Raw genomic sequence first — 72,089 nt, forward strand, 5'->3', positions numbered from 1 at the left:
AGAAGATATTAATGAACATCTGTGTCACGGAACAAATTATTACAAAAAATAAAATAAGCTCCTAATTTTCACTAACAATTCATTAAGCCAATAGATAATACTTTTGTTGTTTCACTGGTAGTGGTATGGGGTATCAGTCAGGAATAGTAAAGCAAATTAATGGTGTCTATGCCTCTTTTTCATGCATGGGAAAGTTAGGAAAGAACATCCTTATTTATTGTTGGGATAACATTTTTCCAAAACATCGTAATATTCATTCTCAAAATATCAGCCACATTAATTATATGGAGACATAGAAGAGTTTCACATTCTTTGGATTACTACATAACACAACTTTAAAAATAACAGTTTACTGGTGTTCTGTGGTATAAATATTTTGATTGGTAAGTCATGTAGATTTCAGAATTGAACTGGTTACAGTTCTTGCTTCTCTTCTGAAAAATCCTGTCACACTAACTGCATGCTGGCTAACAGCAAGGAATTCTACAGGACAGAGGGCTTCCTGGGAGGCTGCTGGAGGACAGTCTCAGGTGGCAGGAGTGGAACACAATGTGATTTATTCTCAAATGACAAATTTTGGGTTTGGGTACTGCCTGGTTTACAGGCAGATTCGGGTGACCTACCACTGTGGCAGTGTGAGTGACAAGGAGACCTGCAGCAAAACAGGAATTGAATCAGAACTAAGATCTAACACAGATGTTATTGCTTTCTAGAACAGGCATGTTGTACAAAAACTACCAAGTATTTGCCTAAAAGCATGGTCTTGGCCTGATCCAACATTTGTTCTTCATGTGATAAGATCTAAGATTTTATTTCAGTAAGAGTTATAGTAGTTCAGATTCATGCCCTAAATGGGAAGAGAGAGCATTCTTCCAGGTACTTTTTATTAACTTAAATCTACTTAAGATAATTTTACTCCTCAAAAGATAAATTCTGCAAGTCTTAAGTACAGCAGAAATGAAAATCCTCAGTGATATTATTCTCTGCAATCCACACACTACACTTCCCATTCTGCTCAGTGATCAAAAAAAATCAAGAGATTTTTTTTCTTTTTTAGGCAAGAATGCATTTGTGTTTACTACACCTATATGTATACCAACATGCATTTTAATGAAAAGCAGCTTATCATCTCCTCTTCTCATTGCAGGATTTGTAGACATGCATAGAGAGCCTAAAATAACCCAAAAGCATTTTTGCCCCCTGAAAAATGTGTGTTGCAAAAAAGTCTTCTAACTATACTCCACAGAAAGTCAGCAAACTACAAATCCTTACCCGGCTGCACATAATGCTGATGTACTCACTTGTCTTTATTTGTCAAACATATTGGCAAGAATCTCTGTGTCAATATTTAGTAATAAAATCAGCTCCTGTGGAGAAGAGCTGGTCCAGTTTCCCTCCACTTTAGGCATCTGAATCATCCAAGCTACTAATAAAGAAGACTTGAGTTACTCCTTGTGGTTTGATTTCATTAAATAAATAAATGAATGTGGACATTTAAAACCTTGTAAAAGCTTCACTTTTCTCTTCTGCAATACCAATAATGCAAATTTATTTATATTCTGTTTTTAAATAAAGGTAGGTCTTTGAGGTAGTTATTTTCTTTGCTATTCTATTATTAACTTGAATATTACTCTACAATATACAGGGTTTTATAAATATTTTCCTCTACCTCATTTGTGCCAGTTACCAGCTCTCCCTCGTCCTTATGGGCTCATCATCCTTGAGATTTTTTCTAGTTTGGTTTTTGCTTTCTCTAACCTCTTATCTGCCTTCTTTACATTGTCATCATTTCATGGATTATTCCATTTTCCTCATTTTCCACTATTTTCTCATGAAATTTGGGAATGTGTGTATTTTTATATTGAAATACACATGCAATATGTGTATTTTGAATTGCAAAACTGAAAGAATCTTATTTCCATTTCATTCACCAAGATGAAAGATTTTTAATAATACTTTGCATTATTGCCTTGCTTTTTCTTATCTCTCTTGTCTTTATTGTTTTCTCCTGGAATTTTAGACGGTTAAAAGTACCCTAAGTAACTGAAAAAGTCACTATGTGTAGGTTAATACTTAGCTGAATAATTCTGGATGTGCTGATGACCATTTAGACCCTTTCTCAAGTCTTTGAGGTTGCATTTATTTTCTAAGGTGCTGGAGAAATGGGGTATATTAATCCTGGTATGTGAGTCATGTAGGCTGGCTGAAGTCCACTTTATGCTTCATTGAAATTATCTTTCTTTTACATTTCTTTTCCCAGAATTTGCTAAGGCTGCCCAAAAATACTAAAAGGTTTGTTCTTGTATGGGGGGCATATGAAGGTTATTGTTGATATTCTCTTCAGGTTACTTGTGATACAAATGTACCTGCTATCAGTATCTAACAGCTCATCTTTTACAAGAAAGGGCAAATGACAATAGAATGAAAAATTTTCCCCTTTCTTACTGACAGGCCTCAGAATGAATGCAAGGGTCGTGCATGTTCCATCTTTGGCTATTTTTCATCACTGGGCTGCAAATTGGTTTATTGTAATAGGATACTGCTAGATTTATCTTTGCTCTTATGTATTACTGCTTGCATTTTTAAATCCTCTTTCTTTCTGTCAGGATCCCTTAGTCCTTTAATGTTCAGAGAAATAAATGAATGTTGATTGATTCACTGTGCTGTGTTTTACCAGGTTTTCTGCTCTCTGGGTAAATCCTTGCTAGTCAGCAAGGAGTGTTGTAGGTTGGTGAATACTGGCATCTGTAAATGTGTTGCTACTTAAATTCTCAAATAAGATGGCATTTAGCACTTAAAAAGAAAAGAGATGTTAAATATACATTGTGGTGGTTTTCAGGGGTCCCAGGATGAGGGAAGAGACAAGAATCTGGCTCCATGTTGTAGAAGGCTGGTTTATTATTTTATGATATATATTATATTCAAATGATATATTAGAACTATACTAAAAGAATAGAAGGAAGGATTTCATGAAAGGCTAGCAAGCAAGAAGAGTGGAATGATAATAAAATCTTGTGACTGACCAGCGAGTCTGAGACAGCTGGACTGTGATTGGCCATTAATTAGAAACAATCTCATGAGACCAATCACAGATCCACCTGTTGCATTCCACAGCAGCAGATAACCATTGTTTACATTTTGTTCCTGAGGCCTCTCAGCCTCTCAGAAGAAAAAATCCTAGCAAAAGGATTGTTCATAAAACATGTCTGTGACAATACATCAAGGCAAATACTTGTTGCAAGTACTGATATTACTATTTGGTCCCCAGTTATTGAGAGTAAAGGAATGCCTCACACTTCCTTACTGTGTTTCACCCTTCCTTGCTGTTTTTTTTGCAGTGTCTGCCTGAGTCAACTTGAGGGAATCTGTGGGATCATTCAAATTATTTACATTTCAAAACCCTTGCTTTGAGACATAAGTCACCTGAATTATTAACCCAGAATAAAAAGAGTCTTTTCAAAAAGGATGTGCTTATGTATTCTTAATTAACATAATGGGGAAACAAAGAATGAATTAAAAGGAGCAACAAAAAATAGAAAAGTGTCATCGTTCTGTTTATATCCACCTGAGTTATGTGCACCTTTATCAAGTCCATATTCAGTGTAAGGAAAGAAAGGCACATCATTCTGTGCTCTTTCCCTCAGATATCTTGGTTTGCACAAATCTGATTCCGTTTGGGCTGTCTTTGGAGTCGCTGCAGAGCTATGTGAAACTAAGCAAAATCCCACACTTGATTATTATGGCTGAGACAATGGAGCATTGAAACACTCTTTGGTATGAAGATTCATCATCCAGATATAAACGTGGCCATGAAAATTTTTGGTGCTCAGTGGTGAAGTGCTGAGTACAGAGCTAACACCAAAGAGATTTGCTACCAGAGGGCTGCTACAGCACTTAGTGTGTTCTAGCCTCCAAATGTTACAGGAAGAAAAACAGATCCTGGAGTTAGCTCCTGGGGACACGCATAATGTGGTTATTTTACTGGAGGTTAAGAGGTGGCTTATAAACTGTACTTGTTTACAACATCCCTGAGAATTTCCTGAAATGCAAGAGGTCATGGCTAGACCTAGATCAGCTCTACTCAACAGACTAGCCTGTTCTGGATATTTCTTTGTTTATTGTGTGCATCACTGACAAGCAACATGTGTAAAGAGATCAGGCTCTGTACCATGTGCTTGGCATGCAGGTGATTGTTTTGTAGCCACATCTTCCTGTTGATGCATGTGTTGCATTCAGATTTTCTAATGTGTTTAGCAAATAAGTCCCAAAGACTACTCCCCTGAATGTGTTCAGACATAGTGATTCCCTCCAGGAAGGATTGCTTCTCATGGTGTCTCAGCTATTTACCATGCACACTGCTTTAAATGCCTAGCTGCGTTTTGATAGGAGAGGAAGACCTGGGTAAGCACCTTTGAGATCTCCTCTCTCCTGCCAAAATCGGCCCATGGATTTCTTTGGGACATGAAAAATAGAAACATGATACTCCACTCCTCCTTTCTTAGCAATCAGATTTTTTTAAAAAGCATTGGATCTCTGTCAGAGAGCTCTGGAAGGGATGACAACTCTTTCAGGCCACTTTTCTTAGAACACGAGATCTCAAGTGTAAGAAATCAAACAATAAGGCCAGAAACCAGATACCCTATTCCTGGAAGTCTTTACAGCCAGGTTGAATGGGGCCCTTACCAACCTGATCTAGTGAGTGACATCTCTGCCCATGGCACTAGGTGGTCTTTAAGGCCCCTTTCAACCCAAAATAGTCTGTGGTTCTATGAACTGAACCAAGACAGATCATATTTATTAGTTTTTTCAAAAGTGCAATCTGAGACTTTTCTTCTTTTTTCCCCTCAGAGTCCTTCTGGACTGCAAACCTGGCTGCCACCTCTGCAGGGAATCTTGAGTGTTCCATGCTTCTGGGCTGGCTGAACATCCAGCAACCTCTGATCCCAAATGCTCGCCAGATCCCACAGGGAATCTCCTCAGCACGTGATTCATTGAGCCAGACTGGGAGGGATGTCCGAGCTGGTTTGGGAGCTGGTTCAGCAGGGCATCCTCTCCTAGAACCTGCAAGAATAATTGAGATAAGTGAGACAGACTTTCAAAACAACTTGGGAGTTCCTGTTTATGCTCACCCTTGGTCTGAGCCACCAGAGTATCCCAGTCAAAGAGACAGAATTTTCCCGGATTCAGAGGCCTCTATATGCTCGCAAAATACATAGTGGATGCTTTTTAGTTTCATCTGTAATTAATTGCATATTATTTATGTGCATACACATTTTTATATGCACTATTTATAGGCAATAACATGCATATTGCATATATTTCTTTGTGTATCTCATGTATACACTGTTATGAGATACTCAAACTGTAGTTTTCTGGAAAAACAGAATAGAAATGTCTGTATCATTTTTAATTGAGTATCTGAAGGAAGAGTCTTTAGTTTCTAAATAAGAAGTTGGAAACTTACTCTGGCTTATTAATAGTTCCAACTTCACTTACCTGACATTCCTTGCCTATGTCTTATCTTTATCTTTATCAATGCTATTTTTAATAGGCTACATATGGTGGTTTTTTTCCCCTTCCCCTTCAGCCAAAGGATAGCAAGATAAGGCCTTAACTAACTTTTCAAGAATTAAAGAAATCACAGCTGCTTGCAATATGCACTTTACTGTCCAGGTTAGAGTTTTGGAGCAGCTGTAAGGGCCTCTTTACTGTACAAAAGACTATTTTATACCATAAAGATTTCTGATTTGAATTGTGTCAAAATGTGTCTGCAGAACCTGAGGAAAGGGTGGCACAGCAGTCTTTACAAGGTTTTAGTTGCATGGAAACCTGCCTAATCACTTAATTTAAGAAAACAGCAAAAGGTAAGGAACACCTATAGACAGTCACAGCTAGGAGAGATTTAGGGTGGACATTTGAGAATTGTAAACCAGTATGAAAGGAGCTGCATTTCTTCTGAGTGGGAGATGAAAAAAAAGTAGTATAGAAAAAATGGTTCGTAGAAGAAGGTAAATTCACTGCCACAGACACATGCTGCAAGCCTTCAAAGCAGGGGTTCTGAATTTGATGTACAGAGCACCGGGGAGCTGGGTAAGGTCTAAACACAAAGATGGGAGGATGAGTCTGATGCTGGATGGGAAAAAAAAAAAAAAGAAAGAATTCTTAGCATGAATCTCTGCAAAATGTATCACTTCACAAGACTAAAATAGCTAAATAAACTAACCTTCATCATAATAAAAAGGCCTGGAGTCATTTCAGAGGTGATTTTATGATAATATAAACAGGTTTCTGATAGTGTGTGAGCTAGTGTGGATGGTGAAGTCCATACTGCAAGTCACATATGTTAATATTTGAATATTCCTTTTAATGTGGTCATATGGTGAGGTGCTTTGGATTTACATTAAAAATCCCAGGAGAGCTTTGCATATTCTCACCTGTGTGTAGAGTTTGTGGATGACCATACACTGCATCTATTTTGTGGTGTAGGGTGACCAGGTGTGGCCTCAGGAGCAGCTGTAGGTACTCTCTGGCTTGGAACACCCAGACTTGGAAAGCAGAGCCCCTTCAGGTCCGTGTGAGGCTGACACCAGGGTGCAAATGTTGTGGAGTGGAGACTGGAGGCTCCAATTAGATGCAGTACAATTGCAGAAAGATGCTTGACCTGGCATGCCCTTTTTTCCCCCATTTTGGAGGCTGCTGTGTGGGGAATTGCAGACTTGTACTAACACAGTGAAATGGCTTTTCCATAAAAGCAAAAAGCAAAGAAGGATCTCTCAGGGAGTGTGCAGTGTGCAGGGCCATGACTAGGTGACACAGGGAAAAAAATCAGTGAATGAAAAGACTTGGTTGGCTAGCAGAGCCTCTCATTGATTAAATAGTAGGGTGAGAACAGGGATGTTTGTCCAAGGACTGTTGTACAAATGTTTTCCAGAGCTCTCGCTCCTCTGAAAGCTCCAATTGAAATATTTCTTTGGATTATTTAATTTGTGCTGACTTTGCCATAAGGATTTCTTGTTGTTTTCCAACCAGCGTCTCTCTGTCCTTCCTTTGCCTCCCTTGGCAAAGCACTGGAGACATGGGGTATGGTGACCACGACATACCAGACCAGAGGCACTGGAGCAAGACAGAAGAGAGGGAACTTATAATTGCACATGCTTCATATTTTAAAATACTCAATGAATTTTATTGCTGTAAAATTCTGCTGCAGAACAATGACTGATTAATTCAGTAACTATAGTCCAGAATTGACCAAATCCACTGCCACAGCTGCAAAAATGCAGTGCAACAGATCTCTGTCATTCTAACACATTCAATGCACAACCCCCCTATCTGAGAGATTTTTTTTGTCAGACCCAAAATCCTTCCACCTTGGACAGGTACAAGGACTTTAGGGAACAGTTAGAAGTAAAAGGCTCCTGACCAGGGATGTTTCACTTATGGTGAAAGATTTCTTTGTGAAGGAGAGTTCTCCTGGAGCTAGGTCTGAGAAGCCATTTAAATAGCTTCAGTTAGGAGGTAGAGAAAGCAGGAGCTTTCAGGAGGGATTTTCCATCTCCATTTTGGTAGACACAGAGAGAGAGAGAAAATCAGTTGGAATGCATTTGCAGGAAAGTAACAGCCGAGATAAGCTGGGAATGCCTAGTGCTTGTGCAAATGGAAATAAAATAGCTGGTAAAGAACTGTCCTGTGGCTTAGAAATTAGGATTTTTTTTCTTTGCTTCTTTGGGAAAAACAATAGTTTCTTGCTAAGAAATTGCAAGAACAAGAACACAGGAGCAAGATCCCCAGATTCTTAAAAATGCCAGTTCATATGTCTTAGCTACAAGCTTTTTGTTTAAATCAATTAGCAGGTTTGTGCTATGAGCAGAGATTTTTCCCCAAGATTAGGCAAGTAGGTGTCATGGTATGTTTCTTTCTTATTAAACTAATTCTGTGACTTGTGGTCTGGCTTGTTCTCAAGTATCACAGAGGAAAATGTTGCTTGTCAAAACACACATAAATACATTCAATATCTCAAGAACCACTCTTTCCCTATTACTTTTTATCCTCTCATTTCAGTTTAACTGTTTCTAAGACTATCCCTAATGTGGAGGAGGCAGCTGTCTGCAGGTGGTGGAATGCTTGGGGCGCTCACTCCCCTGAGGAGCACGGCCCGGGCTCAGCTCTGGAGCTCTCCAGCTCCCCGTGCCAGCCAGACTGAATTTCATTTCACCTCACTCTGCAGACACCTGCCTGCAGCCCTGCACTCCTGAGCAAGGAGGGCTGTCTGCTTTTAGATGGTATTCCTCAAGGACTCCTCTTCCCCAGCTGAAAGGAGTGGAGCTGGCAAAACAAGGAGAGACATTGACTTTGGCTTTCCAGGGACCCATCCTGCTCCCTAAGCAAGCTGCTGCAGTAATTGCTTTTTTTTTTTTTTTGTCTCAGAGCTGAGCAGGGGAACAGCTCCTACTTGAAAATCCATTCCTGGACCTTGATGGCAGCCCATTAAGCAATATGGGAGACCAGGGAATAGCGACACCATGACTGTGTTTTGGGACCAGCTAAGGAATAATGTCACTACAGCCACTGTGCTGCTGCTGTTTCCCCTAATGGCCTATTGATTTAATAATGTTAATGGTCTTCTACCTAAAATAGGATTTACTGGAATTTAAGTCAGTTTCTGCTCAAGACGTATAGGCTGTGTTTTGGCCACTATACAGGAATTAATAGTGGTAGCCTTCAAATGCATTCTTAAAAGGGTTGTTCAAATGTTGCTTTTATAGATGAATTTCACCCTCTCAGAATAATATAAGAAAGGGTACAAACATGTTTTTCAAAAGTTAATGTCTTAAAAATGGAGGATCATAATTCATGCCAAGCATTTTATAATTTTGGCTATCATTATGAAACATCCAGGCAGTGTAAAAGAAGCAAGAGATATTCCTATGCCTTGATTGTACACCAAGGTGGCACCAATTTATTTCCTTACTTTGTTTAACTTTCTGCTTGCAACTGTTAGTCTGACAATGTAAGGTTTCTCCATCAACTTGCAAAGCACATAATAATGTATTTCAATCACAATATAGGCACTCAAAATATGCTTATGAATTAGTTTTGCATCAAAGTGTCAAGCCTCCAGCAATTATGTACAGAAAGCTACTGGTAGAAAGTAGCACTGGTTTCCATATCTATAGAAATTACTTCGCTGAAGTATTCTACAGAAGCAAAACAAAAAATTTAATGTGCAAAGTTAAAAACAATTTTAAATTGTGTGTGAACTGAAACATCATATGTTAAATTACTTTACTCTCCTTCACTCCATATCTATATTTATTACCTTCACAATTTTCTGCTGGCTGAACTGATTTTTGGTGATGGAAATAATTGCATTGTTTAATTATGTTGAGAACCATTTCTGGGTTTTAGAGGAACGCAAATTATTCAACATGACCCTTTGTGCTGTTTGCTTTCTGTTTTTCCTAGAGTCTTCACTTGAGAGTGCTGTGAAAGACATGTCTAGTAGCAATTAAATAACTGCTGTACTTCACAAACTGTAAAGGCAAGTAGCAAACCATTCAAAGGTTTCTTAATCTTAAATTTATATTTCAGTTCTACTGTAATATGCTATGTATTTTTGTGGTCAATCACTTTATTATTTATTATTGAAAAGGAATGGAAAAAGCTCAGCTGCGCTGTGTACAGTCCATCACTTAGCTGTGAGTGGTTAAATTATATGGGCAAGACTTCTTAGTATAACCCTCACAATCTAGAGACCTTTTGCAAACAGCATTTCTGTGTTAAAAATTATTATTTTAGCTCCTTCAGTCAAATATTACTGGAATTACTGGTCCAGGTCACTAAAAAAAATACTGAAGAAACATGGCCATTGACCACAGGAAGAATGGAATTTTGAACTGCAGGTCTAATGTAGTGAAAAAATACAGAAAATTATTTTTCTAAGAGATTTTTAGACAGGATTGTCCACAGCAGATGTTATCAAAAAGCTCAGTCCAGAGAATTTTCAGAGAGGTCCTAGAAGCCTGTTAAAGATGGCTCTCATATTTGAATTTGGCAATTTCTCACTGGATTTATTGCTGCCTCCCCAAGGGTCAGAGTTCTGCTCCTCCTCTCCCTAATGCACCCTTCCCCAGCCTTACAGAGCCCTTGGCAGTGCCCTGCTCAGGGGATAGTGTGCCCTGGATGCCCAGCTGGCCCTTCTCCAGCTTCCCCTTGTCTCCATGTTTGTCTGGCTGGCTGGATGCTGTTCTGCATTGCCCTGTCAGAAGAACGAACACTTTGTGCTTGCAGGGGCGTGTTCTTGACAATCACCAGTGTTTTGGGATTGGCTGCTTCTGAAGAAGATGCCCACAGTGTGCAATGACACCCCTTGTGTGCACTGGACTCCAGGTGATGTCGTGTGTTCACCTGGGATGGGATCCTGCCTGAAGCTCAGGAGCCCATCCCAGAGAGACTCTGGTTTAGGTGGGACTGTTTGGTGAGCACTGTCATAGGAAACTCAGGATCTTCTGTGGTCATGAGAGAGAAACCAAGATGAGATGCAGAAAGTCCGGGAGTGCCTGGCCACAGGCTGGCTTTTACTGTGGCAAGGCTGAAAAAGGGGAACAGATGTGTGATGTGCATCTATGTGTTTTGTCCGCGCACGTATGATATCTCAATACTGTTGCTTCTTCTCTGAGGTCTTCCCTTGGCTCTTTTCTCTCTCATTACCCAAATCTCCTGTTTTTGCTTTCCAAAATCTGGAAACACTAGTGAATCTCGGTACTGAGCATGTGCAAACAAGAACCAACCACCCCCCCCCCCCCCCCCCAAATTTTTTAATCTTTAATAAATCAGCTGTAATGAGGAATGGAAAGAAAGTATTTCTGGCAAGAATATTCAGGGATATGCTTATGCTTTCTCAAATGAAGAACATGATGGCATCCTGAAGAGCACCAGTGTTATGCAGAGCAGATCATCCCTGTGCATATATTCAGAGTGGAGCTGTAATAATCTCATCTGCCATAAGTAAGAGATGTTTAAAAACTTTTCAGGAGTCTGTAACACAATCCCATAGAGATGGAGGCAGGGTTTACCTGCAAAATTAAGATTTTGGCTTTAACATGGTTTGTGGTTTAATACAGAAGTGTGATTCAATATTAATATTTTCTGTGTTTCTACTAAAAAGATAGATTTGTATCTCCATGGTCTGACATCTGACAATATCTAGACAAATTTTTATGATCTGATTAACTTTCTCTCATATAATGGCTGAAATTTAATGTTTATACTGTATTACCTTTAAGTGAATTGTAGCCTGCTATAACTCAGCTGTATTTGCTTATCTGGTGGCTTCTTTGTAAGATAAATATAACAAATTTTTATTGCTTCTAATAAAACCTTTAAATTACACTTTTTTTGTTTCTAGGTGACTAGCTGTTTTTGTCTGGGCGGAGGACAGAAAGATGCCTCAGGGAATGTTGAGGAAGTCTTGAAGCCTGAATAATTCTGAAGTTCTGAAGCAGGTAAAGGAATGTCTGGGCTCAGGCATGGTGCAGCACGACCAGGAGTAAAAAAGGCCATGGGACCAGCTCTTCCCAATGTATGGGTTGCCATGATGGTAACTGGTGTGGTGCTGCCTGTAGGACTTGAGGAAAAGGATGAGGAGGAGCAGGTAAATAGTCCATGTCACTTCCTTGGAGCATCCATCAGCATTTCAGATTTCAATTTTCGGCTTGTCTCCCTTCTGCCAAAGGTCAGTTGGGAGTTTGCTGGACAAAGAAGATGAGAGAAGCAATTCAGCATTAAAGCTCTTGCTGTGTGATTGAGGCTGGACACAGAAAGACAGCTGATGTGAAAGACATGGGCTCTGTTTGGATTCAATTCACTGGATGAAACTCTTTTCAGAATAAAACATGACCGATTCTTTGGATGTGTCTGCACTTGCCTTTGTGCAGATGCTGCTGTAAAATAAAACTGCAAAGTGGTTCTCCTCCCTTGCATGATGGCACCATGTTTGGTTTTGTAACCCTGGTTATCTTAGGATTTTTTCCCCATTTAGAGTCTGATTCTCAGCCATTCTCATTTTCCTTCCGTCCCTTGGTATTGTGCATGGACAGAGGCATTTCTCAAGGCCCACAGAGTGTGTGGTTTTTGTTGCATGCCCATGTCTTGGCAGGCTCCAAGCACCCTACTGCTCTTGCTCATGCCCTGAGGGCACTCACCACAACCTTGCCCGGTCTGTAGCCCTCTGCAGGGAGGTCCCCAATTTCACTGAAGCACTGCAGTCTGTAGAGTCTTAACAACTCAAGCAAAACTTGCAAGAAAGAGGCTTACCTTAGGATGTGAGTAAGCACATTGGTCCTAGATGTAGTTGGGAATGCAGGAGGCACTATTTGAGAAAGACAACCTCTGGGAAGGTTAATGCTCGGTGTTCCAATGGTTGAGGCAGGTAATTGGAAAGCAAGTGAAGTGATGCTCAACTGGAATGAGCACCAGAAGAAAGGAGTGTGTATGCAGCCTCCAGAATGAGAGTTTCTACTCTGTATTACAATACTGAACTCAGAAATATTTTAGTAAAGTTTCATGCCCCAGTTCAAATACCACCACCTTTATGGGAAAGCTCCCTTCTCCCTTGAATCAGGTTCAATATTTCTCAGATGATTTAAGGAAGTGACCAGTGCTCCAATGGTTGTGTGAACTTTTAATATTGTGAGATTTTTCTGCAATGGTATCTGTTTTTGAACTGCATTTGTCATATATTTTACAAGAAAGGAGCATTCCATAGGTATCTGTCCCATTCAGACACACTTTTGGTGCTGCAAGCATTGATAATTCATGTTATCTAGGTGATTTAGATGCAGTTTGTCAAGTTACTGGATTTGTCCCATTTAAGAAGGCTGTTTTGAGAATGCAGTTTTACAGCTGACCCAACAATCTAAGACTGCTCTTGTTCCTGTAAGTGGGAGATCCTTGGCCAGAAGGGTTGGGCAGGGTGACGCTGCCCCTTTTGATGGCAGATCAAATATGGTTTCATCATTTCTCTAAACTTAAACGTGCAGATGAGAAGAGCAGCCTTACTTTCTTTGGCCTGGTTTATTCCAGCATTCACAGTCAAAGCCTGACGAGATGTTTTTCAACACTCTGCTCTATAGACATAGAAATAAGGTGCACAACTGATCTTTGTTAGTTTTTTCTTCTGGGACTTCAGGTAGGGTTTCATTTTATTAGAAACATCATACAAGTTATAATATCTTGAAAGTTTACTGCCCTGGTCTGTGTCTCAAGGGTTCTTGTCTGATCAAAATTCTGCACTACACAGTGTTCTTTTACCTGTGTGTTATTTATCACACATGATGGAGTTCCTGTTTAGTTAGACACACTAGTTATGCCACTTAATAGACTATAACCATTCTTTTTCTTTCCCCCTCTAAGAGCAGCTTTTACTTCTAAATTGTGCATCAAAAATCCTATGCTAGGTATTAGGGCTATGTAATGAGAAGAGAGTGTAGTCATACAAAGTTTGTTGTATTTTATACTCAAAATAGTATTTTTTAAAAACTATATCAATATTCTACTCTTCAGAATTTGAAATTCTGATACTGTGACTGAATGGCAAAATAGGGCAGCCAAAACTTCCTTCTTGCAAGTGTCTATTTCTGGACTAATAGAGGCAAAAGTACTTAATACTTTTCTATATTTCTTTCAGATGAAGGTTTACATGATTGTCTTTTAAAAATTTTCTTGAAAATGTGTTTTATATATTGAGTTTGTATACTCTTCATTTTTCCCCTAACTTTGTTGTTTTCTCACTGTTTTCCTGAAAAAAATTACTAGAGCCAAAGCTAAAGCAGAAAAGGAGAGACAAGTTAAATATTAGTTGTTACAAAATACTTGATTGAAGAGGAAAGTGTTTATATTTTATAAGGCATGATTAAATTTCTTGTGATTCATTTTTAGCCTGGAGCTTTTTAATCAGACTGATGATTAGTCTGTCTGAATGCCTTCAGTCTTCTTATAGGATAAAATAGCATCCTGACAGAAGTGATACAGGTCATCTGGAGCCATCCTGCTGTGCCACTGCAGAACACCTTCTGTGTTAAACAGAGACTAGTTTTATTGCATTGCCCCAAACACAAGCTAAAGCTTTATTAAAAGAGAAAAAACCCAATTGTAAATAAGGTCCATATGTCCTTGGTTTTTTTTCTTTCTTTCTTGTATTTTTTTCTTTTTTTTTTTTTTTTCCTTTCCTTCTGTCTTTTTTCATGGAGTTTCTGCTACTCTAATTTCAAGAACTTCAATAGAACAAGCATTTGAGAGAAGTTTTTGGCTCCAAGCTGATTAGCAAGGAGTAGTATTTCAGGTATATGCAAAGGGACAATAAATACAAGCCTAAAACTCCCCCCTAGGTGAAGAGCATTTTCCTACTAACTTAGTGTTTTCCTGCTAATGAGGAACTGAGGGCTTTCTGCACATCTAATTTTTCAGCCTGTAAGTCTATTACTCATGACAATCCCAAGAAACTGACAATGAAAACAGGGAATGCCTGTGTTCTGTTTCCAATCACGCCTTACTTTAGAAATTGTAAGGCTGTTTATAAACCTTGTTAAGGATATTCACAGAGGTGCACACAGTTAAACAGACAAGGTTACTTCCAATGGCCCAAAGCTTTTTTTCCTCCATAGACTCTCTCAGTCGTCTGAAGATTTAAAAGCTGGGCCATAATAAACTACTTAAGCTTTGGGAACCCATGACTGTTAGTTCTGTGTGGTGGTCCCTGGACAAGCAATTCTTACCTGCATTGCCAATGGGTACAAATTATTTGCAGATGCTGGAGTGGACAGGGAAATCGGTATGAAAGTTATAAACCAGAAGGAATATCTTGTACATTCGGCCTGAAAGGCAGCTTAGATGTGTGCAAGTTGAATCTGTTCCACTCTGGGTACCATTCTGGACTTACAAAAATATGAGTTTGTGCATCTTCTGATCACCATCCTAGCTTATCAACTTTCTGTTATGTGGATGGGTTCCATGACTGTGCTATCCAAATATGCTGAGACATTTTGCTGGAATTACTGACTGTTGGGATGAAGGGTCATCTCTCTTTCTCATTCCTATGCATCTTCTTCCTCTTGCATAGAAATTAAATGTCCATGGTATGCCTATTTGTCTAACATGCAATATGAAATTACACCATATTTTTTTAATGAGTAATTTGTGTTTTACAGCACTTGCACATAATGAGCTGTAGTTTTACTCTGTATTAGTCTTGACTTTCCAAAGTAGAAGCTTCTCCAGCTGACCCCATAACTGACCTAGGACAGTAGGATGTGTACTTTTGACAAAATATAACAGAATTTCAGAGTTGCAAAGACATTAGCACCTGGTGCAACAAAGATTATTTGGGCTTGAGATCACTTAAATTCCCTTACTGAGGACATATCAAGGAAATTAGTTGAATGGTAGGTAACTATCAGTAAATATTAGTAGAAAAGTATAGCAATGGTGTGAAGAACTAACAGAAGGCCCTTCTTAGGAATATAAGTTTCTGAGGGAGAAAATACTTTTCAATAGAGAGCCAGCATTAAACTGACACTGATTCCAAAGGGAAAGACTATACAATAGATTAAATCACAGGTCTAAGCTCTAATTCACAGTTACAAATTTGTAGTAATAGAATTGGTGTATGCAATCACATAACCCAGAATTGCAGTGTTATAAAACTTTCTCAGTTTGCTTTAATTAGGAAATATAGGGAAAGACTCTGTTCTGCCTGAAGCTGTAGATCTCCTCTCCTAAGGAATATGTGTCAAAATTCAAGGTCTCTCAAGCAGGGATTAGATCTCATGTCTTGCTACAGAGGACTTTGGCCATGCTCTTTACAGCAGACTTCCACCTGTTCCTCATGACCATGCTTTGCTGAACTTGTTATGCCTGGGCTGCAGGTCCTTGTATTAAAGCTGATGATGTACAGAGCCCCTAGCCTTGGGGTCACAGGAATGTAGCAATTTTGTTGTTTGTTATTTAGACTTTCTGACCCAGCTATTTCAGAAAGAACCTATCTTATTGCATTTAAATGTATCTTGCCAAATTCTAACCAAGAGGGAGAAATTTCTTAGAATGCTTTTGCTTGCATATGATTATGGCCACTTTTTTACTTACCATCAAATTTTCTTTCTATAACCCAAATTCTGACCCTTTGACACAGAAGAATGAGCTAGGAGTATCCTTTTTCCTTCGTAAAATCAGTTTATCACAGCAATTTCTTGGAATGGCTCCTAGAAGGAAGGCAGCACACCAGCAAAACCTGGTCTGTGCTTTCTGTGACTTTATTGTATTTTTCATCTTCTGTTACTATTCCAGTTTTGAGAGGTTCCTGCACCAGCCACAGTTAACTGCTTCCAGAGAGCTTGGGGCATTTTCCTCTGGGTCCTCCTACTTCAGCCTCCTGGAGCACAGTCCCCTAAGCCAGTCTTGAACAGCTGCTTCCAGCAAGGTGGGAAAGGGAAAGTACCTTGTACTCACACCACTCCTCTGTAATAGCACTTCCTCATCCTTGTAGAACTCTTCCTCCTGGTGTAGCATCCCTTGGGCTGTGTCCCAGCCTTCTCCTCTCTCTATGAAGCAGCCAAGAGATTTTCAGGAGTATTCACCTTCAGCAGTCAGACTACACCTGCAGTCGTTATCCTCATGACCTACTTTGTCCCAGCATCATTTTTTTCCCAAAGTAGTCAGAGAAATGTATGGACAGGCAAAGAGGTTCACATTCCTTCATTGTCAGATGAGGCCAAAGAATGTCTTGGACATGTCACTTGAACACCAAGGAAAATTCTTGTACATTTGGAGTTTTCTTGAGAACTTGACTTTTGTCTTTCAGGTTGGTTGGTTCCCTCCTGAATAGTTGCTCTTTTATCATTAATATACTTAGTCTTGATTATCCCTTCTGATGTCATATTGAAGTCTGAGAAACATAGGTTCTGGAGCAACCCACATGGACTAGGATTTATTTGGATCTCAGATCTGGAGGCAAATGACTGAGCCTGGAGTTGAACTTAAGTCAAGACCACCTGGGTGAAGATGCATGGCTCAAGAATTCCCTTTAAAATTCCCTTATTTTCCTGTACCTTGGTTTAAATTTATATCAGAAGAGAAGTGTAGAGGAATCCTTGATCAGAAAGGCAAGTGTGGGAGACCAAAATGCTTAATGGCTTAAACATTGTCAAAATCATCAAAGGACTTTTGCCCACTGTAGTAAAGGCAAAGAAACAGGAGTTCATCTTTGACCATCGAAGCTCAGCCTTCACCAAATATGCCTTCTAACTGGAATTTGTGACAGAACTTAAGAAAAGAGGATACTACAGTTCAGTCACCCCAGATCCAGGGAGGAGAATGCCCTGTCTCTCAAACAAGGTTTTAGTATTATAAATGTTCCTAGAAAACTATTAGGTTAACAGTTAGGAACAGTCAAAACCCCACTTGTATATTAGAGGTGATTAGAAAGGAACATAGCAAAGCACTTATGCCACTGTGTAAACTGATGGTTAGCTCTTATCTGAAATACTGTGTTGCATTCTCTTTCTTCCATTTCAGAATGGGTGGTACCAATGGAAAAGTTATACAGGTAGACCACAAGAGTGATGAAAGTATGAAATATATTCTGTACAAGGAATGCCCAAACTGCCATTTCCTATGCCAAATAGGAAAAGAACTATTGAGAGGGGTGAGATACTACAAAATCTCTGAAGTCATGACTAGCATTGAAGAAACAGTCCTTTGGTGTCTGTTTAGTACAAAAATGAAAGGTACTGAAAGAAACTGAGTGGTAGTTGCCTCAATATAAAAGAGAGTTCTTGGTCTGGTTCTTCCCACATAGACAGATGGCAGACACATGGCCATCTTAGAACTTTGGGGAGTTCAAATCACAACAGAACAAAACTCCCAGAAGAATCCATGATGGTCATTAAACACAGTCATCCCCTCTGGGTCAGTAAAATCCTTATTCTTCAAACTGTTGGAGGGATATTTGTAAAGTACAATGATCAACGCTTTTCTCTTTGGGTGTTGAAAACTGCCGGTGATAAGGTAGGGATTCAGATCCCTTGTTCTGACCAATAGGGCCATCCTGATAAAAGTTTTTTGAAAATGTGGGCTTGTGAAAGGAGGACTGAGAGGACCTGGTCCATCAGGGTTTAGGATAAGCCACCAAAATGAAAACTGGCCTCCTGACTTGGACAAATGGCTTCCTTGAGGAATCACCAGAAGTCCTTTGAACATCCAGTGTAGGAAAGATTAATTTGGAATGAAAATGGCAAGACAGATCCCATTTTTCTGTACAATAATTATATATTAAAAAATGAAAGTAAAATAAAGCAAGCTGCCACAAAATATCTCCTTTAACTGGACTCCTCATTCTCTTTATGAGAGTATACAAAAGAAATTAAAAGGACTCTGGTAAGGCAGCAAAATAGAAGCATCTGCTTCATAAGTGCTTGTGCAAAGGACAAAGTGTTTTATGATTACTAGGCCATTCATCATTACAAGTGATGTGAGAAGGGCTCAGAGCATACATAAGAATGTTCCCTCCTATGCTGCACAGTACAGCAGCTGCACACACTCCCCAGATGAGCTTGCAGTAAGGAAATAACAATGTTGTGTTGTCTTTATAGTTCTTAATAACTGGGACTTTTGCAGTCAATGAAAGCAACTGGGACAAAAATTACTAAAACAAATGGGCAGACCAAAGCGGAAGGATAAGCTCTTTTAGTCTATTTTCATAATATACCTTGTAATCTGTATAAGTGGATACATGGATCTCACTTACTGTTGATCTGCATGAACTCCTGTTGCGCTTTCACACAGGAGAGTGGAAGTGGTACGTGTGCAACTTGACATGACATGTGAACCTACTACTTCTCAATGAACTGCATGTGTTAGTACTTACACAAATTAATTAGAAGTCTTTAGGCAGAAAGAGATCTGGAGATATCTGATCCAATGCAACTGGTCAGGGAGGGTCACCTAGAGCAAGTTGCCAGAGGCTGTGTCCAGTCACAGATTGAACATCTTCAAGGATGGCAACTCCACAACCTCGTTGAGTAACCTGTTTGATCACTCTTACAGTAAAAAGTGTTTTCTTTTATTCAGAACATATACAGATTGCAGATCCTGGTGTCATGTCACGGGTTACTCTGTGTTTTGTGTGTGTTTTGCTGCAGTGCCTCTGTTTTGTATCCAGTTGCATAGATGTTTCAAATATAAACACCTATGACTGAGCTATATTTAGCTTTGGCATGTGTTCTCCTGTTGTAAGTCATCAGGTAACTGTTCCCCTAGCAGATAGGACAGGGAACAGATAGTAGGAGAAAAGACTCTGAGGTTTTGTGCACAGGAGGTAACTTACCACCTCATTTACAAACTTCTCTTCCATCATTCATTTGCCTGGAGATTGGTGGGTGTGTGTACGTGTGTATACATATATGTATGTATGTATGTATGTATGTATGTATGTATGTGTGTGTGTGTGTATATATATATATATGTATGTATGTATGTAATGTATGTATAATGTATGTATATATGATCCCAATTCCACGTTTCTTTCCCCCCTTAGAGTTTCAAGTTAGTAAATCATGCTTAGTTTTTGTTTCCCTCCCTTTTGAAAATAATGTACAGAGAAGTGATGGCTGTGTCAGAACTGAGTAGTGATAAAAGTGCTTATCCTGCTTGCTTGGTTTTCTGTGTTGGCTAGAGAAATTCAGCTGTGGTGTGCTCATTTTGTTTCTGACACTGCCAGCTCAGTGCAGGCAGGTAGCCTGGGGACTCCATTCCTTTGACAAGCCAGGTCAAATTCAAGCAGGAAGTAAGGTAATAATTATTTCTTCAAATGACTAGGTCTCATAATTTTCTTAGCCAACCTTCTGAACTCCCACATCAGCACCATTGGTCTTGGAACAATGACACACTTTTTTCTTGAGTCATTCTATACTGGAAAATTTAGAGCATTTAGCTATATTTTCTTTTACACACCAAAATGATCCTTCATGCCAGAAGTGTGGTATAAAATTTACCAATTGTGTCATTGTTCAAAGACCAATCTGTGCCGAGAGTGTTGAGAATATGGATTAACCTTTGATTTGAAGGTCATGTGGAAGCACAGTGGACTTAGTGTCTCACATATTTCTCAAAAGCTGCAAGCACCCTGTTCTCAAATATTCTGATGCAAATATGAAAATGAATTGCAGTCTCCTGCAGGGTTTGAAAGGGTAGTGCAGGTTCCAGGAAGGGTATGAGAGCTTTTTGCTTGTTTGGGGTGTCACAAAATGGAAAGGGTGCATCAAAGAGGTTTCCTACATAAGTAAAAGAGAACTAGATATACCTCAAGGCAGCAGTATAGCACTTGTGGTATATCTAGTTCTCTACAGGGTATTCTACTTTATCTTTTGACATCTGGAGAAGCAAGCAGAACCATCAGGTCTGACAGGCACCAAGGCTGAACACTGTGTGAACTGAATATTTTAACAGAGTCGTGGAAGAATGAGGACAGGAACGGTCCATCATTTCCAAAGTTTCTTTTAAACCTTGTGAAATTTAATTCACTCATCTCTGATCACAAACTTTAGAGCAGGATGCCCCCCAAAGCAGCTGAGGAGGTGTGCAAGGGGGAAGGGGAGAGCACAGTCCTGCTCACTGGATTAGGCTGATTCTGGAGCTACAGGTGATGTACTCAGAATGTGAAGCCCTAATTTCACCAAAGGAAGCAAGCATGAGAGGCATCAGGAAGAGCCAAACCCACAGCTTCACCCAAATCAGCTGAAAAGAAGACTTGCATGCCAGTCCTGATGGCAAATGGGAAACCTTTGCTGCATTCTGGGCTGGACAGAGACAGAACCCCAGGTCACAAATAGCAGTGCCATTGCATCCAGGTCCCAAGTACTTCTGCAAGACAATTCAGGAACATCTGAAAGAATGTGTTATTGCTCCTTTTACATTGTCCCTCCACCCCATGGAAGGACAGTTTCTTGGATGGTGGATGCTGTCGGGGGAGAGGGATCACCCAGCTTTTCCCCCTCAGCACAATGCAATCTTTCTGCCTTTGGATGGACTGTTGGCTGAAAGTTTCCATCTCCAGGTGCACAGGAGCCCTGATGTTTTGTGAGGTGCTGTTTACTGAGACCTCCAGTAAATTCTCTGCATTTTGTGATTTAAGCATGTTCCATACCTAAGATTTGAAGGCGGGAAATGTCTTCTGGCAATGGTGCTAATCACAACTTAAGCCCCATTTTCCTCTGGGACAAGCACGAGGGCCAGACCTCATGCATTCTATCTCCCAATATGTTAGTGTTTCTGTTTATCATTTGTTTCTTGGATCCCAGCTAAGAGCATAGGGAAATCTTTTATACTGCCTGAGGGGAGAAGAGGGAAATGGGTGATTTAATCAGGAGCTGTAGGCTAAGGAATGACAAGGAGGAAGACAATGTTTTCAGTATGTATTGTGTAGCATGAAACTGAAGGTTACTTCATTTCTGGTGGTGGAGGAGAAGTGAAGACTGTTTCAGTGGAAGAAAATGTAATCATTTGCATGCAAAGCTATCTGCACTTGTGTGAAATTCTCTTCAGTAACAAACCATTATGTGTTTGGTATTATGAATACAAAATTTGAATTAAAATCTCCTAAGTCATAACTGTTAATAGTCTAGAATAGTGCAGGAACTCCAGGTGCATTTCCAGCTCCAGGAACCTGTATTGGAGATCCTCATGCAGAACTGGAAGATGACCAGGAATACAGGTAGGGGAATTAAAATATTAGTTAGTGCTTGTCTGCAAAGTTATTTGGATAATGGATGGTTCTGCCTTTCATTACTGTGGCAGTTATCAACCCTTACAACACAGCATTTAGATGTCAGTGAATCTGTTGGAATTGATGGAAAGCAGAAACCTGTGTAAGAATTTAGGACATGGCAAGCATTGGCTTTGCTATATTTATTGATGCAGAAAGAGGTTTCTAGAAACAAAAAACATATTTCATCTTAGTTCTTCTCTACCTAAAGTACTGGCAAATACTTTATTCCACAGTACAGGAGGATAAAATTAACTTTAATTTAAATATCACTGGCTTGAAGTATTTCAGTTTATTTTAATGCTGAGAGGCTATCATAATCCTACTTAGAAAGCAAGGGAAGAACATGAGATGTTGTGTTGGAATAAATATCTTCCCTCTCATCTGGCAGAGTTCCTCCCTGTGAGCTGAGTCCTGCACATATTTCCATGATCAATGTGTCAAGCAGAAGAGAAGAGAAAGTGAGTGTGTGTTGAAAGCTCGTGGACTTGACCTTCACCTGTTGTTCACAAAGTATTCTTCCTTTCCCTTCTACCTGCATTTTCATAGGATCTGAAAGGGTGTTCTCAAGTAAAGCAATGCTTTCCACTGCCACTGCTGCTGTAGTACCCCACTGCATGTACACACACTGCTGTCACTTTCTCTCCAAGCTCTATCAATGATACCAATGAGTCACAGAGCAGAGCTCACAGTCACTAAGATGTTTTACGCCCTTTGCAACTTCTAAAGGGACAAGGGTGATGATAAATTCAAGGTAACACTTTTTCATAGGTGATGCATAAGTCAGCTAGAGCCAGCAGAATGAATGTGGAGCCCATATACAGGAGATCAATGCAGGGGACTACAGAGAGGAGATCAAACCAGCCAGGTGATGGAGTAGAGGTTAATTCTGTCCCAGAAAAACTCAGTTGCCTGCAAGAGGACCAGGTCTATAACCATATTAGTAACCAGAGGGAGCCTTACAGTGATTTCTGACCATATGGCCAAAATACAAGCTTAATCTGTGTCTGTACACTGAAAATTGCTGCCTGCAAACTGAGGTCGCTGCATCCAAATTATGTGTCTACTTGAAGCGACCCTGGCAAGAGTCCTAAACACTTCTTAGCCCAGGCCACTCACACATTGAAATTGATCCTGCATCCTTCAAGGTCTCAGTGGAATTGAGTTTTGGGCAGCTGGACACAGACACTGGGATGCAGACATGTCGTGGTTGCTGCTAATGCCGTAACAATCTGTGGAAGCACCTCGTAGCAGGAGCATCATTAATGCCTTCCAGGGCCTGTGCACCTACTCTGACCTCGCTTTCCCTCATCCTCTCAGCAACAGACACCATCAAGTAGTACACGAAGCCATCTGTTGCCATCACAGCCCTAGCAAACACTACAACAGAAGCCACAACAGCCTTATGCCTTACCCTAAGAAGAGTCAGGAAACAGATCTATTTTCTCTCCCTTTGTTTTCTCTCCCTGTGTTCCTGACACCTGTAACCTCAACCCCTTCTTACATTGCTGTCTCTTACTTCTGCTGTATTTTTGACAAGCATTTTCTTGCTGGCCACGTCCATCCCTCTTTTTCTAATAGATTGTTCACTTTTCAATCCCCACCTGCTTCCAGGAATTTGTCCCCACTACTATTTGCTGTCTTCACACATTTTCTGCAAGTCCTCTCCGAACTGCATAACAAAAGCAAATTCACAAAATATTTCCCTCTGTGCAAGATGAGATTTGCTATTGTCAGCTTGCTGAGTTACTTTGTGCCTAGATGGACCCCAGGATCCTTGGGTTCTGCACTTCTGACACTGCTTCATTGTACCCCTTGATTACTACTGCAGCCTCCTCTGCAGCTTGTCCTGCCTCAAAGGCTCTGCCACAGCAACCAATAACTTTGTGTGGCCTCTGCATAAAAGTTTCAACTTGAATTGTTCAGGGAAACCCACTTCTGAATCTTGTCTTCCCTAGACTATGAACCTGCCACATCATCCAGAGGGTACCACATCTTGCTTCTGGATGATGAATGGCATGTAGACATTCCCTCTCTGGAATGCCAGGGCTTCAGAAGTTCCCCAAAGTCCAGATAAAGCTGGCTCTGACCCTCAGTATCTTTGAAGGATGGCTGGCCCTTAGATTATCACCTGCCTCTACTGGAAAAGTAAGTAACCTCCTGATTTTGGGGTAACCCTGAGCAAAGTGGGGGGTGCCTGATGGATTCAGTCTTGTTGGGAGATCAAGGCATCCATCCGAGTTTGTTCCCTGTGCTCAGTGGGGACAGCATCTTGGAGGCATATCTGGTCATTCTTTGAAATGCTCTTCAGCAGGTGTTAACTCATCTGCTGTATTTACTGTAGGAGACTTCAAAAAGCTGCAGTGCAGCTCCTGCCAGCAGGATCCCTATTACAGGACTCAGGGTATATTTACTGTGATTCCCTTTACTCAATAAATCTCTCTCTTCTGATGTAGTGGCAGGAAATCATTACAAATTAGTTCAGCGGTTAGGCAATAAGGAGAGAAGTTGTTGTGATCCAGGGGAGTTCTTTAAGATAGAAAATAATTCCATTCAGTGAAGTTAGTAGTTCATATTTTAATCTTTTTGCTTGAAAAACACTGTCATGTTCAACATAATATTATGTGTATTAAAATCACTCATCAAAAAAGAAATTTAATTTTCAATTATGTTTTCTCCTGCAAGCAATGGTAAGTTTTTCATAGGAAAATGAAAAGTTTGAGAGGCTTAGATTAAAGGATTTTCCATGAAATCCTGAAAAAACAAGAGTGAATATTTCCTTAATGTACTTTGAACAAATGAAAGCAAATAAGCAAAAACCCAAGACAACCAAACTTTCTGACATAAAACCTTGGTGGTTGCCAGTACCAGAGGCCATACTGGTACGCAAATGTAAAAAGATTTGTAAAAACAACTTATACAAGTCATTAGTAGTGATAACACCCACAAATCTTACCTTTCCTCTGTGTGAATAAAAGCAAGGCAGAGTCCCCAGGCAGTGCAGAGGAGAGGCACTTTATTGCAAAAACCAGGCCTTTTTAAGCAGTTAGCTGGTTATCAGCTACATAGTCTTAAATCATAACAAACATAATTCAACCAAACACCATACACCACCATGTGAACGTGCTATGGTTATATAACTTGTTTTTCTACCTCTAATTCAGTCACTTTCCCGTAGTCCTTTTCTACTTAGCTGAAGTAACAGGACTGAGCCATGGTTTTGCAAGGCCTTCCTTAGGTAAGGTTTTACCTATATGGAATACTCCTCTATCCTTTGATCATTACAGCCAAAACCTCAGGTATTTCTTCGTTATGGCCAACGTTGTCTTAATGCAGTTAGATCTTTCCTCATTTCTTCTATTCTCTTTGCATCTCTCTTTCCTGTTTCTTGTCTCTTCTCCTGTTACCTCTGCATTTCCTCTGCTGCAGCATGGTTTATTCCCTCTCTAAAATGAATTTTAACAGAAACAGCTTGTTATCCCTTAGTGAAAGAGTTATATGCAAGTTTATTGCCCCTTGAAGTCATAAATGGGTTCCAGACTTGAAGTCTTTAAAGAGCAGCTCTTCTCTCAGATCCACTGTTATACACTGTCTCCAGATTTAGTTTATAAAACAAGTCCCATGACTGAATAGGATACATTCTCCTACCTACAAAATCTATGTGGTTTTTATTTTTAAATTAAAAAAAAAAAAGCTAGAATTCTGCAAAATGAACAGTACTAGCAGGACAGATTTCACTTACTTCTATCAGTGACATTTGAGCTAATGTATTAGGCACAAAAATCCAATTGGGACTCTATACTAGTAAATTTGCCTCAGTCTCCAGAATGTTAGCCATGTGTCGTTCTGGCAAATAGTTCACATCTCTAAGAGATTTCATGTCTAAAAAGGTGGTTTTCATCTCTACAGTGCTTCTCAGCTACTGCAGAGTGTTGATTTAGAAAATAAAGAGCATTTATGTAGGGGCTGGGTACCAGAGCTCCTGACTTGGGAAAGCATGTCTGTTCTACAGGAGCATTTATACACCTGCCCCACTGCTGTCTTGTTTCGGTGCACAAATGATAAACAAGAGATAACCATTCAAAACCCTTGGTCTACTCTACATACTCTTCTGCAAAATGCAGGAGGCCTCTTCTATGGCATCTACATACATCTATGCACATACAAGTTTCTCCAGGTATTGGTATAGTGAGGTTTTTTGGGTTTGTTCTTTGTTAAAAACCCAGAAAGACAAGAAATCTATGAAAAAGAAGTAAAGGGAAAATGCTGTATGCATTTCTCTTAATGGTTGTAAACACTTATTAATTTTGTTTGAGGAAATTACTTTCCTTGAGTTGTCATAAAAAACAATTGGCATGATCACAGTATCACAAGGAAATCTGCAATGTTCCTTAGCAGGCATTGGATTAGACAGCACATACATGGGACAGCTCAGTCTGCCCAGCTCTGTATCTTGTGCAGTCACCTGTTATGCCAAGGTTCTTTCTGTATCCATAGACCCCAATGCATTTCGGAGAAAGTTCAATTCACATTCTTGAAAGTGAAACAAAGCCATTAAAACTTTAGCTTGTATTAAATCCCATTCTGTTTCTTCCTATTGCCCTGTATACCTGCTTGTTTCATAGGACTGTGTAATGTGCACAATAGCTCCTTGGCAATTGTCTTATTATTTGGTTCCAGAAAGTCTAAAGAGGTCTCTATAGTCCAACATAATTTTTGTCCCAGTTTGCTCCAACTACAGAAGAAATATCTCATTCTGTAAATAAACTAAATCCTTTCAGAAAAAAAGCTTTTGCTGTTAAGTGAACCTGGTAATGGGAGAGAAAATTTTCCTCTTCATGCAGAGCAATCAGGCAACATTTTTGCATCATGCACTTTAAGATCAAAGTTCTTGCATACTGATGAACTAAAAGCTGTGAACATAAAAGTGCATAATGATGCTGTGGAAGCCTGTATTGCTTAATTAATCTACAAGTCAATACTATATTGGCTCTCTGTCTACAGTACATCTACAGCACCACCATAGAAGCCAAAATTTAAGAAGCCAGTCCTTGCTGCACTTTCTGAATTTATCTAGAGTTCTTCCCCCTGGCTTAAATAGGAACTTTTTTAAGGTTGTCAGGCAGGTAAGGGTGTTTTAATGTAGTGCAGAGTAATTCTATTCAAGCACATGCATCATTGTCATCCAGAGAAGCAAGAAAGAACAGACCAAATCATAATGACCCCTCTGAATACCTGTTCAGGCACATCTGTCAATTTGTTAGTTATAATCAGTATTCTTCAAAGCATCTATGGAACTGTGTGAAGCAGTCCCTCCAAAGGACACATTAAAAAATGTATTCTTCAGCAAAATAATAGTTTCTAAGAATTTCTGCTGAGGCTAGAACATGTCAGTTTTCAAGGCATAAATTTGTTAATGGGCATTGCAACTCATATTTAAATTATCAAGTGACATTTTTACATTCACACTGCAGCTGCTAAAGGGAGCTCTTTAACCTGAAAGCTGTACTGTGTTTTGACAAACTCATCTGTGAAGTTGCAGTCTAAATGATGCCTCTGAGCTGAAAAAATAGTGCCAACTTAGGTGTCTGGCTCATCTTGATGCTCTGTAGTTGTCCTGTCTTCTTTTCCTGCCTTCCTTGTAAAAACCTGCTGAGTAAAGAGGAGAAGTTGTTAGCTCTGTAGACTCTATAATATTTCTTCTCACAATATTTTGGGATTGGAAATCCTCTATTGATCCTTCTTCTAGTGAATGGGCCAGAGAAGACTTCTGTTCCATCTTCTGACTCCTGTTAAAAAGGTATTTTCTAATTCCATAGGTAAGGTACTTTCCAAATTCCATAACTTGTAAATATTTGTAATGCACAGGGTGATAACAAAGTAGCTGAAAGGGAGGCTGTATTAATAGGGGATTACACAAAGTCATGCTCCAGCAGCAGCTGTATCCCCTACAAGGGCTGAAGGCTGAGACTGAAAATGGCAGTTCTTCTCATCTACTGATCTTACTAACTTCAAGGAATTAATAAATAACATTAGTACAAATCAACATTAATATTACCCAGAAATATGTTGAAATATTAATCTACTTTATTTAGTAGAGAGTTTAATTACTTTTCCAGCAGTAGGTGGCAACTGTAGGGATACATTTGTCCCTCCAAAAACCAGACTCAGCCTCCTGGGGAAGATCAGGTCATCTCTTTTTAACTGGATCTCCTCTCATACTGGTGGCGGTGCTGGTGACAGTGACAATGACAGAAGCAGAACAAGCAACATTGCCTTGTTCAAAACAGGGAAAAGCATTTCCTAGAACTCACTTGAGATAATAAGATAATTATGACCCACACTATTGAAGGTGAAAGAATCTAGATGAAATCATGATTCCTACAAGTAGGGGCATAGGTGTTACAAATTGTAAGACTTTCTTGCTATATTGTAGACAGGGTTTCAGAAGGACTGAAATAGTCAGTAGCAGCCAATTTAAACACAAAGTCTGTAATGTTGATGAACTTACTTTCATACAGTGTACCAAATTTATTCAAGGTCTGAGCTACCTAAGAATTTAAGCACAAATGTGACCTTGGATCGCATATTTTACTGCCATTCCTGTGGTTGTAATGTCATTAAATTAATTAGTGCCATTTTAGAAGGCTTATTATGGATGTTGCTGCAGTATTTGTACATGTACTACATCCTTCCTTATATGTGCTCTCCTGGTAATTCCCATGGCTTCCCTAGATGAAATATGCAACACAGGTTTCCATACCAGGTAGAAAAGATTCAAAGAAAACCACAACCAATATGAAATAGTGCCATTTACTTTTCAGTAAATGATACAGGCATTCAGAAAGACCACTGGAAGCAAGCACTAGTGGAAGCCTTCCATAACAATCAGTTCTATGATTATTCTCTTTTAGTTTTGGAGAAATGCAAGGAAAAGCTTTTTCTTCTTTCCTTTTGAAAAGGTTCATATATAAGTGCTCTTAGAAAGTTTCAGAAAAACTCTATGTACTGGATTCCAGCTGTGGAATTATGTTCCAAATTTTATTTACTTCTCTGCTCTGTGATCTGGATCTAACTACTCTGCTGCAATCACCTCTGTTCTTCCCTGTGAAGCTGACAAAAATTAAAATATAAAATCTGTTTTCTGTAGTCCAAAAAAGCCATTTCACATGGTTTATGAATCCTGCTATTGGCAAATCAAGCATAAGCACTGCAATGGCAAAACTTACCCAGAAATCATTAAAAAATGTTTATTCACTAGACATAAAATTGTATACTTTGGCTTACCGCTTGGCTATATCTCATGGAAATGCTTTTCCTCTCGTGTCATGCTAGCCAGTTTGTTAGTACCTCCTATCCCCTAAAATTTATTGCTTTGTTATCCTTCTTTATCTTAGAAGCAAACAAATTTTCCTCTGGTCATAAAAGGAACAAGTAAAATGTCATATGATATAGAGCTGCTAAATATGATGATAAGGGAAGTGCAAAGAGAGTCTGCTTAAAACTGCCAGGTAGAGAACTTGTTTGAAGTGAAAATTATAAACCGTGGTAAAGTACAAAGCAAGAATACCCTAAGGGGCCCTAAAGCTGCAGTAATTATTATCACTATGTTCTCCCTGTCTTAGTACTTGCCACGATACAATTTATGCAACAGCGATGTAAATACCTACAAAAAAGTCAGGCCATGTTTGATCTAGGATTGCTAACTATCAGTCTGTACCCACATGTGTTTAAAAACCAAACAAGCCCCCAATGAAATCAGCAGCCAAGATACTCAGTGCACCATCTAAATATAATTGATTTTTCCTTCTTTTTCTCCTTTCTTCTGTTGGTCTTCTTCAACCCCCAAATCTATCTCATCAGTGTGTGAAACTGAGGTTGAGGTACCAGGGCATATTTTGGCCTTGCCTCAGACACAGAGCTGCTGCTCATCACACTGTTTGGATTCTGCTTTGACACGCTCACATGTTACCCAACAGGCAGCTCCAAAACCAGTCCACCCCCCTGACCTGTGTTTTAGCTTTCTTCTCTCTCCACTGCCAACATCTGATTCTTCTCTGCCTTCCTCAATACCAGTGTTTATTTTGTTTTCTCTCTGGAGACACCTGAACAGTAAGAGCCTGTGCTGTCAGCGCTGTCAGCACTGTCAGCTCGTTGCTGGCTCAGACAGGGACAGCAAACATGAAAAGAGAAGACACACTGCAAATAGGTAGGGAATATGCTCTTTGTTTCTTCTTCATGTTGAACACGCGGCAGGCCACAGCTCAGGTAAAAAACAGTAATATATCTGCAGCCTTCAATGTCCTTGAATTTGCATTCTAATGAAAAAGTGTTTTGGTTAAAATATTTTTAGCCAGTTTTCTTCCAAAGAGGTTTGGGCTTTAAATGGAGAGAACAGTCTCACACAGGACAGTCCTGTAGAGACTGGAAAAGTGAATGTTCATAAGAATCCATAGGATTAGCTGGCACTTGTACCTTCCCCAGTCTGATAAAAATTGAATCCCATTTCTCAGGAATGCAGTGGGAAAATAACGGTGATGAAAGCACCCTGAACTACCAAGCTGGTGAGAATGCAGCTGCCACAATATTTTCAGTACAAATTATTGGAGAGGTGTTTTCTTTACACAATGGTTGCATTAGTATTCTGCATCAACCACCAATATGGCATATCAGCTGGCTCTTCAAAATTATCACCTTGAGAAAAATTACATACACAAAGTTTCAAAACTAATTAATTTTATACTGCTTTAGAACATGTTTCCAAATGATAGCTACTAAAATAAATTTTGTCATTAACAGAAGCATTATTCCTTTTATTCCATAAAAGTTGAGTGGCTTTATCTTTCAATTAGAATTATGAAGCAGTAATGCTCTGCCAGTGTATTCTTGAACACAATATGCTTTCAGTTCTATCCATAGTTCTGGGATAAATAAAGCAGTTTTGTACAATGACTAGCTATTACACAAATTCACCATTTTCTAGAATCAGTTGCAGTTGAATCCCTCAGAAAAATTGTTATGTGTAAATTGCCTGTATACCTTCCCACTATTTTAAATGCCTGAACAGAATCTTTATTATTACTACAATTTTTAAGAGAGTTGCATTCCACTGTGCCAAATACTTTCTGAGATGATAACACAGAAATAACCCTGAAACTTCAGTTAGTTTATATAGATTACTTTTGCCACCAAATTTTTTGAAGTATTTTCCTTTGTCTTGGCATAGTGTGTGATGAGTAGGAGAGAATGCAAGAGTCATTAATAAATTGTCCTTAGATAAATCAAAATTTGTAAAAGGCATAAGTAAGTTAGGTGTTAACACAGTGATAGAAACAACAGGTGTATTGGGCTGATGTGACAAAGTTTTGGTAAGGGGCAACAAGAGGTACAGCCTCTGGGAGAAGCTGTTGTCCAGCTGAAGAGGAGTGATAAAATAGCTTTGGTGGACACCTGAAATCCAGCCAGCATCAGCCCACCACAGTAGGTTACATACAGAAGGAAATTCTAGATAGGAGTAATTTAGAAACTGGTTCAAGGAAATAAGAACCTTTCACATCTCTGAAATAAGAGAACTGAGAGGTAAATCTACTGATTATGTGCTTAAAGCAAAAACACTGAAGCAATATCTGTAGAAATGCAAAACGCATATTAAGTCTCCTTCAGGTCTGGAACCCTGAGATTACACAATTTCACCAGGTAGGCATAATGTGAGGAAGATCAGCTTAAAATTTTTCTTATTCTGCTAATGGCAAAATTGAATGATTCTGTGGATTTAAGGATTAATTACTTTAATTCTTCAGATTTAATGAGAGATCTGCTGGCTGAGGCTCTAGTTGAACTGTCTTATGCAGATTTTTATTGTGCCTTGGACATGTAGAAAATCTGATCAATGTAATTCAATGGGGAAAGGCAGGAGCTTTCACCATGCTGTTTTGATTTAACAACCATAACAAGGTTGTTATGGATGAATAATGCGATGATTGGCTCTCACAATCAAGGGATGACTATTGTGTGAATATTAAGAAAAGCTTTAGTGATGTACAGTTATGTTATTGTAGTTTAGATGCCCTCTGCTCTCCCCACAGTTCCTTTCCCCCCTGTACTGCTGCCATCAGACAGCCTGGGCTGTCTAGGACAGGGACAAAGAAGCTGCACACGTGTCCCTTACCTGGGGCAGGTGGGAATGGAAAAGCTTGGTGCTTAGGGGGTGCGGCATGGCAACAGCTGACCTCCAATCCAGTTACAAGAGAGCAGTTTCCACCCATAAATGGCAAAGAAGAGCTGACTGACAGGCTCTGGGAGGGAGCAGGGCTGGCTGATGCAACCCCAGGGGTATAAAAGACTGAGCATCCATCTTGAAGACAAAGCCAGGTGGTATCCATGAGGGTGGTTCCCAGTGCTGTGAATTTTTCCTTATGTAGTCCTTTTGTTGTATTTTTGTCAAGGTTTAATAAACCTTTTTAAATTTTCAAAAAGTGAGCAGTTGTTTCTCACAAGGTTATAAACACACAAAGGCCTTAAAATGCCCATTTCCTTCACTGCCTTGAAATCCAGACAAGCTGCTGTGTTAACATTTCTTCAGGGAAATGGTTGAACTCTGTATCCTGAAGGCCCTATTACTGTCAACCAGGTCAACAAAGTATGCAAGGAAAGAGGCAAAAGGAAAAGGGCAACATGCTGCTTCTTCTGGTGACATCTAACTGCACAGGTCCCTGTGCAATGCTGCCTGAATATTAGTCAGCCTCCATGTGCTGGTTTGGCTGGGATAGAGTTAATTTTCTCTGCAGTAGGTTGTATGCAGCTATGTTTTGGGTTTGTGTGGAAACACTGTTGATAACAGGATCTTTTTGTTTCTGCTGAGCAGTGCTTAGGCACAGTTGAGGCGTTTTCTGCTTCCCAGGACACCCCACCAGTGAGCAGACTCAGGGTGCACAAGGAGCTGGATGGGGATGCAGCTGGGACAGGGATATCCCACAATGTGTGATTTCATGCTCAGCATATCAGGCTGGGGAATGAAGGAGGAAGGGAGGGATGTTCAGAGGGATGGCATTTGTCTTCCCAAGTCACTGCTGTGCGTGACAGAGCTCTGCTCTCCTGGAGATGGCTGAACACCTGCCTTCCCATGGGAAGTGGTGAATGAATTCCTTGTTTTGCTCTGTTTGTGTGCAAAGCTTTTGCTTTACCTATTAAACTGTCATTATCTCAAGCCATGTGTTTTTCCTTCTGATTCTCTCTCCCATCCCACTGTGGAGGACGCAGAGAGCAGCTGTTGGTGCTCAGTTGTTGACTGTGGTTAAATCATGACACGCCATCATGAAAAGAAATGCAGTATGACAGGGATGGCCAGACGTGACTTCCTGTGTATACAAATACCAGAATCTAATTATGCTTTCAGTTAACAAGCAAAGGAACACTTGGGGCATAACCTTAAAGCTCTTTTTTTCCTGGCCACTTATCTTCATTTCCAAACACTGAACTGGGCTCTTGCAGACTGAATATTGAGGGCTAATCTTGAGTTTCTCTCTCTTACTGATGCTTTCTTAATTTTGTGGTTTCCAGAGTAGGAGTTGGCCCTTAGTCTCACTTGTCTCTTGATCTTGTACTACAGCCTTTTCAGAATCCTAAATTCAGACTTGTCATCTATTTTGAAGGCAGTTTGGGTCAATCCTTCACTTGATTTTGCTCTGGTAGTCCAAAAGCTAGGCCAATAGAAGGCCAACAAGGCATTTTTTGGGAGTCTGCTTTGTGGGCTTTGTGTGCTCCTGTCTGCCTTCAGGTGGCATTTCCTTCACAGGGATGGCAATGAATGGCATGTCTGCTTGCCTCCCTGGTGACTCCAGCTTCTAGTAGTCCCTCACTCAGCACACGGGCTTTTTCCCATGCTTGGTTCCCATAACTGTGAATTTAAATGTCAGGATCTGGAGCATCTAAGCCTCCTGGCTCTCTGGGAAGGCCTATCAAACTCATCCTTATTTACTAAATTGTGTCAGTTAAAGGGAGCATTACAGATACTTTGAACTTGGAGACAAATTGCAGGAGACAGCTGTTCATATCTATGTAGATATTTTATGTGCTTTTTAACAAGGCAGCTGAATCGTCTACAAATAAACAAACCCCCTTTTTTTAGCAGTGCTTTAACCCTTATCCTGCATGAGGAATTTATTTTAAAAGCTTAACTTTTTTTTGGCTTATATTGATTTTTTGTAGCTCCCACTGCTAGAGCAACTCTTCACAAAACCTGGCAGACAACCATTGTTTGACTAAAATTCCAACCCAATTCCAACCAGTTTTCCTGAAGAAGATTATGCTGAAAGCTCCCTCTCATTTTTTTGTTTAAAAGTTATCTTGCAGAATACAAATTACCATCAATTTCCCAGGATTTGAATATTGAGTCTTTGACTTACTCAAAGCATTTCTTTTGCCTGGAGGAAGAGGTTAAGTCTGGAGGTAAAGCTGCATTTGGCAACACACTGGATCTTGTTCCAGTTAGGTTTTTGAGTACTTTACAGAAGTCATTCAGTCTTCAATGAGTTCAGCATTCAGAAAGATATCTGTCAACTTTCAAGCACTTTTACAGAAACCTGTATGGCAGCAGAGAACATGCTAGAAATCCTTACCATTCTTAGTTCTGTAGAACTCTGTGTGCTTAGTGAGAACACATAAAGGTTTCTTGTAACAGCAGCGTCAATTTTCTTTACCAAGATTTCAGCTCCAACTCCAGGTGAATCACGGGGCAAAAATGTTAATTTCCTCCATCAGCCTTCCCAGTGGCAATTTTTCTCTTTGGAAGGGTATTCTGCAAGTACTGATTAATTTGAAGAACACCAATACTTTTAGGATTTAGCAACCCAGATCAGACTAGATGCTGATTAATCTAGTATAGAAACTTTCAGAGTCATGAATTTGTCTGGAGGGTATTTTTTAACTACTAGATATAAATAAAATTCTCTACTGACTTACCTAGGTTTGTTGAAACAAAGGAATTTATAACAGCCTCTTTAGGTCTGTTATCTAAAAACATCAATTTTGATCAATTTGGGAAATGAAACAAGCAAATACATCAAGACTAGCCTAGATTATTTCTAAATTAGTGGCAATTTAGACTTTGGAGATATCTGTCTGATGGAGTAAAATGGAATAAAAATTATTATCAGTATCATGCTTAACACTGCATGTAATCACTAGGTACAGCCTTGTGCAATGATATTTAGGCAACTTTCCAGCCCTTTGCTCTGGAAACATTGTTATAAAGGCCATTCAGAGGAACAAAGAATAGGTTGGAAAAAGAATACTTCTGAGTTGATGTGAGCTTGACAATTCTCAGTATCCTGAACAAATACAACCACTTTTATCTTATTGTCTGGCTACTAAAAATATGTCTCGGTCAAACCTGGGTATCATCTCTTCTGTTAATGGATGATCTACCCAGCAGTGAATAGAGCTTTATGATCCTCGCATGGTTTGCACAGCAGAAAATCTGCTAGCAGAGTTTCCTGAGTAACACTGTTCATTTACGTAACATTCACCTCCTGTAAAGCGTGTCAGAGAGACAGGCAAGGAATGTGAAAGAAGCCTTGGCAGTGGTGCAGCCTTGTGAGATTTGTGAGATGCAGCTTCAATTTCCCCTATTTGACCTGAAAACTGTAGTCGCACACCAGTTTCCCAGGTCTAACACAATAAATAGGCAGTAAGCTGTGAATAATGCACTGAACTGTTTGTAAAAATCAGGTTTTGGAACAAAAGCGTACTTAAAGAAACAAATTTGCTAGAAGCTTAGGATATCCACATTTATTGTGTGTATTTCCAGGTTTTGGGAGGGTCTGCAGTTTTAATTGGAAAACTCCTCTAGGAGCAGGTGTGCTCCTAAACTCCTGCTACATAGCCTCTCAGGGGCTAAAAAGACCAGAAAGTGACAAAAAAAAAGCCTGGGATAAAGCCTTGCACAATGCTAACATGTTCAGAAGCCTATAATCTTGTATTTTAAGCTTTAAAACTATTCTGGAGTCAAAAATTTTGAAAATATCTTTTTAATTAAAGAAGTAAGGTTTTATCTTGCATTCTTTCCCATGTTTTCTTCTCCCTGTAAAATCTCATATTTTTTGTAACTGAATTTAACTGTAATCACCTATGAAGAGACATAGGGAGTTTTATTAAAAAAAAAACAGTAGGGCTGGCATCCAACAGAGTATTTCTTTGTTGTGATCTTATGCGTTTTTGTGTGGCTGAAGGAAGAAGTTTCTAAATGAAGGGTCAAATTCTGGTACCAGTGAAATCAGGATATAATCCACACTCATGACAACGGCACCAAAATTTTCACCAAGTCCATTCATTCTACCAAGAGCAAGAACAGTCTCATCTAAACCGTGCTTAAAACATGAATTTTAATGGCCAGCTGCCAGAAACTCTACAGCAGATGTGGAGATTTTGCTTGTACTCACAGAAACGTGTGGTTTGGACCTATCCTAAGGCTTGGATGACATTTATGGCCCGAGATGAAGTCCTGAAACATTCAGAGACATTAGGTTGCTATTTTTTCTAATAATTTACATCTCTGGGGTTGATCCCAGTGAAATGCCAAAGGCGCAGGCAGACTCTCTCAGGACCAAACCAGCACCCCTCACCGACAAGTCACTTTGCCTTGGCTGGAAGGCAGATCGGGGCGCAGGCTGATGCTGACAGACATCCATTTGCTCTGCACGATTACGGCAGTTTTACTCGCAATTACAAGCGCTGCTTTACCTGACCCTGAGGAGCTCTCCGCGAGCACCGTTCCGGCCCGAGCAGCCCTTCCCGCGGCCGGTGCCCGCTCCCGCTCGGCGCGGCGCTCTGGGGCGGAGCGGCCCCGCTCCCGCGGCGGGGCGGGCGGGCGGGCGGCGGCTGCCGGGGAAGGAGGGGGCTGGCGTCAGGGCTGGGCAGCCACTGCCACGGAGCTCCCCCTCGCCTCGCCTCGCCTCCCGCGGCCGGGGGGATAAAGGCGCCCGGCCCGGCGCTCCGGGCCGCGGGAGGGGAAGGCGGCCGAGCGGAGGTGCGGGGGCCGGGCCGGGCCGGGCCCCAGCGCGCAGCCCCTCCATGCGCCTCGCCGGCGGCGCCGGCTCCCCGCGGGCCGTGCCCTCGCCCGGCAATGGCAGCCGGTGGCGGGCGGCGGAGCCCGGCGGCGGCAGCAGCCCCAGTCCCGAGGCGTGGTCGGGGTCGCCGAACGGCAGCCTGGGCGGCTGGGACCCCTTCGGGCGGGACGAGGAGCTGGCCAAGCTGGAGATCGCGGTGCTGGCCGTCACCTTCGCCGTGGCGGTGGTGGGCAACGGCAGCGTGCTGCTGGCGCTGCGGCGCACGCCGCGCAAGGCGTCCCGCATGCACCTCTTCATCCGCCACCTCAGCCTGGCCGACCTGGTGGTGGCCTTCTTCCAGGTGCTGCCCCAGCTCTGCTGGGAGGTGACCCACCGCTTCCACGGCCCCGACGGGCTCTGCCGCGTCGTCAAGCACCTGCAGGTCTTCGGCATGTTCGCCTCGGCGTACATGCTGGTGGCCATGACCGCCGACCGCTACATCGCCGTCTGCCACCCGCTGAAGACGCTGCAGCAGCCCACCAAGCGCTCGTACGGGATGATCGCGGCGGCCTGGGCGCTCAGCCTGCTGCTCAGCACCCCGCAGTACTTCATCTTCTCCCTCAGCGAAGTGGAACGCGGCTCGCAGGTCTACGACTGCTGGGCGCACTTCATTATGCCCTGGGGGCCCCGCGCCTACATCACCTGGATCACCGGCGGCATCTTCATCGCCCCTGTCCTCATCCTCATCATCTGCTACGGCTTCATCTGCTACCGCATCTGGCGCAACGTGCGGGGCAAGACGCGCCCGGGGGAGGCGGCAGCAGCGGCCGGCGGGCGCCGGGCGGGTGATGAAGGTGGCCCGCGACGGGGGCTGCTGCTCGCCCCTTGTGTCAGCAACGTCAAAACCATCTCCCGCGCCAAGATCCGCACCGTCAAGATGACCTTCGTCATCGTCTCGGTGTACGTCGTTTGCTGGGCGCCCTTCTTCACCATCCAGATGTGGTCCGTGTGGGACCAGCGCTTCCCCTGGGTCGGTAGGTGACGCCGCCGCTCGTCCCCAGCGGCAGCCCCGCTCGCGTTGGAGCGCGGCCGGCTGTCCCGGGGCGCAGCGTGGGGAACCGGGCCCGGAGAGCGGGAGCGGGGCGCGCCCTCCCGGCCCCGCACGGGTCTCTGTCCCGCCGGGGAGGAGCGGCTGTGGCGGAGAAGAGCAGCCCCGGGCAGCCGCGCCCCCGGGCCGCCCCGCCGGCACCGCTCGTAGTCCTGGACCGGGCGGCCCCGGGAGCGGCGGCGGCCGCGGCGCTCGGCCCGGCCCGGCCCGGCCCAGGAGCAGCCGGAGGGGCGGCTGCGGCAGCCGCAAAAGGAGCCGATGGAAACCGGAGCATTTGCTGCCGCAATTTCAACCAGCAGCATTTTCGTCCGTTTGAAGCTGCAGATAAGAAAACTTTAGAAATGTTGAGTATTGTTGAGAAGTGTGCACACGCACATGTCGGAGCAGTTACATAAAGAGAGAACTTACTTCTTCTCTCCTGTAGCTGCTGTCAAATAATAGGGTTGAGCGCAGCCTGAACCCTTCCTCTCAGCAAGGCAGTCACCTCTGAGTGCTCCATTAGTAAAGTCACTGATTTTCATGAATCAGTGGCAATTTAGGCTTTGGAGAGACGTGTCCCCCTGTTAAATATGGCTGAAAAAATTTGGTGAATTTAAAAGCTATTACATAGGTAATGACAGGCAGCATAGTGACATATATTCTGTTTCCTCATAGTGAGATAACAGCGAATGAAAATATTGGAATCCATAATTTCCTGATTTTTTTAAAACATCCCCAGATGATCACTTACTGTAGTGAGAGTGTTGATTACCTCTAATATGGGACTGAAGTCAAGCCTATAATGCAGATCTCGATAGAGAAACAAAGGCTTGCAGTAAACAGATTTTTTTTAAATTTACTTCAAAGGGAATTAAATCTAATTGAACAGATGGGTATTTATTTGATAGGTGTGTTTGAAGAGATTCTTTAAATATATGGAAAAAAGTAATGATACTTTTTTTAAGATCCAATATTTACAAAGAAAAGTCACTAGTCATTGATTGGAGTAAATACATATTTAGAGTATTTGATCTAACTATTAACTAGTTATTGAAGGTAGAACACCATAGTTTTTTCATGCCATAGTGCCAAATTCTATTTTTCCCTTAAGTAAAATTCATTCAACCTCTAAAATCCAGACTTGATGGACAATCCAGTAGTTAGTTGAGCATTCAATACTTTTCAGCATGCAAATATATGCAGCAAAATTCAGTGTTATTGAAAGCAGTGGAAATTTTACCATTGTCTCCCAGGGTCTGGAAAAAACCTTTCAGTATTTAAAGCAGGAGCTTATCAACACATGGATACACATCAGTGGAAATGTGACTAAATCATTATTTTGGATGGATTACCCCATAACTTATTCTGTCACAGCTTTTTGAAGCCAGTTCAGAGAAATCCTGATTGACTTTAATGGCAGCCTTACATAAATAAGATCTTTACTGATTATGTTCTCATTTTCTCTTTAAAATGCTGTAGCTCAACATTTAGAACTCGAATATTCAGGGAAATAAATCCAATGGTTAATGAAGCAATTGACTGAACGGTGCAAATGTTTTTTTGCTGATTAAGCATCTTTCTCCCCACCTCCCCAGATTCTGAAAACACTGCAACTACTGTTACAGCTCTGCTGGCCAGCCTGAACAGTTGCTGTAACCCGTGGATCTACATGTTCTTCAGTGGGCACCTCCTCCAAGACTGCCTACAGAGCTTCCCTTGCTGCCAAAAAATAAAGCAGACGCTGAGTAAAGAAGATTCAAACAGCAATAGCAGGCGACAGACTTCTTTCACCAACAACAGAAGCCCGACCCACAGCCTAAACACGTGGAGGGAGATGCCCCACTCCAGATCGAGCAGCTTCATCCCCATCCCCACGTGAGACAGCCCTCAGGGCAGGCAGGGCTTGCAGTCCTGTCACACTGCTTGGGAAGCTTGTGGCATGGACTTTCTGCCAGTCCAGGCCACCATCATGGTACCAAGGAATGACTAAGATGGTCAAGAGACAAAAAGTGCCCCCTTGCTTGATAAGCTATGCTGCAGTATGTAAATTATTTTCTGGAAGTTTTTTAGGATTTGGGCAACTGGTCAGGAAGGTGTGGCAACGATAAAGCAGTTATTTTTTTAAATAGAATTTATTTTAATTTTTGTCTGTTCCTAAAATGCTAAGTGCATTGTTGCTTGCTGTTTAAAACAGTCAAAACAATGGAGTTGTCATGTGTTGGGCTAACTCCACTCTAGTGTTAATGCATAAAACTTCTCGTGATGGTCTGATGAAGTCACAGGGAAAGAAGACAATATGAGCAAGATTACAGTTTAGCCTTAAGCATTACCAGAAAGGAGTAGGGGAAAAGTTTTGGCTGTCCAGATAAGGAATGGGGTTAGACAGACTCTGAGCTGCTGAATTCAGTTGCTTGTGATGCTTCATCTTGTAAAGGTCTAGCAGTTCTCAGACACTGAAATTCAACAGCCCTCATGAAGGCAAATCTTTTAGTGCTGTCCATGTCTCTATGTGGATTGTGGGGTTTCATTTTTGGGGTGACGTTTCCTCTGCCCTTGATGTTGATGGAAATTATACAGCATATTTGTGTGTGCGTGTGTATTGTTGCACCTACTTTCATTTTTTTAAACTAACTTTAAAAATATATGTTGATAAATAAGTATGATACACTATGACTAACTCAGCACTGTTACAAACAGTCACACCAAGAAAACTCATAATGAATACCAGAACCACTTGCTTTATTGGTAGGAATGCCATCTTTTCTTTTTTAATTCACTAGGACATCTAGGATCATGCTACATTGCTAGGTTGTCAAGCAAATAGCCTCACGAGCTCAGAAGAGTGTAGCCATTTGGTAAGAGCTGTAGAGCCAGTGCATTTCAAGACACAGATCTGAGAATCAAACTTACAAGTCTTCTGGGACCATATAAAACTTGTCAATGTTGTCGTCTTGTCTTTTTCTGTTACTATTTTTTGTTGCCAGCTCATGAAAATTGTCTTAAAAATTGTCAGTAAGCTGCAATAAAAAGCTATCAGAGCACATCTGGTAATTACAAAGCATTCAAGGTGTGCTTGTTTTCAATACAATGCATGCTAAATTGACTGCAGTTCATTTATATGGTAAACAATCCTATTACACATCTTTCCCTGGAGCCTGTATCTTATATTGAGGTTGGGTTTTGAAGCTCCTTAAGTAAGTTTTGCTGAGTTTCTAAGTCTTGAGAATCTCTTAGAAAGGTACAGCTACCTGTCTGCTCTGTTTTCCTGAGCTTGCCAGATCCTGAAATCCAGGAGCTCCCCTGTCTCCCTGCAGGACTGCTGACACAATTCCAGCTGGCTGCTGGAGCACTGGGGCTGCAGAACGTGCACGCAGGGAGGAAGCTCAGCAGCAGGTTTCTTTCTTTCTTTCTCGACAAAACCTAACAAACAAGATTGCTTTTCTAATTGCTTGAGGAGATGGCATGTGGCTTTCACCGAGGATGGAGCCCATGCCTGCCTCAATAATGGTAGCAAAAATTAATGGAGTTAGGTGCAGAATAATATCATCTTAAGCCACTCCAGAAGCTCCCCACTGATTATTTTGGGCAAAGAATAGGGAACATTACGCCTAAAATAATTTTTTATTTTTTTTTTGTCACTAAAGAAAATCTCAGCTCCATTCTCTTTCCTTGTTTTTGCTGTGGTTCAGAGCACTAGAAGCCAGAGGACAGTGTGGTGGAATGGCTTACATTTAACAGACTATCTTTTTGACCACCTTTAATATACAAATGTGACTACAGCTCTCACCAGCTCTGGACGAAGGTTTGTGAACCTGAAGCTATATTTTAATCAAAAAAACCAGCATGCAGTGATGTTGTGTGTGTGTTTGTGCACATTATATGTATTGTGTATATTTTGCAAGTAGGTAATTCACAGTTACTGAAACTGCAAGTATTTCAAATTAAGTACACTATCCTTTGCCTAGTGTTCTGTTTGTGCTACTGCTTTCTTTGTACATGAAATATGTATTAAAAACCAATTAGCTGTACTAACAGAATTTAGTTCTGTTTGCATAATTGAATGGTTTTTCTAGTACACTTTACATTCAAACAGAAAATATAATGAAAAAATGTGTGTAGAATATTGTTGAAAATAAAAATGAACTGGGTAATGACCAGTATGTGTATTAAACCAAACAGACCCAAAGTATAAATTTAGGTTTTTTTCAAATACATTACAAAATCTAGGCTTACACTTGGAGCTTGTGAGCATAAATTTCCCCTGTGTGTGTCCTATAGCTTATGTAATTAAACTGACAACAAAATTTGTCAATATTTGATTTCCAGAGTTTTTTTGTAAATACTGACTTTTTCACCTAATTGTAATGTTGGAAGATGCAGCCAATATTTTTTAATTGTTCATCTGTGGATATATTTTTTAACAGCTACTTTGGATTATCATGAGGGTATCCTAATGGAAACAGAAGGAAAAAAAACATTGTGAAACCATTGCAAATTTAAAACATGGAAACTTGCTCTAATAAACCTGCATATTTATTTGATCAGAAGCATTTTGGGTTTTTTGCTTGTCTAGATTTTAGAAGGCAAGAAGTGTATTTGGTATTACTAAATGTATTTTACAAAATTCAGAATGTCTTAATTTAATAAGTTGTGTCCATGAAAAGCTTTAAGGAGTGAACAAAACTAAAATGTTTTTCTATTATATGTAGTGAATGAAGGACACAAGCAAAGGAGGAACATGCAATCAGCTTTCCACTACATGCTGCTACTATTGTTAAAATATGTGAGTGAGCACTTAATAATGTTCTAGAGGAGTTAGTTTGATTTTTTTGATTCAAATACCTATCTTCTAACATAAAACATGATTGAATGTTTTGAACGTGATTGAAGAACCTGTACTCTGTGCTGGTGTTACTAGAATTAATGCATTTTAAATTCAATTAGATAGTAAAGGTGGAGATGATACAGAAGACAGAAAGGATTTTTTAAATTCATATAAGAAACTAAGTTGCTAAAAAGCTTCTTTTCATTTATTTCTGTTTAAGTTTGCAGGCAAACATATTGTTGGCTCAGGAAAAAAACTAAAAACCAAACCAAAAGCCAAAAAAGGTTGGGTTTGCCCCCTGTATTATCAAGACCAAAACCTACAAGAAGACACAAATTCATGTGCACTCAGTACTTCAAAAACAAAGGTTTTGTCTGCACAAAATCTTATCGCCTATTCCAAATTGTCCAGATTGGAGGACCTTGCTAAAGTGCATGCATGCTCCTTTCCAGCTCAGGAACATGGGAAGCAGGGCAGAGGAAGGAAAGGCCCTGCAGAGCTGGATGTTGTCCTAGGGCAGATCCTGGTGATCAGCTGAGGAAAGTGAACACAGGCCTTACAATAGAGCTACTGCTAAAATGAGTTACTTGTTGCATAAAGGAAAAAAAAAAAAACTCTTACAGAATTCTCTGAGGCAGCGTTCCCCACCGACAAAAAGGACTAATTAAATACAGTGTCCCCTTCTAGAAAAGCGTCTGTGCAAGTTTCAGTCCCTTGTGTACATGGAAGCTGGGGAGGCAGAAAGACACTAGCTGTAGTTACTCTTACAAGCTAGTTTTCTATGTTTTTCTTTAGGAATGGGATTTACTGGAAAATGTATCACTTGCTACTTGGGTAAAGGAATTATAGGATAAGTAAATGGACACGTTTCAAGGTCCAGGAGTAGATCACAGCTGCTCTATGGGGAGCAGTCCTGACTGGTTCTGGTGACAGTCCCTCACACGAGAGCAGGTCCAGCTGGTCAGTCATGCAGAATGGTTTGTGCAGCTATGCAAAAAGCAAGCAAACAGCAACCACAACTAGTTCCTGCTGAGCTTGGTTAGAGCCAGCCAGCACGGGTCTGCCTCTCCCAGGACTGGTCCTGCAGAAATCCCTGATCCAGTTCAGTGTTAATTAACACTGTATCACTGTTTTGGTACAGCTGCTCAGTGATTTGCCATGCCTCTGTATAAACTTGATTAGAGTAACAGTTTACATGCAAATTAGTCTTAGTTCTCCATGAGGATGTTTTCAGTTGAATTCTTGATACAGTCCATTGGGTTACTTAATTTCTGAAAAGCAAGGCTGTGAGGCATCATCAGGAGTGCAAAGCTCCCTCTTCAGCTCTATGGTGAGAAGACTGGCAAGCCTCTCTAGTTCTAGGTGGATCAAGATGTTGTTGGATATGGGTGAACTTTATTCCAATAATGAAATCTTTTGCACAATCCCAATATTTTTTCCTATTTCCAACTTTTTTATTTTTTTTTTTTCCAGGGGGTGGGTGGAAGAGGAGGCTTTGGGATAGAGCCCTTTCTCAGTGCTCTGCAAGCAACAGGTGCCCAAGTTATCCATCCTTAGTTCAGGGTAATTATCTTTCTCCATAAATTCTTACAGGACACATGGCTAAGAAGTACTGTGTACAAGCTCAATATTCCTTTTCAAGCAAAGCATTGGCAATGCAGTCTGCTGGTGTCCCATCAGCTTTTACACTTTTGTAGCAAAATATGGCAAAATTGTCACTGGCTCTCCAGGGCACAAAGCCCATTCTGGAAGATGTGGAACAATCAGGTCATCAGAGACTGGCAGTGACTGGCTCAGCCTCTTCCACTGTTACTGCTGCGATTGCCCCTGCCAGAGTCTCTCCTGACCCTGGTAATGACGGCAGCAAGAATGGGGACAGGGATCAGGGATCACAGCAGCAGCAGCAGACAGGGCTGTCATTAAAGCACATTAATTTCAAAGTGCTTTTGGAGGGAGGAATGTGGATCTTATAAAATTAAAAAAAACTCACAGTGAATATTGGGAGAGAGATGAACTGGTGACTCAGAGAGCAAATAAAACATCTGATCTCAAAAGGTTACTTGAAAGTATCAAAATGCTTTCCATTTTTCAATTTTAAAACATATTTTATGTATTTAGAACAAGAACCCCTTGTCTCCTGGAACTATAACTGCATGAACCTCCTTACAAATCTAAGTATTTCTGCTGAGATGGCTACAAGGCTATGTTCAAAAAAAGGAAAATGATATCTCCAGGTTAAGCATTCAACATGTGACTTGTAGGGCCTTGGCTGCCCCAAAACAAACCTGTCCTGTGGGAAATATGAACAGAAACAGAATTTTCAGGGGCGGGAAAGGAAAAAGCCTAAATATCATTCCCCTTTTTGGGAAGAGGTGATAGAGTAAATACCACAATAGTTGACTAAATCTTCAATCTAAAAGGCATCAGTCTTCCCAGTATTTTGGAAAGATCTTGGTTGAAGATTATGTGGAAGTGAGAAGCAGTAGATAAAGAAGGCAGAGAACTAGGGAGTATGTAATTTTGTAGCATTATTATCAAAAGAAGAAACTTGCTTAGGTGCTGCTTAAATGTTTTTCTAAATAAGAGCAATAACTGTACAAAATAGTGTAGCAAAACCAAAGGTTAGGATAGCCAATGCTCTGTCCTGGCTGTGTGTAAGGCAGGCAGAGCTATGCAGAGTAAGAAATCTACAGACTGGGGTAGGCACAGACAAATGCACCCTCTGAAATACTGTATGTGCCAGTCACCTCAGAGGAAACCACAGGAAACAATTCACTTTATTCTTGGCTGAGATGCGAAAAAAAAAAAAAAAGAAATCAAATCATCAGACTAATTTTCTACACAATTAATCTGAATAATCCTCTTCCAGAGAAGAAGCAAACTTTATTAAATAGACACCATTATATTTTATTAATGTGAGACATTTCGGGGTTTCCATGGGAGCAGAGGAGTGGCTTCCAAGTGTTACACACAGGGCATAGAGCTAAGGACTGAGTTCAGTAAGACTTTGGCATTCGGGTGGATTTCATTCCTTATGTGGTCCCATTATCTCCAACACTCCAAACATTATGAGGGCAGTTAGGGCAACAAGGAATTATAGGCAGTAAATAGTAAAAAAAGCAAAAGAGAAATTTGTGCAACTATATATAACCTCATTTCTCAAACCAAATTTTACTTGTCTTTTTCAACAGAAAAGAACAGAGATTTAGTTATATATAGCTGATAACCTAGTTCACCATGAAGCTGATTATCAGAGGATCAAGAAACGTAAATTGTGATATACAGTTACAAATGTTCTTTATTAAAGGGATGAGTTAGGGGATTATCAGTTATTAAATTGAATAGAATGTGAAAAACGAGGAGAGAGTTCTATCTTTGTGTTGTTTTGTTGTTTGTTTGGGGGTTGGGTTTTGTTTCATCCACTATGGAAATTCCCCTGAAAAACTATATTTTGAATATGCTGTACTGAGATGAGATGATCCAAAGAACCATGAAAAATCCCATTTTGACTCTCTCTTTCTACCTAAGGCATATCATTAGTGCTTGCTCTTCTGTCTCACAGATCACAGTGTAAGGCATAGTGTAATTAAACAACAAAATCTCATTTCTTTCCAAATGTATGATTTGAGTGCATTTTAAGTTAGAGGAAATAAAGGTGGAATTCATCTGTGTCAATGTACTTACAATGCATCTATGTCCATCTGAGTAAGACTGATTATTTTTGTGGCCAATACAAAACTAATTTCTGGAGACCAGGGACTCATCATATAGAGGATATCAAGAACACTTCCCTTATCTCCATTGATATATAGATGAAACCATTTATTAATTTATTTAATGGCAGGTAGACAGCTAGCTTAAATTGGTACACATGTACTGCAGACAGCAGTACAAGTACTGTAGGTTTTTTTTTACTGTAGGTTTTTCTGAGAGATCTCTGCAGACACCCCCATGTTACTAGCTCAGGATTTTACTTTCTTTAAGGGCAACTACAAAATATTACCATCTAATAGCATCATATTGTTTTGGATGGAGTTGATGATGCTATCACTAACCAAGGGGCTCATATTGCTAAGCTTCTGCCAGCTGGGTGCCTTTGTTAGTTGTGTCACAAGGAAAACCAAAACCAAAATGAGCCTAGAGATCAATTTACTTCCTCACACCCAGATGACATCTCTGGCCTTACAAAGAGGGAAAAATCTCTGCATCTAATCTCTCTGTGTGTCCCATCTGCACATGCTGAACCTTTCCATCTCCTTTGTCCTTAAAGGTAGATGTGTGAGACAATTCCTAATTAGGCAGAACTCTCAAGATACTCAGATTATACAATCCTAAGGTCAATGTACAACATAGATATTATTTATGCAAAGAGTTGTGGGGGGGGGATCAGGGTAATATCTAAAATTCTTAGTAATATTGTGTGGAGTAAAAAGGAAAAACAAGGAAAAATAAAGTGGCATGTTAGGTATGTCTGCCATACATACTGCATACTGCATATTAAGTCCTGTTTCCTTAAGAAATTACTCAATTATAACAATTTTGAGAATATAATCAGTGTAAAATGGTTTGCACCAGATGCCATCAATGACAGTTTTCAGCATGAGCACAAAAAATGACTCAGTGGTTCTGATCATATTTTCTTCACAAGTGTTTAAATGGAAAGTTAAAGCAACGTAATGGTTTAGTGGAAAAACCCCAGATTTGACCATTGATGAAAAATGGCCATTTTCCACCAGAGATGTCAGGTTCATGCAAAAACCAGAAACAAACTCTGTGTGCCTCAAAGTCCTTCTACCTTTTGGCCTGTGTGAGGAGGCCAGGTTTTCCTTGAGAGTAGGGAAAGCAGGGAGCTTGAACCAGACATCCCAGAAGCCCCCTCAGCACACTGCAGCTCCCACTGGAAAGGCACTCTAGTTTGGCAAGAGTAACTCTGCATTTGCAAACATGATTGAGTTCCTGTGTCTATCTTTCTATTACAGTTTTTAAATCCTGCTGAAGGCAAGGACACAAGGGAGTGAAGGAACTCAGTGGGACACTTGCACTTGTGTCCTTCCTGCTGAGCCCAGGAGCAGGGTACAGGCAGGGCTTACCTGCACTGCTGCTGGGCTGGCAGCAGGCAGAGAACTCACTCAGCTCCTGCCCCAGATTAGCAAACTCTGGGAAACCAACCAGGCTCAGGAAACTGGGAAACAACTCCCACCCTTGGAGAACAATGGAGTACCCTCAAATGAGGTCCTCCAGACCTGCAGCATGAGTACTCATTTGCCCTTGCCTCTCTGGGAGCCTGGAGAGAAACTGAGTCTCTTATAGGAGACAAGTAGTTAAAATCCTTTTTCACATGCTGCTAGCTGGGATGGAAACATTTCCAAAAATAGGGGCTGAACTTCTTCAACAATTAAAAATCAGATCATGGAGGGATAGGTCTATAAAAGTGTCTTGTAGATGAGATGAGAACTAAATAGGAGTTTTTCTGGGCTGTTTTTTGTTTTGCTTAGGTTTTTGTTTGTTTATTTGTTTGAGTAGCACATGCGGTAGCTGAGATTCTTCTCTGGGATCTTGTTAGCAGGAGTTGGAAAAAGAGACGCAAATCCTCAAGCTCTCATTTCAGCGAAAAAGACAGAGCAAACCAACATATTGCTAATTAGCAGACACACTCATAGCATATTTCAAACATTTGGATTAATCAGTTATAAAGCATAAATATTTTAAAATGCAATTTGGTGAGGCTCTGTGATTTATAGGCATTACATGACAGAAAGAGGGTACTCAGTTTTCAAAATTGAATTAATTTGAAATGAAGAGTGTTTGAAACTGTTCATTCTTAGTCTTTTTATTAATCTTCTTAACTTGAAGTTCTTTTCTGTCTTGCAATCATGTACAAAGCATGAGAGAATTCTTCCCTGCTACAGAAATATTTTCCAAGCACAATACAAGGATTATTATGCTTATCTGACTTGCAAATTACAGAATACTATACATATTGGAGATAGTGATTTTAAGAATGAAGCCATGGAAACATGCCTTCAATTTATTTACCTTTGGTCTTTTGTGTAACTGTGTTTGCCATCAGAGAGGACTCATTTCTTAATTTTTCAGGGAAAGCATCTGTACAAAGAAGGGAGCTTGCTTGTAAGACTGGCAGCGCTGTTATGTATAGTGAGGCAACAGTAGAGATGGGATAAGAAAAGACATTCTTTGTCACAAAAGGAAATAGCCACAATTCTGTCACTTTAATGGTGGGAGAAGAAACATGTGAAACAAATAACACCAGCTCTGAAACTTCTGTATGACCCCAAGGACTAGAGAAGGCCAGCACACTGTTTCCCCTCGCAGCAGGCTGTATCTGGGGAGGCAGCCCTAGCATTCCTGGCTTCTCTCTGTTCAAAATGTTTTTCCCTAGAGGTTGGTAAGTTTATTTTTTATAAAATGCTGGCACTTCAAGGACAAAATTATCTTTCCTCTGTGGTTGCACTCTCAGGCAAAAGTAAAACTTCAGTTTTGACAACCAGACAAAGAATTAAAGGGAAGTGATTCATGTGTTATTTTCAGTTGTTCTTGGAGCTGGGCTTGAATGAGTGTTATCTGAAGGGATGCAGTAGGTAAATATATTACCAGCAGGCCAGTCTCTTGTGTAGCTACTGGGAGGACAGCAGGAAAATTGATTCTTACCCATTGAACCCTGACACTCATGATAAACCTGTGACATTGGTACAAAGCGCGGTCTTCCCTTTAGGGACTTCTTCATTTCCAATTAGATTGCCTCATGGCATTCTTTTAAAGATGCTTCGAACAGTCTTTTAAAGAATGCTATTTGCTCTGGTAATTTTTATTATTCTTATTCTTTTAGCCAGGCCCGGCCTAAGAGCTGAATGAGTTCATGTATACGTCCAAATGCAGCATTTCACTTACTGGTTTCAACATGATTCACTTTTATGAGCATTTGCTCAGCTGCAGCTGGGAATTAATCACTGAATTTCAGTGCTTTTCTCATCCATCTGAATCCAGGTGAGATTTTATATGACATTTTGTTTACCTTGTGCTCAGTGGGGGGTTCAATCCCCTAACTAATCAATCTCATGCAGTCTTCTATATTAAATCAATTGAGGATTAAGGAAAAGAGATTATAGGAGACATTCAAGGATCATGGAAATTCTCCTTGCTTCTTACTGATGAGCATCTGGAAGTTTGCTGAGGATGTCACTTTTGTAGTGAAATTTATGGCCATGCAGAGCTGTGTTGGATGGTCCCTCTACCAGCCAGGATCTACCAGGTCACACTGGCATGAGGTGATGGGGTGACACACTGCACCTGGCAGCTCGCCACAACCTGGACAGAACACAGCAGCATTAGTGCTATTTGTGGAGATTTGTTACAGAAATATGAAGATTTATTAATTGATCACGGATTGAAATATTTGTGTGAAAGTTGCAGATGAAACAGAAGAACAAAGTTTAAGAGGACAGGTCAGACTAATACGCTATGTGTGTGATTTCATTCTAAGCAAGAGGAGGAACAAACTGACCTAAAGATAAGGTAACAAGAAGATAAAGAACATGACTGGAGCCATAAAATAACCAGATAAGTTAAGTAAGAATTATGAGGGATCAGTTGACATACTGAGGCAAAAGATCTCAAACACCACTTCCAAAGGGCACAACAGCAAATTGGCATCAATTCTTCACTACAAGCCCTGACATCCATGTCATAGTGAGCATGTGTGTGAACATGTGAATGAGTAAAAATCAGTGCAGAGATTTTGTAAATAAAAATCACATTTCCCTTCCATAAGACCTCACAGTGAATTAGCATTATGGTAATTTACTACAAATTGGCCTTGTGAAGATGCAGGAGGAAAAAGCACAAGGGAGTATTCAATGATGTAGCAATTCTGCTTTCAGGGGGATCTCTCTCTGAGCATTCTCTTCACACATCAGCAAGCTGACAGGTGTCCCCTCAGCGGCTGGACCATATCCCACTGAGCTGGGTACCTGGAATGTGAAATATTTGAAACAAAGTGTAGAAGGCTTTTGAACAGCATCTGAATTTTGTGCTGGCCCACTGAATATTAAGGATAATGAAAGCATAAATAATGTCAAAACAGCAACAGATGCTCCATACCCAATCTTACACAAAAATAGGATTAAAACCATTTTAGACTTCAGAAGTAACAAAGATGCATTGTTATAAGCCTTTCCAGTAACCTGCAGCTGTTCTGTGTCAAATTTAGTTCAATACAGCTAAGACACAAGCCAAATTTTGATTTTGGCTATATATGTTCTAATTTTACTGAAAGTTGGAACCATTTTGCTCTTATAGATCCAAAATTTAGTCTTCCTTTGTTGTATAATCAAACTGGAAATGTTAGCAAGCAGTCTTGAATTACATCAACTGCAGAATTAAAATTACTGAAAAAAGAAGAATATGGGGATGAGGAGAGATGAGGCAGGAAAATTTTGGGCCATATGACTGACCAATAAATCCTTCCAAGGAAAGAAGCCTCAGAGGAAATGGTTAAGGGTGATGTAATCATGAAGCTCGAGGAATAATGTAGGATGTGACTGACCACAGCTGTGGCAAAAAAAACTTCGCAACAGGACTCCTTAGCAAAGGAGGATGACCTTTGTTTTACATAAACAGCTATGAAAAGTTGAGTGGATCAAATGTTAGTGTAAATGTTTCTCACGGAATTCATTAAGAGAGTGTAAATGTCTCCCTGAGTTAGCCAGAAGAGCATGGGGGAGTGATTATGGGGCTCAGCCTGACACAGAATATAAAAAACTAGTCAACTTGCAAAAGTGGTTTGTAGAGAACAGGCTTGAGCAGCTTTCAGCCCATGAATTCCTTTCCAACAAGTGGGGATGCCCAGAGTCATGACAATGAGTATATTATAGAGATGGATAATGGGAATCAGACAATTAAACTGTTTATTGCAGTTGCAATGGATGTTTTGCTAAATCTAACTTAGAGCAGTTTTCAATTTATTTTCTCTTACTCTGCTAAATGAGAAATTCCCATAACATAAAGTATCTTTAAATAAGTACACTTAACATTAAACATTTTACCTCCCATGTGTGGAATATCTAAAAGAATCTAGTCAGGGAGTATTGGACTCTGACAGGCCATTCCTGTCTTCTTTCAGCACTGGGTTGCCCTGAGGATGCTGCTGATGTCTGAGAAAGGGAGAAGAAACAGTATTACCCTGCTAAAGTTGCAGAAACTCTTCTGTGAACTCCTGCATCCTCCTTTTTCTCAATAACCTCTGTGCATGGACCAAGTTTGAGAAATCATGATCAATCATAATGCATATGATATGACTTCTGAGTGGACTTTTCTTCCATTGTAATATTTCTTTGCAGTATAACAGCAACAACAATAGTTGTTATTAGTTGTAGCATTAGTATTACTATTATTATACTACAGCAAAATATTTAGAACATCTCTTTTTAAATTGATGACATTTAATGTTTGGGCTCCTGGGAAAACCTGGAACTGTGTATTTGGAGATTCCTACTTCATAAATTTTCTTGGTTGCTTTGAAAATTCCTACTAACGAGTATACTAAAGGCAATTCTATTAAAAGTCTGCTGGAGTACAGTCAAACCCTTATTCCTAGGTATTTGTTTTAAATTGACAAAAGAGATGGAGTACTGCATAACTTTGATAGCAGCCTCAGCATAGCTCATTGCATGTAGCTCACCACTGCAGTATGCCTGAAGAGTCAGAGCTTTGAAGGCCTGATCCTGAACATTTCAAAACAAAAGAGATTCAAATAACATATTTTCCTCTTTGAGGACTATAGAAGAGGCTTGTGTACCTTTCATTCTCTGAATGACGTAATTTTTCATTGTTAGGAAATAATGCAATAAACATCACACCCCAAAATATTAGGAGTTTTTCAGTTCCTGTGTGTTTCTCTAATCTCAGAGAATATTTTAGGGATCTTCCAGTGGAAGGCATAGGGTCTGTTACCCTCTGGATGGGGCTTCTGTATAACCTTTTCAGTGTGGATCAATTAGAAAGGAGTATTTTAATATAGCATTTCTAAAATTTCTCAGTCCTTCTGCCTCTAGGCCAAAATATGGCTTCCATTCATACTATATCTTTGCAATTCATTAAAGTCAGTGGTATCTTTCCTTTATTTTTTCTCTTTAGTTTAAGATGTAAAAACTGGGATAGAAATTGCTGAATTTAATCAGTTTTTGTATCCATAAATCTAACGGTAGATTTTCTTACCTTACATTTTTCAAAAGTGAGTTTCCTTTAGAAATAGCAATCCAGTAGTCCCAGTTGGACCAGCACTGTTTGACAAATTACAAATGCCTTGAAAGCAAGTCATAATCCACTACAGAACTCCCCTCTACTCCCTGCTGTAAGGATATTTATGGCTAGAAATAAAAAATGCATGCACAAAAAGAAGATATAAATGGCAAATGATAAACAAGTGCTCAAGAGCTGAAAGCCAGTAGAAATTCTTAGATGACCCCGAATGATTTCCCATTTTTTAAAAGAACACTCTGTCTATTTTATGATTAGACCAAGGTAAGACAAAATAAAGAATGAGGTAAGCACTTTTATGGCATGTGTCAAAAACTGGGAAAGGAATGTGTGTGAACTTTTAGGGAGTTTTTCTATTAAGAACGAATATCTCTTAGTTAAAATATATCAGTCATGGGGTACAGTAGAAATTTACAGCCTACAGATATCTGCCTGGGAGGGATCTAAGTGGGAAACAGGCTGCAGGTCACTTCACTGTTGGTACAAAACCACTGTAGAATCTTGAATTTGGAGAGACAGCTATGGTCTCATGCTGCTTTTGCTAACAGAAACAAAGAGATACTCCTTGTGCTGTTTGCAGTGTAGAGTGGTGATAGAAACCAGGACCCATTGGTCTTGCAGCACCTGACAGGTCTCAGACACCCTGGGAATGCACAGAGATAGACATTTGTGCACACTGGAAAACTGCAATACTTAATATACCTACAACCTTGAGACTTAGGAAGATTTCAATGTTTAACAGCTAAGTGCTTGATTCAGAGATCCATCCATCCCCTTCTGTAAGAGAGGCAGTGCAGGAGGAAAGAAAAGCTCAATGGTCAGGTTGTGTCCCATCTTCTGCAACAAGTGACATGGAAATGGAAAGCAGAAGAAAGGGAAGGAGGGACACTTGTTGCCACATCAGCAGAGACAAAGGGAAGAGCAGCAGTAGGAAGATGCAGCCTTGAAAGGGCACTGACTTCTCCTGTGCCAGGGGTGCCAAATATTGGGGTGAGGTAGAGATGAGTGTTCTGCTATGTGTGTTTCAAAGTCTCCTTACAGAGACCAGTGCAATTTCCTGGTGCTGTACAGCCCTGAGCTGAGGGCTCCCTGTGGGCAGTGCTGTGCAATGAATTGGTGGGGCTGATCTGGTGCATCTGGAGGATCTCAGTCTGGGGATGCACCTGCCAGCCCTAGTCCCAGTCTGAGACTCTCTTCTGCCTTTTACTGCCAGCTGTAATGCTGGGTCCTAGTGCAGACCCAAAACACTTGGGTCAGGGGCTAGTGGGAGCAAGATGGGTACGTCCTCTTGGGGTTCTCCTTGGTAAAACTGGGTCTTTTCTGCAAAACAGGGATGACACTCACCAGCAAATGAATCAGGATACAGGTGTCATGAAGCAAGTCACTGGGGAGCAGTGAAGAACTAAGAATTACCTGCTCTGTTGAACAGGTATTGGCACTCCAATTGTGAGTGATCAAATGTTTAAGGGCTGGAGAACTGTACAGATGTGAAAGAGAGGGGGAAAATCCCACATGCCAGTGCTTTGCAACAGCAGGTTTTGTGGCTGGTGGCTCACTGCAGAGATAAGTGAAGCTTACATGGCCCCTGGTTAACAGAAGCAGCCTTTGGGCTATGAGACAATATTCTTTCAAAGGTCCTTACATGAGTGAAGAGCCTTGAGGGAAACCATCCAAATCAGTATGAAACTTCAAGAGGAATTCATCTGCTTTTGAAGCTGAAGATCTAAGCAAACCTAAAAGCCCTGCTCTTTTTAGCTCACTACTGTGTTTATTGGTTTTGGCTGGGGTTTTTTTTAGCTGAGTTTGTCTTTTATGTAAGTATTAGATTAGCTGACTCTCCCTGATTTCTTGGGTCATCACTGGTAATAGTAAGAAGATGCAGCACAAACATGAACTTTGTAAACTCTTACCATTAGCTCTCCCTCTACTCTTCACCCTAGGGACAGTTCATCTCTGACCTATAAGCATGGTTCTCAGCAGACAGCTAATCTGTTCTGTAAACAAACTCATTTCTACTCCCTTGGGAAAAAAATAAAAACCTACAAATAAATTTATAGTCTATTAAATCAGTTTTCCAATCCCAAGCAGAAGCAAACAGACAACATTTGGCATCTGGGTTGGTTTTCTTTCACGCTTTCTTGAAGACACCTCTGCAAATCATCAGCTGTTTCAAGGAAAGGCCATGCACCTTTCCTCTTTCCCATGAAGGAGAATGGAAGAGTTAAATTTGCTTTTGACTCCAGGAAAGTTACAGCTTAGGACTGCATTTATGTCTGTTCTAGTCAGTGGGAATGTTAGAAAGAAGCAAGAAAAAGGAGTAGTACTTTTCACAGAAATAAAAGCTATTATTTAATCCCACTGAATGAGTTGCAGTAGAAAAATTGTTTTATCATTTATTATAGTAACCAGTCCTCTGCCCTGAAGTCCTCACTAGCTATAAGGACTGTAAATTCTATTTTGGCTGTGCAAGGATTTTTAAACTCCAGTTTAACCTATTCATCAGTTGTCTGAGCTGCACAGACCTGTGGATCAACAATCACAGGTCTATGGGTAGGACAATCCTGCAGCTGTTCAAGTTAGTCCAGCTGGCATTCAAACAGAAATAGGTGTTTTCAGATCTACCTGTAAATACTGGTACAACAAACCCGCAGCATCTTCTCTTGGTCTGATAATTCCAATTTCTTATGCAACAGGATTTTCATCAGTTTCTAAAAGAAATGTGAGGGAGTGAGAAAGGGTGATGTTCATTTCCCCAGGGAGCCATTAGGACACAGCCAGGTTAAGTACCCACACCTGGGATCTGGACAATGGTCTCACATCAGAGTCATTGCCACCAGCAGTCAATTCTGTTCTTTAGTCTGTCTAACCTACAAATCATTTGCTTTCTAAGACTCTCAGTAAATAGCTTTTACTTACAGTTCTCAGAAAACTTCTCATTTTCTTTGCAAAAGTAGCTCTCTCTTAAACCCTGAATTATTTACATATCCCACCTGTCAAGTAAGCAAATCTACTTCTGATTTTTCCCTGGTGGAGAAGAAAAACAGTCTCCATTTTCATGTGCATTTCTTTTGACTCGTGTAAAAAAGTTTCTTGAGAGGTGCAGGAGTGCTGACACATTTTGGACGGCATCTGGCAGCTCTGGATGACAGTTTACATATTTTGCAAAAGTAAGAGCAAGGCATCCCTGCACCTTCTGGCATGCAGCACATAATGCCCTTTCCTACAGCTTATGAGCCATTGTGACTCTGGTTTTATTCACGGCCTCTGAAATCATGCTGTGGATGCTCTCTTAGCTGACTGCTGTCTTCCTGACCCCCCTGCCTGTTGGTGTGACTGTGGGCTGGAGTGTCTAAACGTTTACAGCAGAACTTCCAGATGTTGTTGTTCAGCAGCAGAATTAAAAGGTGTAGCAGTGGTTTTCCTTCTCTGGTATGTTCTTGGGCACGTGTGTGTGGTGTGAGTGCAGGATGTAGGTGTGTGTAAAGACACATGTGAAGCATATCAATGTAGTAAAGCTCAATGGACTCCAGCGTGGGTAGAACTGCAGTGATTTTCTCACTTTATAGAAGTGAACCACAAATTACAAAAAATATGAAATAGAATATTATAAACCTTCCAAGCAGAGAAAATGTTCTCTACTCCTCATTCATCACCCAGTCTATAACAAAAATGGGAATGTAAAGCTTTTGAACAAAATGTACCATCAGTTAAGAAACAGATTAAATATTACCCATGCCGGTTCTATTTATTGTAATTTTTTTAAGTAGCACCAAAATGCTTGATAGTTTAAAAACATAATAGTAAAGTGGTGTTTCCTGTGAAGTCTATTATGGGAAAACTTATCTCTCCTGCATGATTTACAAAAGATCACTGTCTTCACCATTATGCAGACATTTCTACAAGCAAGACACAAATCCTAGTCATTAAAAGGCATATGGCAGAAAAGAAAAATGTGGATATGCTAATTCAGAGGTATAAAATAATCTCTATCTACCTCATGTTTGTAATTGCCACCCACTCCAGGAAGCCAAGGGCTTTTTAGATGAAAAAAAATAGTTTAATTAGGATATTTTTATGTTTTTCTTTCATTCAAATGAAATTAAACCTTAGCTTTAGAGAGCACATCCTTCCACCACATGCAACTTGAAAAATAATAATTTTGCAATGTGATAATGTGATTAACCTTTCCCTAAAAACACTCTTACACCAGCATTCAACTGAATTTTTTTCCTTTTCTTTCAAACCATATGTTTCCTTTCCTACATCTTCTAAGAGAAAACATGAAAATTCCAGTTTTGGAAATAAGCCTCACGTTCTATCCAGCTGTGTGAACTATTCAATTGTGAGACAGGATTTTCATCATAAGAGCTTGACTCATTAGTTAAGAAAGGAAAATGGAGGTGCTTGAAATCACAGGTGTCCTGAACATCTGGTGAAGAAAATCAGCCATTGATGGCAAAAACAACACACTCCATGTTAAAAACATAGTGATAAAGTGGTGCAGCTGGCAGTACTGCAGCTGTTTCCTAATCCCTGCTAGTTACCTTGGGGGATTGCTGTGTGCTTTGGAACCACACCACAAAGCTCAAGTGAGCATCTTAACATGCTCGGAGAGTGGCTCTGAGAACAGGCTTCACATTTCCAACAAGCAGAAGACAAAAATATCCCTGCTTGCTTTCCATAAAGACACCCATCAGCCCTGGAAAGAGGAATCAAAGTGTTTTCAGATGAAGAAAAATTACAATTTAGATTGGCTATTAATAAGATCACTTAAAATTGTTACTTAAAATTGTAAGTATTAATTTGAGGGCCCTGTGTAAGTATCACTTAAAATTGTAAGTATTAATTTGAGGGCCCTGTGTCTGATATACTTACAGATTTTGGCTTTTATTCCCAAACAGAATTTCAATTTCGATCAGAGTTTTCCTATAAACCTTTCAGTTCTTATTTCTGAAAAGTTCCTTCTGCACTGAAATTCCTCCATGTTACGCACTTTATTGATAAATTATTCCTTTTCAAGATCCATCCACACCTTTTATTAAGGCTGCATGCACATTTTGGTGTTTGCCATATGCCTTAAGAACTTACACAATGTTGCAATGTTCTACCTATATTCTTCACATATTTAAGGACCTTTATTTAAAGTGTATTGTCAGAGCTGAGTTGTGAATGATACAGAATCATTTCTGTCAGACTTTAAATACTCAGACATTTATTAAACCTACAGAAAACCTTCATGTAGCTACCCCAGTAACAAAAATTTAAATAGCCACAGAGGAGATGTTCCCAACGGATGATGTGGACATTCTTTATTATGTTACAGCTTGCATGAATTCTTCATTACCTTCCAATTTTTAATTTTTATAAATGGATCTTTGATTCAGAAATGCGCTTTCATCTATGTCACAAAGCATTCATTCTTTGCACTGTACTGAGGGGTTATCAGCCTTCTGGGTTACACACATTAAAAATCATAAGAATTTTATAGACTTCTACATTATATTTAATAAAGAAATGCCATGCACTTGATGTTTTGGGGCCAAGCAAACAGAGTACAGTGCAACTGACAACTGCAGTAATAAGAAGTGAACTTTTCAAGTGTGCGTTTGTGTGTGAGGGGGGACCATTGTGGTTTCTACTGGTGCTGACCCAAAGCTATGTAAGTAACCCTTGGGTAGGAACACCCCCACTACAACTGTTACAGTCTCTGGTGTAGGCAATGATTAACAGGGAATGTCTGGGAGACAGAAGTGTAACTCAGCCTTGCTGGTTACAGAGGCAATAAGCTCCTAAAGACAAATAACATTCATTATCATTAAGATACTGCCTACACAGCACTACATTAGCTCTGGAAAAACAAGCTGGCACTCTGTCTTCTACGTCTGTTAAACTCACTGTCAAGGGTTTAACTCCCTTTGACTGTGTAATTCACTGTCAAGGAGACTCCAGAAACACTCATTCCAATTTGAAGACATATTGAACTAGAAATACCAGCAATTAATTTATTCTTAGTTTGTTCTAGTCCTCAACACAGCTGTCAATTTCTTGCGGAATACTTCAGCTGGATGTGTCAGTCCATCCAGAATCCATTGTCATGATTTTGGCTCTGCAGTGTTTTCTGTACCAGTAGGACAATTTTCTTTAAAAAGAAATTTTTTCTGAAAAAATTTAACAGATTCTGGGACACATAGGCGCCTCAGCACCTGCTTTCTCCTCTATATCTGAGGTTAAAGTGTCCTTTAACCTCAGAGTAACAGGCAGGAGGTTCCTCAAACATGAGTTTAGGAATCAAGCTGAGTTTTATCTGAGTTTATATAACCTGCCTGTCTACCCCACAGGGTCCATATAAATGAAAACAAATAGATTTTGTTTCCAGTCAAAACTGTGGTTTTCTACTGAAAGATGAATCATGTGGTGAAGGTATTTAAAACTCCATTTTGCCAGCAGGAAGAGTCTGAATACTTGCACCACATTGTGTCTGGGTCTCCTGCAGTCCCTGGTAGGAATGGGAGTGCCGAGAAGCGGTGGTGGTGCTGGGGAAGGCCCATGTATCCATCATCATGGATGTCTCCTGGACTCAGCCTTTGCACTGATGCTGACCCTGCTAAAGGGCTGCTATCCAGCTGATGTGGCTGAGTCGCATTGGTTTAGTAGGACTAAGGTACTTAGCACCTAAATAATGTTGGGAGAACAGAGACAAGTGGCCCTGAAAGAACACCTTGGTCTGTGTTAGTGTTCGGCTAATATGAAGAAGACTTGTGTTTGTCTCAGTGCTTAAAAGAAAAAAATACCAAAAGCAGCAACAACAATGAAAAAAAAAAAACAACACAAAAAACCTCCAAACCCAACCCAAACCAAACAAATCCCACAGCAAAACAAGAGGTACTGTGTTTCCTCAGAAACTGCCTTGGCTGCCTCCAGAAGGCCCAGCTCACCATTACGCTGGCACCACACTGTGGACATGTGCTACTACTGCAAAGCTCTTGTGCTTCTGAAATATATCTTATGCTCTGGGCCAAAATATTTTTTAAAACCATATTTATCCTGTGGGATAAAATAATCCAGGATTTTGGAAATGCCAGTTGCCGCCTGACTTGCCTGTGACAGGCAGTGGGTTGGTGGCTCTTCGGGCATGGAGCCTGTGAGGGGTAACACCTGCCATGAGCTGCCTTCCCCACAGCTGACCGAGAAGGGAGGCATGCTGAGGGGAGAGAAGGCTCCAAGGAAAATTAAGCATCTCCTTCTCTCCCTGGTGGTGGGGCTTGGGCCAGCATTCTCCTGAGAGCGAGGCCTCACACTGCAACAGGCCTCGGCAGCAATCGCGGCAGCCATCCCACGCTGGAGCAAAAACCAGAGCCATGAGTTTCCAGGGGTGTTATTCAAAAACACTCTTGGGGCCTGGCTTTCCAAACAAAGATCTTCCCAACAAACTAAGAGAGCTACTCTTCATCCATACCCTTTTCCAGGCATGGCAGAAGTCACGATGATCCCTGATGTTTGTCACATGGCACACGCGCATTCTCTACCACATTAAGAAGTGCATGGGACCATGACTTTGGACATCCATTCAATAACTCTCCACTCCCTGTAGTCTTTTTGAAGGTCACAAGTAGCATGTGTAAATGACATACTGATCTCATCCTGCACAATACCAGCCAACAAGAACTCTACCCAGCATGAGCTGTTTATGAATTACCTTTCTGTCTAAGGCTTATTTTCCTTAGATTTCTATTTGGCACTACCTTATAGGCTCCCTAAAAGCCTGATCCTTTAAGATCAAAGTATTTTATTATTTCACCAAAATTTATCAAAATTACTTATTAATCACTGAAAGCTCTTGACAGTTTAAGAATTATCAATCTATTGTGTTTAAACACCAGCTGGCTCCTTGGAATTTAGAAAAATGGTAACTGTTTCAGAACACATATTGTAACTAACTGATTCACAGGGGCTTTTTTACCCATTTTCCAATGACTGGTCTTGCCAAATGCTGCACCAGCCTTTCTGTGGAACTGCAGGTATGTCAAACATATAATGTTCATACACTGCTTTCTGGTGGAATAGATGTTTCATTGTTCTATATGTCTGAGATCTTGTTTCCCGTAGTACCCATTTACTCTTTATATTATCCAAATATTGATTTAAATAATGCACTGTAATAAGTACAACAATAGCCCCCAGGTTGGGAACATCTGATTCACCAATCAATTAGATATCTCTGTATTTTACAGCTGGGGAGATGGAAAAGCAGCTAATACAAAAGGATATCTCAGGGTATGCTGAGAAATGTGTGAGTATTGCCAAATAACTAATTATTTTATCAATTTATAAAGCATAAACTGAAGAATAAATTCTTAATATTTGATCAAGTACTGATCAAGTTCAAAGAGAATATAAAGAAATTTCCTAGGGTGCTGCTTTTCCTTTCTTGATGATTCCTTACAGAAAGAGGTTGTCTTTGCAGATTTGGGTGAGTCACAGACACTTTTTCAACAGCTGAAGATTCTTTTTACATGGACACTGAAAGTGTCTGGTCTGCTTTAAAACCAAAAGCTAATGATGTTGAAATAAGTAGGTTTAGAAAGTGGATTAAATCACACCAAGTGTACTTGCTGCCTCCTTGAGCACTCCCTTGCTCAGTCATGTCACAGCAGCAGAATGTTAGACACGTACAGGTCCCAGATACTCCAGCATCCTGTTCTGGCCAGTAGCAAAGGGAGGTGACTAGAGTAAGCAGAAGAGTAGGCAAACATGTATTGATCTCTTCCCAATGTGATCTCACATTGCTTCCACTGATCTATAGCTCACACGCCTCTTCACTTGGTCCCATTACAATGATTTAATTTCTTGTCCACACCTTTTGTTTCTTGCCAATGTGATCATGTTCATCAAAGCACCTGTCTCATTTCAGCTCACTATTCCTTTCAGGCAACACTCACACAGCCTAATAAACAAACAGTAGCAGGAAGAGGACAAGAAGGAAGGGGAAGGAGGAAAAGGCTGCATAAAATAATGAGGAAAAGCTCTCAACTCATAACTGTTCATGCAGAGGCCCTGTAACAGGATTTAAATATTAAAGCTCATTACAGTGATTTTGATAGAAGGCTGTTCCACCAAAATCCTGCTCCCAAAAGAGTCTTGTGGTGAATTACAGAGAAAATGCACTGATTCATCTTCATGTTCTTGTTCCACTTCCAAATCATTGAAATAATTATTATCACTGAAGCGAAATGCTAAAAACATTTTGGAGGTGGCTACAGAGAAGAATTATATGAAAACTGTGATGAACAGAAAAAAAATAGTGATACTTATTTAAAGAGTTACAGTTTGCCTGTCTCCAAACTACTTACTGAAATGCTTTCTTCCAACTAAATACATAATTTCTTTCATACAGATTAGTAATAATCTTTTATTTCTGTCTGTTTATAAAATAATTACATAAACACAAGCAAAGGAATGAGGTTTTAAGTGATATTTCTTTGTTAATCTATAAACCGCTTTATTTGTCCATGACGAACACTGAGATAAGGCTCACGGTTGATTTGGAGATGCTATACCAAAATCCAAGAGTGGTCCCAACAAGGAACTGGCTGAAATAGCAGCTCTTTTTGCTTACATGTATTACTTTTCACTGAGTTTTTTAAAGAGCATGAAACAATCATTGTCTATAACAATAACTATTGCAGTTACATTGCAGTTTTGGCAGGGTGTAGTAAGGACCTCATGGTTAAATAGGGAAGAGCACAGATCCTACTTGACAAAAAAGTCTTTCCCCACCATTTCTTAATAACTATGTGACCCTGATTTAGCAATATTTGGAATAAAATTATTTGGTGTTTTTGTTTGTAAATTCTCCTTTCTTTTTTACACAGACAATCCTTAATCCAAAAATGTTTTGCTGCTTAAGAAGAGCAAACAGAGTCTAAGGTTGCAGTCTGGAATAATTGCGTAAGTCAGCAGGGAATAGATTCCTTCCTCTCTCCCCTCTTGAGATTGCCCTTAAAAGCTGCTTATAGTCCTAACCACTTAAGTAGAAGAAAGATGTAAGTACCCTGAAAGGAATGGAAAGAGCAACAGGGATTAAGGGGCTGCAGGGATTAATTTACAAAGAACTATTTTTAAAGCACTACACTTCATAGACTTGATTTCATCCTCTGTGGAAGTGCTCTACATCACCACCACCACTACTGTAGTCACTCAGGGAAAGCCACTTCTCTTGCCATCATCTTCAACCTGTACATGATGCTTCCATCAGTTTTTCAACTTTTTTTCCCCCCCTTGCTGTCTTGCATTTCTGAAGTGTATAATATTTGTAGGTCATAAACTGCAAGGTTAGTGACAAACTGCTGGAGCTACAGGGCAAAGTTCACATGTGAAAATGTGCCTGACTACCTCAGAAACTCCTGGCACAGAGATACATCCGACTATGGTGCAGCCTCCCAAAGGAAGCAGCCCAAATTTTATAATTCAAAATATTTTGAGTAAGACCAGACAATGCTTGAAGGAAGGTACTCCAGCTATTTACATTGTGTAGTATCCTTCACAGTCTGGTCTCAGAGTGCTGAACCAATAACTACAAAATTAAATTATCAGTGCTTATCCTTCAGGGAATCAGTATCTCTTTGCTTTTCTCTTAAGTTCCAAGATACAGACTGAGGAGTGAATTTCATAGTTTAATTTACAGCACAGGGTTGCCACATGCCCCTGTCTCTGACTGATGTGAGTTAATAACTTAGGCAAAGCAAACACAGCACCCTGCTGGCCTTAATGCACTGCCCTCAGGAACACAACCAAAGAGCAGGTGAGTGGAGACAGCTCTGCAGACATGGCTCAGCACTTTAAATGTGAATGAAGCAAACTGTGAAATCAGTATGTAATCTGATGGCAAACCAATGAAAAAACAGCAGGACTAATGGTACAAATCTGGTACTAGAGGAGCTGTTGTATTTTTACTGAAGATGCATCCAAGACACACTGCAAAGCAGAAATATGATAAATAAGCATCCCAGCTACATATGAAAAATCCTGAAGGGGTTTTTTTTAAGGTTACTGCTCTTTATTGGGAAATTAGCTCAGCACTATGTGGTTTTGTAGGCAGTAAAAGAAGGCACTTTTTAGAAATGAACCTATGCATCAAAATCTGAAAATCATAAGCAAAAACAGCCAAACATTTTGTTCATCTATGGATGAACATAGAATGTTCATCCAACATTCTATGTTCTATCACATATTTGGTGATATATGCAGTAACACATTATTGAACTATGGGAGATGAGACACCTGGCCCAATTTTCTTGTTTGTTTGACTGATGTAGTGAATCTACTCTTCAACTGTGACCAGTATCACTTGAGGTATATGTTTGTTTGAAAGCAAGGAGCACAAAGAGAATTCTCACTGGAACATGAGGTGAATTCTTCAGACTCTGCTTTTAAATCAGTAACCATGGATAGTCTGCAATAGGTAGTGCCCAACATGCAGAGGCTTAGTTAAGATACCATGATTACAGGTAACCAGAGTTGGTGACTGTTTAGAAGTATTAAAACTGTACAAAGACCTATAGAAAAACACTGTTAATATATTTTGGTACCGGTGCTGTTCTTCAGGTGCTGATCTTCTTTTGCTTTTCCTCATGATGAAGACTGAGACCAAACTGAGAAGGAAAGAGCAGAGTGAGGAAATGCAGTGGGTTTTGTTGTTCTTGAAAAACTTGTGCTGCTGCACATTTTATGATCAGCTTATCATTTTGATCCATCCAGGACTGCATTCCCAGAAAGGTAACTAAGAGAAGAGAGAAACAGAGCATTGGTGGCAGCTGATGCCTCCATAAGTTTCACTTCTGTGACTCTGATCATATCCCATTGACAGTAGCATACAAAGAGAATTGTTGATACTATGAAGCACTGAAATGGGCAACTCCAGGAGAAGCTCTTTCTTTTTGGCATTTCAAAGAGTGCTTTTAAAAATCACAGATGAGCTTCCACCCTACTGGTGACAAGTAATGAAAATCAAGAAAATCAGCTCCATTGTCTTGCCAAAAAAGGCAATCTCTCTCCCCTTGGTATTCAGAGACCTTGACTGTTGGCTGAGCTGATGTCACTCCCCGTGGTAGGTGTCCTCACTGGTGGGATGGTATGCAAAGCATAAAAAGCCTTGATGCTATGCAAGCACTGCTCAGCAGTAATAAAAACATTTCCATATTATCCACCTGGTTTTCAGCACAAATCCAAAACATGGCCCTTTACTAGCTGCTGTAAATAAAGTTAACTCTACCCCCAGGCATCACAAACATCAAAAAGACAGTCAGTTTTTCCCCACATGGCATGTGGACATGGAGATGCCTATTTCACTGCTGTCAATATCACACACCATTGCAGATAAAGCAAAAGTTCAGTGCTCATAGCATGTATGGCTGGTCCCCCATGCCCTCCAAATTTTGCAGGCTAAATGTAGATATTTACAGAGCACAACTGCCCTCTTCAGAGGAGGAGCTCATGTAGACTGTGTGTCCTGAAGATGCTATCTCAAACAAGTAAGAAAACCACATCCTAAAAACACCTTTTGTTGATAACAAAAAAAAAATAATCCTAAGGAAATGCCTAGTTGCAGGAGTCTGTGCTGTATATTTCTACAATTTCTGTAGGACCATCACCATATGTCCATTTTCCAAGGAAATTATAGTTCAATGAACAGCCTGGAGGGCCCTTGCTAATGAACAAGCATTGGTTTACCTGTGGGATCTGACATGAGTAAACAGAGCTGTGTGAAATCACTCATCTGTGAAAATCTGATGCTCAGACATAGGCAAAATTCAAAACCTGTGATGTTTCACTCCCCTCCTTTCCATGAGGTTACACAAGATCTCCAGAACTACAAGGAAGCAGCATAATGATGGTTCTAGAGAGCAGTCATAAATAAATTAACTAATAACTTGGAAGTACAATCAATGATAATTTGATAAAAGCAGAGCTTTTAATATATATGATCACAGTTTTTGCCACTCTATCTCTAACCCATCCCACCAGAGAGGAGTCTGGGTTTGTGCAAGGAGTTGGTAGTGGACACTGACCAAAGGGATATTCCATCCCATATGACATCATGCTCAGTATATCATATAGAAAGGATGCACCCATATATTACATAGAAAACATGGAAAAAGAGAACATTGTTAATACTTTGAAGGACTTTGTCATAAAAGCAGTAGAAGCGTATTGGTAGTTGAGGATAATCTGTGATTGATTGGCTTATTCTGACTATGCAGTTAACCTCTCAAGAGAAAACACAATGCTTTCTTTGAAGAATTATGATGCACATCAGACAGCATTGAGCTATGGTGCATAGTTTTTTATGCCACTTTCAATAATATTTGTCCATCTATTTTGTTATCATTTCTGCCGGCTTCCTTGGCAACAGGGTAATATCTTATGAGCCATGACCAAAACCAGAAATTATAACCTCTGATTCTTTGGGCTAAGGGGCACTGGACAGCAGATGAATGGTGGTTCCACTGGGCTGCTTTTTAGGAGAGGGTGGAAGCGGTATGCAGGGGCAGAATTGTCCTTTGCTTGTCCTTGATGGGGAAAAGCCCCCTTGCCTCAAAAATTCACAGCTAGGTAGACACTATAATGTCATCAAGACTTATTTTAAATCTTTTTTAATCCAAGAAGGTTAAATGCCTCCATTCTCCCCCTAGCCTCCTCATTTGCCTGCAGCCAGGGGTTGGCAAGACACAGGGTATGACAAAGCATAGTACTGAACTCCTGGGATTAGCTTTACATCTTCGTTCACCAGAGGTCAGAATAAGCCAGAGTCCTCATAAATCCTGCTCATGATGCAATACTCACATCTTTGAGTCCTGATTTCCCATATTATTTTCCATATGTTTTTGTGAAACGGTCCAGGTACTGTGCATATAAGTAAACCTAATTTGTCCATAGGTAAACAGTTCAAAACTGCTGAGGGGACTGATTCCTTTGCATTAGCAGAGCATGCACAGCTGTTAAAAAACCACTAACCAGGCACCCCAGCTTCTTGTGTTCCCCTCCCTATTCTAATTACATGGAATAGGAAAGTGACTGATAATTTACTCACGTAAGCCAAAACCCATTACTTTTTCCAGTAAAAATAGTAAATTATTCTCAGCCATTAAAAGAAGGAGACATGTTTTTGAAGATTAAGTGTTTTGGCTCCAAAAACCTGCAGATCCAGTGTATACTTTTTCATTTCAGTGGCATTTAAACAAAGGTGGAAGATCTCAATGTAACCATTAGAGGTCAGTCAATCCCAGGTTATTCATCAGTTTGTTGAACTAAATTGAAAAAAAATAGAAACAAGATAAGAATAATTATGGCATCTCTGGACAGTTGGACAAAATGCTGGTTGAAATAGAGACTTCAAATAAAAATTTTAAGAATAGAATTGTAGTTTTCACTGAATATGAGCACAGATGAAAAATGGTCCTTATCCTGCAGAATTTGTTGGTTTCTCTTTGTAAGCCTTATTTCAATGACTTAAACAAAGATTAAAGCAAATACATGCTGATATAAGGCACAGAATCAATCCAGGGAGTGGAGAGCTGGAACTAGAGAACACTTTTCTCATACATTATCATGTAACACTGTGCTGCACAGTTACATTCTCATATGCTGCTGCCCTCTCAGCCCAGGGAATCGTCCTTCCTGCTATGCAGCAGCTCAGCTGCAGTGAGAAAGGTGCTTACCTCTGCACACATACTGATCTACAGGAAAATTACACTATTCTTCTAATATTATTGCCACTAAGAAGAAATTGTCCTAATATAAGTATAGTAACTGCATATTATTTAAGTATTTGATCCTAATCAATGCAACTTAAATAATGTATTTATTGACCAGCTAAAACTAAGTTTGCTTCCCGATCCCCCAGTAGAGAAAAACTTGGGTTAATTTCTAACCTGAAACTGGTTTTGCTATCTGATTTTATGTTAGCCTGTCTGAAGCTAACTTGATGTATGCTACCTCTGAAGATTCCTCAAATTTGGTAAACAACCCTTCACATTTTAATGTTCCTGGGTGCCCAGGTGCTAACCTGCAGCTTGGAGGGATCTCCCTGCTCCATGCAAGTACGTCTCTCTGGGCCATACGTCTTGCCACGACAGATGTTACCTGATATGAACCTTGATGCCTGATTCCCTTTGTATTTCAAAGAGAGGGAATGCAAGCACCAGTCTGACGAGGTGTGTCCCTTGATGTACATTCGCTCTCATTGTGGGCGCATGCCAGGAGAAGAGGCAGACACAGGTCTTTTAATCACTTACAGGAAGACTATTAGGCCACCAATGTGATGTACCTGTCAAAAAGACAAAAGACAACCTGAATAGAACATTCTTGGTGAAAATGTGGTTTTAACACAGTATTAAGGCCAAGGTGAAACTTCTGTAGGGCTGCCTGCAATCCTGTGTCAGACAGTCAGATGTCCGGGGGAGGTAGGCCACTGAAATGATGAATAGGCATAAAGCAACAGTGATGATCAAAAGAAAAACAAAGAAGCTAAAACAGCACACTTGTCTAGCCCAGCAAAATAAAGCTGGGGATAGTTGTGTCAGTTGACTATAAATACACTGAGGGGTGAGTGTTAGGAGGGAGACAAGCTATTCAGATGAAGAACATTCTTGGCTAAGAAACAGACGGGTATAAATTGCCTGTAAATAAAATTTTGGCCAGAATTCAAGAAAATAATTTCGGTTCCCTCATATGCCTCTATTTCTCTTGTGAAATGAAGATTGATTTAAATTTAGATCCTTGATAACTAAAAAAAATATGAAACATGATTGCCCATGACAGCAGGGGACTGGAATTGGTGATCCAGCAGGCCTCTAGGTTTATTTGCTAGCCAGACCTTTACAAATGGGTCTCAAATAATGGCTCCATAGGGTCCAGTTCTGCTAAGAGAATCCCTCACAGTGATGAAATTGAAGCTCCCAGCTGCTGATTGACAAGTGAATGCCAAGGTCTGCATGCAAAAACAACATGAGGTGACAGCCTGTAGGTCATGTGAGCCCTGTGTCCGTAAGGAACACCAAACTTGGATGGATGAAGAACCCCCCTTATTTATGACTACTGGATATTTGCGTTGAAATGTGGTCCTGGGATGAAGGAATAAAATAAACATCTTCTCTAAACTCCGAAAGTGGATAGGCACAGAACAAGGTTTCTGCCAAGCCTGTGCTCAGCACAGAAGGGAAAGACATTGAGAATATGTTTCAGCATGTGCTCAGGAGCTTCTTCTTTTATTCTGAAGAAATAAAACTGAAGCAATAAAACAAAAGGAACTGAATCCTGTGGTTGGGGATTTGAACTCAGGCTGGTGACTCAGCCCTGTGGTATCCAGAAATAATTTTCTGCTTCAAAATAAAATGTGTGTCAGCAACAGGTTCTTCCTTCTGAGAAGAAGCAAGGCCACTGCACTGCATTGGCCACTGCAGCACTGGTGGGACAAGGAAAGACTTTGCCATCACTCCCAGGGAAGCCAAAAGCAGGTAGGGCCTTCCAAAATGTTGCAATAGCAGGTATTGTGAAGATTTGAGGGTGGGGTTGCTGATGTCACAGGGTCACTGAAAGCCTCTGTCTGTCAAAGACAATATGCCAGCTGATTTCGTTCTGTGAAGGTAGAAGATGAACTTTGTGTTCTTCTGTCCAGGTTCAGGAACAGTCTGATTTATACAATAACTGTCATTAACGTCACTGGTTTAGGTCTTTTTGTAAATAACGTATCTTTCTGTGTTAGTAGAGAAGAGTGCTGCAAGACTGTCAAAACAATAAACAGCTGGGTGTATGTGACATTTTAATAATTCTCCTTCTTAAGTATCACGGCCTTTTATCATCATCCTAACTCATTGATAAATTATTTCATCTTTTCTTTAATCAATAGCTCTGAACTAAATCATTTTACTTAATCGGAGCAGCAAAGTTACTTGAATAATACAGTTTCAGAACTCAAGTCAGATGTCACTTTTAAACAATGTGCTATATGGGTCAAACTGTGGATAAAAAAAGGAGTGGAGACTAGGGTGAAAAAGACAAAAAATAACCAGAGACAGAAGCAAAAATTTAATCTGTTTCAGTTTAGAAGAGAGCATATCACATTAAAAGGCTAGAAGACAAACACATCATCAGCTCTGTTTTCATCACTTAGAGGAGATATTCTGAAAAACTTCATCAACTAAGTAGGAAGTTGCTGTGGGGCTAATAAGGAAGATTGGACAAAAAGACAACACAAATAGCCTCAGGAAAAGCCCCATGATATAAGCTGGTGACTACAGCTAAAAGCTGCTATTTAAACATTTTTTATCGATGTAAGAGCTATCATGTGTTCTCCATGCTGCGGTATTCACCGTGAAGGTCATATTGGAAACAATGCCTATTGATCTGAGCCTGTGCAAGAGAAACATCGTACATGCACAGTAACGATTTGGTCCCATCACCATGCACTGAGGCTGTTCATGTCTGAGCCCAACACAAACCACTCCTGACATCCCTCTGCAAGCTGCCCAGTCCTCCTCCCAGAGCTGGGGTGTGAGGTAAGCTGGGGATCCCGCAGGAAGAAACTTTCTTCTGGGGGTGTGCAGCAAATGTGGTTCCCTGTGCACTGCTTATGTCTCACTGTCCTGGGGCACAAGAGGTCCCACATTGTAGTGTAAAGTTATGTGAGCAGATCATAGCAGCAAGAGCTGAAAACTACTGTTCATACCAGACTTCCTATTGATTTGAAAGCAATTATCTGCCTGAGAAAGCCCTGCTCAACTGAGAAACGGTTTACAAAGTCATGGCCAGGGACTTCTGAAAGCTCCTATCAGTCCCAGATACGTGTTGTGAGTCCTGTGAAAACTTGCATGAAGTTCTTACAGTCCTGAGAATTTATCCAAGTCTTCTCTGCCCTCCTGTTTTAGTTACTGTATGTAGCCATGGAATTCCTTGGTGTCTTTTAGAAAGATTTGGGATGTGACTGAGTTTGGCAAGCTTTCTAGAAAGTCCTGAAGTAAATAACCCTACCATGGTTCTTTGCTACTAGCTAGTTCTTGGTTTCATAAATCTAGCTTGGACTTGTGAGGGGCTGGTAAGAGGAGGGGCCTGTGTCCAGCTTGCCTGATGTTCCCTGAAGACAAACCAGTCCTTTTCCAGAGTCCTAGAAAAGCATAATGAGCTGAGAAGACTCCCCATTTCTGGGCTGTATGGGCTGCACCATGTACTAGGACTGCCTGACGGTAGAGGTGGAGATGCCATCAGCTTTGATAAACTGAGAGAGAGGTGGCTAAAGAGGCAGCCCAAGGACTGGCTGTAATCACAGCAGCCTTGTCAAACAGACATCCAAACTGCATCCTGCTCAGCTTTGGGGACATTTTAACCTGACTATGCTGTATCTGGACTGTAACTTATTACCATGCCTGAGTGGGTCGCAGCTGGTGAGAGAGAGACGGTGAATCTTGTTTCTTGAATCAGAAGGCTTGATTTATCAAGATATTATATAGAATACATTAAGACTATACTAAGTAGAATACAGAGAGAGGTTTGCAGAGCAGCTAGGCTAGCTAAGAATAGATAGAAAAGAATCCACAACAAAGCTGTGGCCAAGGATTCAGTCCCCTGGCTTGCACTGGTGATTGGCCCTTAATTATAAACATAGAACATGAACCAATCACCAATCAAAATAGGTGCCCCTGTTGCATTCCCCAGCAGCTGATAATAATTGTTTACCTTGTCTTTGGAGGCCTCTGGCCTCCAGAAGACACAGAAATCCGAAAGAAAGGATTTCTGTGAAGAAATGTCCGCGACAGTAACTGACCATCAGTTTTTCCATCCCTTATAGTCTACAGAGTGGAAAGAGCAACAGTAAACATTTTGTTACAAGCCGAAAGGAATCTTTAATCTAGAAGGTAAAGTCTTGAGAAGCAATTTCCAGCATATGATTCCTAAACATTTACAGCTGTAGAGAGGTTGAGAAAATCAGTGGACTAAGATTATGCAGGCAAAATTTAATTCTAATTAGCTTCTGGTTTAGTGCATAATTTTTGG

At 40.5% G+C, this 72,089-nt stretch overlaps 1 protein-coding gene across 1 annotated transcript; it reads left to right on the forward strand.

The window, feature by feature from the left end:
* The first annotated feature begins 36,880 nt into the window (after positions 1–36,880).
* AVPR1A (arginine vasopressin receptor 1A) lies at positions 36,881–42,489 on the forward strand. Its single transcript, XM_058022623.1, has 2 exons — positions 36,881–37,889; positions 39,538–42,489. Exons 1-2 carry the CDS (start codon positions 36,881–36,883, stop codon positions 39,819–39,821), a joined length of 1,293 nt encoding a protein of 430 aa, XP_057878606.1. The 3' UTR covers positions 39,822–42,489.
* Positions 42,490–72,089: the final 29,600 nt, after the last annotated feature.

Source organism: Melospiza georgiana, chromosome 4, assembly GCF_028018845.1.
Source record: "Melospiza georgiana isolate bMelGeo1 chromosome 4, bMelGeo1.pri, whole genome shotgun sequence".
NCBI classification, from domain to species: domain Eukaryota; kingdom Metazoa; phylum Chordata; class Aves; order Passeriformes; family Passerellidae; genus Melospiza; species Melospiza georgiana.

What these genes read in the sequence shown, in the direction of transcription:
- AVPR1A (XM_058022623.1), top strand. Translation starts at nt 36,881, where the DNA reads ATGCGCCTCGCCGGCGGCGCCGGCTCCCCGCGGGCCGTGCCCTCGCCC. An exon ending in CCAGCGCTTCCCCTGGGTCG is followed by an intron (nt 37,890 to 39,537) that starts GTAGGTGACGCC and finishes CCACCTCCCCAG; the next exon opens with ATTCTGAAAACACTGCAACT.